The sequence below is a fragment of the Cryptomeria japonica genome, chromosome 7, assembly GCF_030272615.1.
Source record: "Cryptomeria japonica chromosome 7, Sugi_1.0, whole genome shotgun sequence".
Taxonomy (NCBI): domain Eukaryota; kingdom Viridiplantae; phylum Streptophyta; class Pinopsida; order Cupressales; family Cupressaceae; genus Cryptomeria; species Cryptomeria japonica.
This window is the reverse complement of record NC_081411.1, coordinates 311271866-311343954: the sequence shown is the minus strand read 5'-3', so window position 1 is coordinate 311343954 and position 72089 is coordinate 311271866. Positions and strand designations below refer to the sequence as shown.

Below are 72089 nucleotides of genomic sequence, written 5' to 3'. Positions count from 1 at the left end.
CTTGGCTAGCTTTTTCAATGAGGATATTGGTGGTTCTTCTAATCCTATAAATATTCTCATTTATCCTCTTGATAATTCTCACAATGAGAAGGATTCACTAATAGAGTATTTGTTGACCAATTAACGAAGATGGACAATAAATTTGACAATCTTCAACAATGGATGAGTCAAGAATACCCAAAAAGTGAAGCTCTCCCATTGATTGAAGGATTTACAAGAATGGTTCAAAGCAATAAATATGGTGTTGATATCTTGTGTGGTATTTCTCATATTGTTGATTCTAATATCATGCCTATGAAGAGTTGTGTTGAAAACCTAGGTTATACACAACCTCCTAGTCAAGTTAATCATTTCATTCCTTTAACAACTCTTATGACTAGTGTTCCTACATTCACATCAAACATCATGGCTACCTCTACACAAAGTGTTATACCTACAAGTATTAGTCATGGGGGAAATACCTCTTCTTTCGTTTCTCCTACCATGAGTGCTCCCCTTGTTACCCAATCACATTCACCACCTATAAATGTTAGTCAAGGGGGCAACTCTATCAATCACAATTCCCTCATTCCTCCTATGAGTCTTCAATTTGTTACCCAGTCTTCTCCATTACCTACTTATCATAGTGTCTCACCTCCTTATTCTTAATCTTTTCCTTCATTCAACAATATTACTCCACCCTCTCAATCAAACATGTTTAATTTTCCAATCCTTCTACTAAGGCTGCAATCAATAGTCTATCCCAAACAGTGTCTTCCTTACAACAACAAATAGCTTCTTATGAATCAATCAAAATATAATGTGCCCACATTTGATGTAGCAAGCCCATTATCCAATGGCATTGTTAAAGTCGTCCCTCCTAAACATATAGAAGTCCCTAAATTGGAACTTTATAATGGAAAAGGTGATCCCTTAACTCATGTTAAAACATTCCAAACTTTGTGTAGTGACTTTTCTCATGATCAAAGGTTGTTAGCAAAATTGTTTACTAGAACATTAAGGGATAGAGATTTGCAATGGTATTGTTCTTTGCCTCCTTATTCTATTACTTCTTTTCAACAAATGGCTAATTCTTTCGTATACCTAGATGGTGTTAGTGGTCAATTAAGAACAAGACAAATAAATATACCAATAAAATATTATATGAGAGGATCTTAACAAAGAAAAAAAATTCTAATGAGCAATCTTTCCAAACCATTGTATTGTTCTCTATCTCCAAGGATTCTTCTAGTCAATGGTTGCTCTCAGATCATTGAGCAACTGATCTTTAGAATGACAGCTCCAAGAACGAGTGATATGGGGTGAAAATGATCTATATGCAATGCATTTTAGATCTACATGGATTAACAAAGCTTGCTAAAATATGATATTATAATATGATTAAGATGATGATATGATAAAGAAACTAACAAGATATGCTAACATGATTAATGATTAAAATTGCTATGTTAATATATTCTTAAATGATTAAAATGTTTGATTATCAAAGAGAGGCTAAAAGCTTGATGAAATGAGACTATAATTTAGATGCATGAAGACTTGGATGTATGAATAATGAGAGAAATGAGGCCTATTTTTAGAATAAATGGGCAATTAGATGGTTAAGATTGAGTAATCTTAACAAGGGCTAGGATTGAATGATCTTCAACCCATGTTTATAATTTTCACCAATAAAATGGTGACAATTGTCAACATGAGATGGCTTGAGAAGAGAGAGAAGGGACATTAAATGCTTGAGAAGACATGATGGTCACCCTAGGAGGTATTAGATAATCCCTTTGTCCAAAGGATAAACTCTTGTGCAAGAGTTAATGGATAACCATGGTCAAAGCAATGAATGCTTGAAGAGACCCATGGGTTAGAGAAGGGTTAAGTTAGAGAGAAATTCTCTAACCAAGGGTCAAGTTTGAGTTAACCATTAATGGTTATTGAAGACTTTGGAGGTTAGCTTGTTCAAGACAAAGCCTTTAATGGTTTATGAAGACTTTGAGGATTTTTGAGAAGTGACCTTCTCTTAAGGTTGTGAAAATGCTTAAGGGGGGATTAGGCTAATTAGGATGGTTTAGAAGAATCTAGAAGATAATTAGTCATGCAAATGGATTTGTTAGGAGAATGCAAGTGGGAGGATATTTTTGGATTTAATTTGAAATAAAATGATTTATTTCGAAAAGTGGTTGCAACTTGCATTGGAAGGATTTTTAAATAAATTTAATTTATTTAAATAGGATAAATATTTTAATTAAATGTAAATTTAATTAAATAGGAAATGGGGATTTAATTAAATAAAAATGATTTATTTAATTAAAGGTCAGAATATGGTCGAAAAAATTAATTGATTAATTTATTTAATCAATAGAAGAATGTTGGGGGGGGGGGGATTAATTAAATATGATTTAATAAATGGAGGAATTGATTTAATGGATTAAATAAACATTAAATATTTATTTAATCAGATGGTTAGATTTATACATCTACAACTTTCATTCAACAATTTCACAATAACATTGGTCCTAAAGTTACCCTGTTTGATTTGATGCAATGTAAACAAGGAGTTAAAGAAAAAGTGACTAGTTTTATTGGTAGATATAAGCATTTATATTCTCAGATTTCTTAACCTGTTCCTGATCAAGACATTCAAAATATTTTTATTGCTAATTTACAAAAAGATATCAAGGATAAACTTCTCTTAACTGATTTTACTTCCTTTCCGCAATTGTGTGCAGTACTTCACAATTATCAATTGATTGTGAGTCAATTGGAACAATCATCTCCTTCCATGGCTCTGAGTGATAAGGGTGATAGTGCTCAACAACCGTTTGTGAAGTTCAAACCAAACAAAGGATTCATCAAATTCAATGACAACACCAACAACAACACTCAAGTAGCAGCCACTACAAGTGTGCCTCCTTTGTCTAAATTCTTTAAAAGAGAAAAAGATTTTACTCCTTTGAATGAATCTTTGCATAGGATTATGTCTCAGTTAATACAAAGGAATGTGTTAAAACTTCCCCAAATCAAACCTATCGACCCATCCAAGACAAATTCACCTTACTTTGATGCTAAATCTTTTTGTTAATATCATCGTCAACCTGGTCATGATACTGAGAAATGTTTTTAATTGAGAAGTAATATTAAAGAATTGATTGATAACAATATTATATCTGTGGTAGGTGTGAATGATAAAGGAAACAATTTCGTAGCTCCTCCTAATCAGAACCTTCAAATTTTTACTGATCCTTTACCATCCCATTCCAATAATGTGATTGAGATTGATCATCCTGCTTACTCTCCCAATGATGTGACCCTTGAATCTAATAATGTGGTGAACCTTGTAGATCAACAAGAACCTCCTAAGGATTTGTGCATAACATTTGATCCTAGTGAGACCATTAAAGCACCCAATGGCCCATTATACATAAGTATGAAAATCAAAGGTATACCCACAAGAGGAATGCTTATTGATCCTTCTTGCATGGTTAATGTGATAACTGAAGAATTTCTTTATACTTTGCAATTGCATCAAGTGATATATGATGATACTGATGTGATAGTTAAAGTTCTTTATGGCTTCTCTTGTCCTACAATTGGTTCTATAACACTTCCTATTGATGTTGGCACTAAATGCTTAGATGTTTAATTTTCTATCATTCCTACATCCGATCAATTTCATGTGAAGTTGGGACATCCTTGGCTCTCTTCCATGAAAGTGATCACTTCTACTATTCACAAGTGTTTGAAATTTCCTCATAACGGTGAAATCATAATTGTTAATCATAGCATATTTCAACCTACATAGAGGCGTGGAGATGTTTGTCTTGATTATTTTTAGTCCGAACAATTCAAGCCTCTTCAACCTAGAAGTGATGCTCGCTTTAGATCATATCAAAACTGGAAAAAAAAAATAATTTTGTCATTGAGTAAACCTAGAAATCCAACACTTAGCATTCCTCTTGATGATCATATACCCCTTCTTGAAGATGAGATTATTCTTCCTCCTAAGGAAAGAAATAATCTTCTTCCTAAAGAGGCACCTATTCCTTCTCCTAAAGAGAAGAGTATCCTTTCTCCTAAGAAAAGAGATATTCCCCTTCCTAAAGAAGAATCTATTTCGTCTCCTATAGATGAGTCCATTCTTCCTCCCAAAGGTAGAAAAACTCTTCCTCCTAAACATCAAATTATTCCTCCTAAGGCTAGACCTATCCCTCCTCCTCATGATGGACCCGGTATCCTTTCTACACCTCTCACTCCTCCTTTATATGGTGTGGTTCCTCATCCTTCATCTTATAGAGAGAAGTGATCGGCTTCTCCTATTGTCCAACCTAAAAGACCTCAACCCATTCATCCTTCCCTAAAACAAGAAACAAAGCCTGTACCTAATGAGCTTAACCCTTCTCAAACTTCAACCAAAAAATAGGTGAAAATGTTGTTAATGATGAAAATGTTGATCCTAATATTTCTGATGATGAATATGAATATGTTGATGTTGACAATGACTTATCAACAAAATTTTCAAAAGCATTAATCCTAGCTCCTAGTAATGAACAAAGTGACTCATCATTAGAGCATGGTCCTTGTTTGGAACTTGCGATAGCTCCATCTATTGTGCTTGATGTGGCTCCTCTTGAGTGTTGTCCACCTTCCCGAAATAATAATCAGCAAGATCGGGGGGAGGATGATGTGCTCAATTAGCTTCATTAGCACCATAGACTCTCTGCCTCTCTCTTCTCTTGCTTATTTGTGACATTCCTCTATTTGTTCTCCTTATTCTTCTATATGTTGTCCCTAGTGTTGTCTACTTGAGGACGATGCAAAGCATTGAGATCTATTTTGGTCTCTCCCATGTTGACTCAAAAGACACATGTATTCCCTTCTTCCATGGTGGTTTCCTTTCTTTGGGGGATGAGGATGATTCTATGCACATATACATATACATGATTTACATGAGTTATCATAAAAATCATACTGACTCCAAAGTTAGGTGAAACCACCTCATGTTTTATTCTTTGTGTTCATTATCCTTTGATTTATCCTCTCTTGGGGACTAAATTATTGCAATAACGTGCTTGTCTTATTTGGGTGTTTCCTACCTTAAAGCAATTTCTCCCGATAAGGCGTACGCAATCACTTTAACGTGGGGGCATACACTCCGCTCATGATTCTCTTTTTTGATACTTTAAGTTACTTAGCGAACTTTGTCTTTGCTTTGTAATTTCTGGTATTCTTTTCATGACTCATAGTAAGGGAACCTTACTAGTTGTAGTCATGGTTCTCTTTCTCTCTCACAATCTTCCCTTTTACCTTATCATTGAAGTCCTAAGATCCTAAAGTCCACTGGGGGCTTGGTGAATCTTGCCTCCTTGACGTGATGAAAGTATTTCAATCTGAATTCCTTGTACTTTACTGGTAGTATTTGCATAAGCTCATACTCCCGCTAAAGTGGGGGCTAAATGTAACATCCTAAAATTGCACCCCTCGCAATTTTTGATTGCATTTGGGTCTTCACATTAGTGTTTGCGCCCCTCGGTCTGATCGGAGACCCAAATATACTCATGCACATCAAAAACACCTTGCAATTCAATAATGTACTCAAAAGCCACCTTGATCCTGCCCCAAAATAGAGCAGGACCAAGGCGTGGCGCCCCGAGACCCCTTAATGGAGACCTATCTTGATCCCCTTCCCTTGACCTAACTCAAATTTGAAGTGGAAAAATCCCCCCTATGTTAGCTCAAGTGGGAAAATTAGTCAATTAATCCTACTGGCAAGTATATAAGAGGGATTTCCCCTCTCATTTGATAGAACATGAAAATTGAATCCATCTATCAAGCATTCAAGCATTCAAGAGAAATTGAGCATTTTCAATCTTCCTTCAAGCTTTGGAGCAACAATAGAGTCAAGATTTCAAGCATTGAAGAGGAGATCATCATTCTACTTCATGAAATCATAATTCTATGTGGAGGTAAGCAAAACTTCACAAGGAGGTATAAGCATTTCATTTTCAAGCAATTCAACATCCCCTCAAAGAGGAGGATTTCTACTTTAGTCATTTCATTTACATTATTTCAACCACTTGGTTAATTCCAAAACCGAGGTTTGACTTGAAGGGAAACCCCTATTCCCAACACATTTCCCTTTGTTTCTGTGTGCAGGAAACAGGTGTGCAATTGTACTTCTGGAATTAAGCTTTGTTTGCAGATGGAAAAACCCTTTTCGACACACGGAAAGTTCGGAGGACCGATTGGAAGGCGCCCCTATTCGGACGCACAGTCCTTGCAACTTTTTCCCGGTTTCGCAGAGCAACTCCAAATCATCTCAATCTTCTCAGATCCAGGTGCACGACTGAATCCTGAATCTGTAGCTCGTTGTTTTTGCATACTTTGTCTTCATTTTCAGCACTTTGCCTTAATTCAATTAGTCAACTTACAAAATAGGGTCAATTGCATTCCAATTTCAACCAATCTACTTAGTATTTAGCCTTTGCATCCTTTGGGATTGGATCTAGTAGATTCATCCCTCTCTTTTGAATGTAAAACTTAGTAAATCCCCACCCTTCCATGTGGAGAGTTGGCTAAGTTCTCAATTTTCCACTTTACAAGTTGTTAAAGATTTTGAGCCCTCTCCCAATTTTTAAGATTTAAAATTTGAATCTCCAAGTGAATATAAACTAAATATAGTAACTTAGGTTGGTGAGCCTTTAAAGAAATTTATTGAAGCCTTTGTCATTGTCAATGGCCTGAAATCCTTTTGAACCCCTAGATTCTACTCAAGATGATCTTTTGCAAAAGGATGGTCACCCACCTTTGGTTTTTTAAAGACTCACACTTGGAGGATACTTGACCCCATGGGTTGCAAGTTGCTATAGTTCCCTAAAATTGTTTCTCCTTGTTGAAGCCAAACAATCCAATAAAGGATTCTCCAAGCTCTTCAAAATCAAATGACCAAGTCTAGATTGCACCTAAAGGGAACCCAATCCTCACTGGCAAGGAAGATCAAACTCACGAAGAAGCAAGTTAATGTAGTTATTAACTCTATGCTTGAACACCCATCATGTATTGAGGTCCATAATAGACAAACATCAAATGACATTACAAAAGGATAACAAGGTACATTTGAATTGGTGACATACATTAAGAAATGAAGTTGGCAGTATGGAGTATTAGGTGGTTGAAGAAACCAAAATGCCAATTCGAAGACTTAATTGATAAGGAAAATAGTTTGATCAAACTCTCAATCAATGAGGGTATATGCAAATGAGGAAGCTTTGGTCAAAACTTACTAATTTTAGAGCAATTCACAACACCAAATCATTAATGGTTTGTAGCTAGAGATTTTAAGTCCCCACTTACTTTTTTTGATAAGTGTACTCACAAATGGGGGTACATGCAAATGAGGAAGCTTTGATCAAAACTTACTACTCTTATAACAATTCACAACACCAAATTGTTAATGGTTTGTAGCTAGAGATTTTAACTCCCCACTTACTTTTTTTGATAAGTGCATGCGCTCACAAAATAGTGCGGATGAATTTATTGATTCTCTTCTCATGCCTTGATGGACAAAGAACTCCATGGTGCTCGCTACACATGGTATCTAAATCATGGACAACACCATGTTCAAATGCATACAAAACTAAGAAATGTTAAGATAATTGTTAAAATCTAGAAAAAACTTGTTTTGGCAAATGTCTTCTCTACTAAGTTGGAAGTGACTAAAGAGCTAGAGAACATTCAAAATGAAATAAATATTTTATATATGTACTATTGAGAAAACTTTGAAAAGGAGAAAATTGATTTAAAAATTAAACTCCCTCATCTCCATGAAAGAAACTTATCGAAGACAAAAATCCAATTCTTTATAGAACAAAGAGAGTGATCAAAATACAAAATTCTGCCATGTCAATTCCCTCGAGCACAGAGCTAGTCTAACAAAAGAAATAGTAAATAATATGAAAATAGGATTCAAGATGAAGATTTTGGTAGGATATTTTGTTGGTTGATGAAATCCTTAGTTTCTTAATCAATTATAATATTTTTGAAACACTTGTTGGATAAGAGTGTAAACATATTGAAATTATTCACTCCCAAAGATGATTAATCATTTATTCAAGCCCCTACTTTCATAGTCCCCCTCTTAAGCAAATATTAACCTTATTTAATATTTTCTTCTACCCCTCAAACTTCTCATGTTTTCTTCTACCCAACCACTTGAAACAAGATATTATCAATGAACCTTGCAACATATGCTCCCTTTGTTGTAATGAGATGAAAAATGTCATACATATTTTTGTTTTCTACAACTTCTCTACAATTATTTATATTATCAATGAACCTTGCAACATATGCCCCCTTTGTTGTAATAAGATGAAAAATGTCATACATATTTTTTTTCTACAACTCTACAATCATTTAATCTCTTTTATTTAAAAGGTATTGGCTTCTTCCATCCTCTTCACCTTATATAAAGCACAATGAGCACCTCCTTTTTTGTCAATGTTGCCTTGAAACTCATTTGGTTGTTAATCTCAACCCATGCTTTATTTAGTCTCTAACATGAAAGGAACAATACACTTTAGAAGTTTTACTCCTTTAACTCTAAGGATTGTTTTGTCTCCTCCTATCAAGGAAAAGTACTAGGTTGTTATTTCCTTCAAATCACCTTCTCCTTGCAAGTCAGTTTCTGTCCACTCTCACAATCCTAGATTGCCTTAAATTTGTGTCTTTGTCCCTCCCATCCCTCCCCCTATCTTCCCCATCTCTCACACTAGTTAGAGCCCACCCCAATTTAGTTTATGGTCAATTTAATTAGACCTCCAAGGACAATCTTGAACCTATAGAAAGTGGTGTGGCTATAAGAGAGCGATCAAGTAATACCCATAAAGCTTTTACCATTAACAGAGGTGTCTAATTTAGCCATTTGCCAAAGATTCAACTCCCTAATTTAGGTTATTTTCCCAACCTATGATCTTTGTATTAGCTCTTTGGAGGTGTGACACCAAATCATTAAATATTATCATCTCCAACTAAAGGGCCTTTATTATTAGCTAGTTTATAAACAACCTCATCAATGATTCTCTCACCCTCAAATCCAATCTTTGTCTATGGAGAGTTCCAAAATATATAGAAAGAGATTGCCCTAAGTTCTCTCCCTTTCATGGGAGTGGAATAAGATTGCCCTCCAAATCATATATTATACCACTCAAAAGAGGTAGGCTCAATGCAATCTACACCTATTATTTGGGCCTTTTGAGTTCTTTATCAAGTCTCCCTATCACATGGAAGGGTTCTTTGTGAAACCAAATAGAAATAAGGTACAAAACACTCTTCAAAGAAGGAAACCATTAAGAAAACCTCCTCTAAATGAATGATAACATTATATTTGATAACCCACAAGCACTAACTCCTTAAACAAATATAAAAGCCCTTTACAAAAGGGTCAAGCTAATATTCAAAAGGCCCCTTAACCCACACCAAAGGTTGTAAAACATCCTTCTTTCAGATTTTGTGAATGCATACCAGGGGATCCGTTATGCGTGCACAAGTGTCTCAGTATAGTCATGTGGTATGGTGCTATGGGTGCCAATAAAGGTGCACAAATGGGCCAATTATGGTCCAAAAAAGCTAAAAAATGAGCCTCTATTTATTCAAATGTAATTTTTTAAGGAATTTTTAATTATTTATTTTTTGGTTTTATTCAAATTAGTAATTCAGGGTTCGATGAACAATAAATGGCACTCTTCCCCTAGTATTATTATTTTATGTTTTACTATTTTAATAAATAACTAGATTATAGTGTTATTTTATTTTATGTTTCAAAATCACTTTACTTTCTCTTCTGATTCAACTGATTCAATAGAAGTTCAAACATAAAAACATACATATAAATATAAATTTATATACAAAATAAATACTTTTTAAATAAGAATTAAAAATTAAGATTAGTAAAAATATTCTCATTTTAAAAAAATAAACATCTTAAATTATATTTCAACTCTCTAAATTAAATTCTAAGATATGAGAGTACTATCATAAATTATAATTATAATTATAAAAATCCATTAATATCTATTATGTTTGCAACTAAATAAACATACTTACATTTGAGTGCATCATATATATAAACTAAAATGTTTGAATCAATATGCATGAAGTATTATCTTAAACATATTAAACTATGACTTATTGTTTCTTTGATGACTTGCCTAAACAATTTCTTTGTCATTTTTAGATATAACTATTAAAAAAAGTACCTTTTAAAAAGAATGAAAAATTAAAACTAATATATCCTTATATAAGAATTAAAAATTAAGACTAATAGAAATATTTTCATTTTAAAAAAATAAACATTATGTTAAATTATATTTTACCATAGCAACCCTCTTCTATTATATTTGTCATTTTACCATAGCAAGTATCTACTATTATATATCTTTGAATTTACCGTTAATATTAATATTGCTGGTCTATTTTTATTAACATTTAGATCTTTTTATATTTTGACTTTGCATTTTTATTCTATTTTATTTTAGATTAATAAATAAAAACTATTAGAAGTAGCTCAATTTATAATTATTTTTGTTCTATTAAAATTTGAATTAGTAAAATAATTATAATTTAAACTTTTATTTTAATTTATATAGTATTTATTCAATTCATTTTAGATATTCAACTCCATCAATCTTGTTCCATATCTCTCTCTATTATCTCCCTCTCTCCTTTCTCTCTCTTCCATCCACATCTATCTACCTCTCTCGATCTCTCTATATCTTCATTATATATATCAGACCCTCTCTATCTATATCTCTCCCTTTCTCCCTATCTCTTCCTCTCTATATCTATTGAGATATCTCCCTTCTCTCTTCTCTCCCCCTCCTCTATCCATCTCTCCCCCTTTATCTCACCATTTATATCTCTATCTCTCCCTCTCTTGCTTCCTTTAAATCTTTTACTTCCTCTATATCTCTCTATCTCCCTATCGCTCTCTATCTTTATCTCCCTATTTACCTCTCCCTATATCTCCATCTATTTTTATCTCTCCATTTTTTCTCTCCCTCACTCTCTATCTCTATACATTTCTCTCTTCTATTTCTATCTATCCCTCTCTCCATCTCAATCTTTATTTTTTCGTCCCATCTATTTTTCACTTCTCTATTGTACAAACAAAATCATTTTCTAAAAGACCTACTAATTAACCACATATATTTCACACATGTTGCAAAAAATAGAAGAATTTTTTTCCTAATTAACCTTCCAAACCTTTTTGACATACCTATTGCATACCAAAAGTGCAATTACTAGTTATAAAACTTCATTAATATCCATTATGCAAATCAAATTGAACTTTAATCAAAATATTTTCAACAAATTAAAATGCATATACCTAATGTGACTAAATCATTAATATCAAACACTTCAAAAGCTCTCTTAGTACCTAAAATGACCAGTTCATCTTTCTAAATCAATACCTTCTAAATCTATAAAAGACGTAATTACACTCAAACTACAAGTCTTCTCCTCTAATTTTAGGAGCTCCAAAATATTCTATCCAAATTTATCTTAGTTAAAACATAGCTATAGTGATGGATAACACATTTCAAAGTGTCATTTCATACAATCTACTTAAAAATATTATTGATAGAAAAACTAAAAGCTAAGAAATATCATCTATCACTAGATGTAAAATTTATTATGTAAAATTTATTAATGAGCTTTTCATTATCATTTTTCTTGCTCCCTTAAAATTAAAATTAATGATGAGGAATTTGGATATAGAACAATGAATGGTTATTTGAAAATTACTAATTGAGAATTTGAGAATTTGAATACAATAGTTACTGCATTTCAAGTTGCATAAGAGTGTAAAAATAAGGTGTTAAATTTAAATACAAATTAAGTTCTCATCACAGTCGAAACAGGAGGGCAAAAAACAGGGCTGTCAAGTAAAGGTTAAATATGGAAAAGCAAGGCAATAAATTAAAAATGCACTGGTAAAATTGCTATTACAATCTGTAAGACAGAAACTTAACTCTGAGACTTGTATTCTGCGGCTGAAAGTAAACCTGAACCAAGAGTTAAAATCAAAATAGAATGCATCAATTATTTTGATGTAGATGCATCTAGTTATCATATATTAATATATGCAAATCTACTACTAACTATGGTATTGTCTTATAACAGTATCTTGTTAATGACTTGTACAGAGCAAATAACAGAAAAACAGAAAAACAGAAAAACACTGATTACAGATAATGTTTTAACCCCAAAATGATTATCAAAAACATTCTATTATTCCACTGTCTATTCTTCTAATATAAAGCAAAGCAAAACCCAGTAAATAAATAAATAAAAATAAAAAACCCTAGATTTTCGTAGGGAACTTTTATGTCTCATCCCCATATGATCAGCTTGGAATACAAAAATGATCCAGCTGATAGACTGAAAAGGATGAATTCAATCTCGGGAACCGTATTCATCTCTAGGGCATGAAAAATAAGCCATAGAGCCAAACTTGTCAGTCCCCTGTATTCGCTAGAATACCATTAATGAAAGCACTGCAAGGATTGAATTATCCATACTGGAATGATCAAGCAGATACAGCGAAATCTAAATCTAGCTGATAGAATAACAACAGATTAAAAATGAAGTAAATTTAGGAAACCCCCTGTCTCTAGGGCAACAAAATTCATCGGCCATGGAGTCAAACTGAGGCCCCTTCGTCATCATAGTTTCTGCTACTTTTAACATGAACATTGATGTCGAGTTTCCCTTGGTTTCCCTCTTTACAGGAACGATCAATAACTCTAGTTTTATCCTCTCTGAGATTTGTTTTTAGGGTTTGAATGGATCGATTGACGCAAACCCTAGTTTTTGTAGCGTTTTACAACGAGATTTGATTAGGCTTTTTCCGCTTCTAGGACTTTCGTTAGGGTTACTTCCAACGATTGTGTTTAGAATTTAAAGATATGGTCCATGGATTATTTTTATTTTTTAAATAAATTTTTTATTTTTATTTTCAATTGAATCAATTTTATTTTTTTTGCTTATATAGAGGGTTATTCTCTATACAAAGAGATTTGATTAGGCTTGTTCCCCTTCTAGTACTTCCAACAATTGTGTTTAGAATTTAAAGATATGGTCCATGGTAAAGTAGATTGATTATTAATTTTATTATTTAAAAAAAAAAAATGATTTTTTATTTGTATTTTCAATTGAATCAATTTTGTGCTTATATAGAGGGTTATTCTCTATACAAATAGATTTGATTAGGCTTTTTCCGCTTCTAGGTCTTTCATTAGGGTTACTTTCAACGCATTGTGTTTAGAATTTAAAGATATGGTCCATGGCAAAGTGGATTGATTATTATTTTTATTTTTTATTTTTTTTAAAACAATTGATTTTTTATTTCTTTTTTCAGTTGAATCAATGTTGTGCTTATATAGAGGGTTATTCTCTATACAAAATAGTACTCAATCAAAAACACAAATTTGTATAACATAAATTATTTTTGCTGATTTTTTGCAGTTTTATGGTATTGAGCGTTTTGTGTTTTTTATAGTGTTGTTTTGTATGGAGAATAGAGGACTCCTATATAGAGCGGGGTTAATTTATTTAATAGAATATATACATTAGCATTTGCATCAAAAAATTATAAGGGTTACTTCCATAAAAAATATTATGTTAAAATTATAATGTAATAGAATATAATTTAATGAATGTATGAAAAATATTTTCTTGTTTATTTTTTTATATATTAATATTTAATATGTTGGCATTTATTATGTTTTAAAAGATTTATTTTTTTAATTAGGGTATTAAACAACTCATAGTTGTAGAATTACAAAGGAAATATGAAGCTATACTTTAAGTATTTGTTTAAAACATTTCCTAAAATTAATTTTGAAATCTTAGAGATTAAAGTAAGTGGTCAAATAGTGAAATGATTTCTTATATCGAGCTATTTTATTTACATTAAAATCTAAATTTCATGGTTAAGCACCCATTTTATTTGTTATTTCATGATTAAGCATCCATTTTATTTGTTTGCACTGATAAAATGTTTTCTTGTAGTCATTGGAGCATTATCTACTCTTATCTTTTATAGATATTATGTTGATCAGGTGTATGCACTCACTATTCATGTATGGATTATATTGCTTATTAGGTTGTGATGTTATCTTGATTATGCTAACCCTATTTCATAATTATGATGATGGTTGAGTTGATGATTGTGACTATCTTCTAGTGTCTTCGTGATAGGGACGACGTCATACCATTCATTGCGAGCATGATATGGCGTTGTGATTCTCTATCACTTGCCTGATCATTTATGATGTCTATGCATATGTTGTATTGTGTTTTAGTGGTGGATGCAAGATTACAAGTACCAGCCATCGACTCCACCCGGTCTCACAAGTCTAAGTGTGTCTTATCCCAATGGCAAGTTGTCGGAGATGGCATGTGTTTCCCTCTCATACTTTAGGCTTAAGTTGATACCCTTGTCAATTAGTTTCTTGGCTTCATTAGTTTGTGTCATGTGGTATGTTGTTCAACCTTATGTCGAGTTGCCTTGTGAATTTGCGATTATTTATTAATTAATAATTAATCAGTTTATATAATTTATTTAGTATTAAATTAAATTAATGGATGGCATTAATATTTGATATTAATGTGTGAATCATTAAATTATTGGAGATTTATTATTTTATTTTATTTTTATCGATAACCAGGATTATATATTGCTTGAAATAGGGAAGATTTACATCCAAAATGCAGACAAACTCCCTGCCATTACATGGGGTCTCGCCCCTACAAAACCAACAGAACGCAAAAAAAATGACACCAGACCTACATAACCAGCCATTTCAAAAAACCAGTCGTACATACATAAACGCCATCGAAAAATCGACTCGCCCAAGAGACCCGTCTATCAAAACCATCCCAAAGCCTCTTCCCTAGAAAAGTTTGGAATGTCCCTGTTGGGCCCTGCATCCTGCAACTCGCCTCCTCCACCTGGCAGTGTTCCCGACCTGCCACCACGCAGCGACTCGCGCTCTTGTACCTTCACTTGCTTCCGTGGAATCTGATGGCGGGTCATAGGCCTCCCATCCTCGCCCAGCGGAGCTTCAGACCGAATCGGGGTCTTCTTCCCGCATATCTTCCATTGCTCAGTTGGCCCCAAACCTCGCACATATTGCACAACATCCCTCCAACCCTTCTGTGCATTCTCAAGTTGGTTTTCAACAAGTCGAGAAGTCGACCAGATAACAAATGGCTACAGCTCCCCTGCTTCTACTCCAATCCTCTGCCATGGATCTTCCATCGTCTTCAACCCTTTCCCAACAACAACTTGAGCCACCACATCATTTAAACCTCCCGCCCACTTTGGATGCAGCACCAAACCTGCCACCCACAACACCTCCTCCGGTGACTTTCCCACCGACAAAGCCAAGGCGACAAATAGTGACGAGATGTCGAGGTTGGTTTGAGGCCGACAGTCAGACTCCAGAAATTCCTCCCCGACCATCAACCGCACTGCCATCCAAAACTCCTCCCCATCCACCTTGAAGACATTCATCAGCCTGTTGCTTGAGATCAACCCGTGAAATGCTGGCATTTGACCGTCCGTTGTCAAGGAAAATTTTGCCTCCATTTTGTCTCGCCTTTTCACTAAAACCTACACACACAACCAAAGCCAAAAACCAACGACCACGAATGTCAGGGAAACAAAGACCAAGGCCTTTAAAAAAGCCACTACCATCACATGGCATGAATGCACCACACGAATCGCCTCAAACAACGCATCCTCAACAAGATAACTCACCGATGGCCTCCATCATCACTCCAAAACCGCCAAGGCCACTTGCAACTAAATCGTAGATCACAATCTATGAGGACCATAATTTCCCACAAGTCCAGTGTCAATCAACCACATCAAGAACAACTTGGGTTCACTTCCCTTAATAAAAGCAATTCAACCAAAATCATGAAAACAAAGAGTTCAAAAGTCCTCAAATATTCTAAAATTATTTTCCAAAGTGTTAGATTTAACACTTTCAGATTAATATAAACTCAGAAAACCAAAATTTAGTTTCTAACTAAATTGATTAGATGAAAGATTTATAGTTTTCCAGATCTAGGCATAACAAAGAAATGAACAAAATAAGAACAAGACACGGTTACCCTGGGAAAACCTCCTAGGAGGAAAAACCCAGCCAGAAATGATCCTTAGATCTGATTATGAATTATGTTCATATGAGGGTTACAACACTTATCTCAAGTACTTGAAGGTGCTTGTACTTAGGACTGATAATGTCTTCCACAAAACTGCACTTTCACAGGCATCAAGTAATCACATCTGCACCTTCAACCCTTCCAACAGCAATCAGGTCCAAACCCTAGGTTGGTAATGTATGAAGTTTGCTCTTTGATGGACAGCAACCTTATCCCTTAGTTCACTCTCTTCATTAATGAATTTCGCACCACAACTGCCATGTGTAGTTCGCTAATATGACAGGGATAAATCCCTTTAATTGCAGATGTAGTTTTCCTCTTGAATTTGCATTGGTAGGCACATATATTTCGCATGGATGAAAACTGAATGAGTGAATGATAGAGTGAAGTTGGAGTTTGTTTATATGGGGAATAATAATCTTAATCATGTCGGGTTGCATTATGATTTAATGACTTTAATTTATTTATTTAACCGAAAGCATTAGGATAGGGTTGGCCCAATACATGGTGGCGTGTTGGCTTGAGTGTAGCGTGGGATCTTCATTTGATGTCGTGAGGTATAGGGCCCAGCCCTACATGTTGGGGAAGGGGTTGCCCCCCTTGGGAGGATTCCAATGTTGCCCATGGCAATTGGAATGTGCCATCCCTAATTATAATCAACACAAAGAACCATTCGCCTCCATATTTGAAAGCTTATCAACCTCCACATTAGCTTCTCTGAGAACATGAGTCACCTTAGAGTCTTCAAAGCCACCCAAAAGAAGTTTCATTCTTCGAACATGTTTGTCTAAATGCCACGCCTCCATACGACCTCTAGCTATCCCATTCACCACAATCTGAGAGTCACCTTCCAAATGGAGTTTTTTCACTCCCAATTTCTTAGCCATAAGAATAGCTTCCAAAGCCGCTTGGCACTATGCCTCATTGTTCGATCCATCCACCAATCTTTTAGCTCTTAGGGCTAGAATGTTGCCACAAGCATCCCGGGCAACTACTCCTGCACCAGAGACCCTTGGATTTCCCCTTGAGGCGCCATCAAAATTGACCTTGATCCAACCCTTATCTGGCGGGACCCACTCCTGTCTTACTTCACCCATCCTCTAAGGATTTGCCCTCAAAAGCCCATTAGGAGGTCATTAGAGGTTTATTGATGTTTATTTCATGAATTTGTATTTACTTGATGATTTAATATTACTATTATTATATGGTCTAATGTTTAATCGAATATTTATTATATGAGCTTTTTTATTTATTGAATTATTATTTATTTATTAATTATTGGTTGAGTATTTATGCCTATTTCTACATTTATTTGTTTATTATTTACTGTTTAATTACTGGTTGAAGCATTTATGCTTGTCCGTACATTTACTTATTCATTATCCATTTTGCTTATTTGCTTATTATTTATTTATTTATCTTCTTTATTATTTATTTGTTTATTTGTTTATTTATTTATTTATTTATCTTATTTATCATTTATTTATTGTTTATCTAATTATTTATTGTTTTGATTATTTATTTATTTGTTTGTTATTATGTACCTACCCCTTATTATGATTGACCCTCTTGGGAGTTTTGATTATGAAGATATTATTATTTAATTGTTTGTTTGTTTATTTATATTATTTGTGGTTTATATTTAATTGGAACATTTATTTATAATACCTTTGATTTATTTGATTCAGCTTTAATTTATTATATTATTATTATTATTACATTCTCTTGTTACAAATTGAGTAATTAAATATTATGTTTATACCCACCCTATTATTTTATTGGTTGAGATTTGAGGGTAAATAAATAATATTATTTTATATTCTTACCTTGATTTTTGAAGGGGGTGTTGGTATAGAATATATTTTATTAGAATATTTTGATTGGCGGATATTCTTCTGTAGTTTTGAATGAAATCTTATTTATTGGCTTGGTGAACCATTTTGTGAGGATGTTTCTGGATATCTTTCTGCGACTTTTGGGTTTTCGAATTGCTTCAAGTAAAAATTGCTTGGTTGGATTGGATTTTGGAAAACTTGTTGATGTCATGGAAATGGGGACAAGGCAACAACAAAGTTCAATGTTAATAAGTTAGTTTCAACCATAAAACCAAAACAAAGAACTAAAAACCATTCCAAACATATCAAAAGAGATTTCAAAAAAGCATGAAAGAAGTTTAACAAAAGAAAAGAAAGGAGAAGAGCCTCCCTAAAATGCTTCCATGATGCCTTTTGATGCTTCTCCCTTGTTTCTCCCCTCTCCAAGTCCCAAATGAGTGTAGCTCTCAACTTTTAGCACTAGCCATGGATGCCATATGGAGATTCAAGATGGTTGGATGTGATAAACAAATGCTATGTAAGTGTAGATAGTGATGCTATGAAAAAACTCTATGCTAATACCAGTATAACAACAATACTCTAATGCTTCCTCCTTTGCTTGAGGAGAAGGGTTATATTTATAGAAGAAATGGGGAAATGAAGGGTTAAGATTGAGCAATCTTAACAAGGGTTAGGATTGAAAAATATTCAATCCATGTGAGACTTTCAACCCAATCCCATGTTGACAAGTGTCACCATGAGGAGGCTTGAGAGGAGAGATAAGGGGCATTAAATGCTTGAGGGGACATGATGGTTACCCTAGGGGGTTGGGTTAGGGTTAGGTTAATGGATATTCTTTTTATCCAAGGGATAAATGAATGTGCAAGGGTTAAATGGTTACCTTAGTCAAATAAATAAATGCTTTGAAGAGACCCATGAGTCAAAAGGATGGTTAAGTTAGAGGAAAGTCTCTAACCAAAGGTAAAAGGTGAGTTAACCATAAATGGTTATGTAAGAGCCTTTAATGGTTTGGAAGATTTTAGAGGTTAACCATTTGAAGGCATAAAGTCTTTAATAGTTATTGAAGACTTTAGAGGTTTTTGAGAAGTGACTTCCTTGTATTTAAGAATGTGACAATGATTAGGCTAATTAGAAGGAGTTAGAAGAATCTAGAATGGATTTAGGCATGCAAGTGGATTTTGAAGGAGAATGCAAGTGGGAGGAATTTTGAGATTTTCAATTGAAATAAAATCATTTATTTCAATTAAATGGTGTAATTTGTATTTGGATAGATATTTAAATAAATATTAATTTATTTAAATGTGAATGTGAATTTTGGATTTTATTAAATAAATCTTAATTTATTTACATGAGAAAAAGGAAGATAAAGCATTAAATGCTTGAAGACTTTGAGGGAAACCATTGAAGGCTTGAGAAGACTCTAGAAGGAAGCCATTAAGTTTGAAGACTTTAAGGGAAACCATTAAAAGCTTGAGAAGACTCTAGAAGGAAGCCATTAAGTTTGAAGACTTTAAGGGAAACCATTAAAGGCTTGAGAAGACTCTAGAAGGAAGCCATTAAATTTCAAGACTTTAAGGGAAACCATTAAAGGTTTCAAGTGGGCGAGGATAAATAGGATTTTAAATAAATAATTTATTTATTTAAAATAGTTGTGCAACTTGCATTTGTAGGAAAATGCAAGTGGGTGGAGGATGAAGGTGATTTAAATAAATGTTGATTTATTTAAGTGTGAGAGATGAGATTTTGGGGGATTTAAATAAATATTAATTTATTTAAATGTGAGAGAAGATTTTAATTAAACAAATATGATTTATTTATTTAATTAATGGTCTGAATTTGGTTAAGTGAATTAAATCAAATAAATTGAATAATTTATTTAATTAATAGGAGAAGAGGGTTAAAATGAATTAATTAAATATTAATTTAATTAATTATTGATTGATGGTTAAATAATCAAATAAATACTAAATATTCATTTAATTAAGTGGACAGATTTATGTGACTAAATTTGCCCCTCTTTGAGACGGTGCGATTTTATTGTGTCGTTTCAAAGAAAGAAAAACAGGTGTGAAGAAATATGTCCCATAAAATGTTAATTTAATGGGTGGTATGCCCCCACGAGAGATGTGTCAAAAAATTGAGCGATCTCTCGAAAAAGAATAAAAAGTGGAGGGGAGGTAAAATAGAAGAAATTAGAACTAATGATGGAAGAAGGGGAGAAAATAGAGTGAATACAAAGAAACAACAAGCCGGCGAGTACCCTGAGGTCATGCAAGAGATACAAAGCAATCGATTTAGATTGATGCTATACAATTGATCAAAATTGGTTGGACAATCTGGTGCAATCGGTTTAATTGCCCCGGTCGAGTCAAAGCATGACAGTTGATGTCAGTTGTTCGCTTGGACAGGATAAAGTCTGAATAAGTGAATCAAAGTGACTCGATGGTGACTTAGACAATTGATCTAATTGTCCGATGAAGTCAAGGTATTTGAAGAAAAATACTCGTTGAGACTTAGACAATTGATGTAATTGTCTATTATGATTGTGTTTGATTGGTTGATCAATTGATAGTGTGTGCATGTGATGGATGGTTGTGGTGAATCATAGAAGCCTCGTTGAGACTAGGTCATTATGATAGATGCGTATTGTAGTCTAGGTTTGTCATAATCGATTACATGTTGACACCCAAAGATACTTGATCAGAGTATCTGTTGATAGTCTAGCTGTGTGTGAGTCGATGTGCCTGTGTAGATAGAGTAATTGGCTTGATTGGGTTGATGGGAGATGATGTAGGGTATGTGATGATGATTACCAACATGGGGAGGGTGAGGGGAGGTTCGATGTTAGATAGAAGAAATGGAGGACCTATGACTCATTCCTATGGAAGAAGAGGAAAATAGAGTATCAATTGTCATTACTATGTATGCATGATATGCATCTATTATGAATGTATGGATGGATGAAATGCAACAGAATGCAATATATACAGATGAGATGGAATGACAATCCATAGTGCTTTATTTTTCATCATTGAGCTTTTGAATTGTGGGAAGTAAGTGCAAACATCGATGGTATAATTAAACCATGATGACCTGAGCACTTCTTTCTTAGATTTTGATATAGCAAGTTAATACAAGCAACTTGATATAATGGATCAAGTTGACCTGAGTAGTGCTTCAGAACAGACAAGGATTATCTCCTTTCATGCATGACTTGGAACGTCCTCCTTGATCTTTTGTCGATCATATCCTGAGACAAGTTCATACCATAGTAAGAGATAAACCATTATCAAGCTTGGATGAGGCAGTAGGAACCAAAGATGGAGCATTGTACCTGAAAGCAAACATCATATATAAAGAATAAAGAATATGGACCCTCGATAATGGTTCATGCTCATATGGTCGAGGTATACACTGTAGTCAGCAAGCCATAGTGATCCATGACTGTATTTTGCATATGATCATGTAGCTTAGTGAACTTCCCACGTAGACACCATTAGTACGTGCCCCAAAACGTCATTGGAATAATTCACAGAAGACATACAAACAATGCTTAGGAACCATCCCGACCACTCTAATCACTTGTGGATATCTCGGAGTAGCGTAGGAACCTGATATAAATAAATAACCCACAAATTGAACCAAGTACTTGATAGCTTTAAACAGAAATTTCTTGTCAAAGAAAACGTGATCTTGTCTTTGTTTTGGTAAGGAAGGATGCATCCTTGTGAAGACAGTTTTTGCGTTGATGTTGATTGTTGGGTTGATGTGATAAGTGGTGATCGTTTTGAGTATGTCACAGTGTTTGTTTGGTATCTTCTTTGAAAAATGTATGTACAAGGTGTTGCCATATTTTTGATTGATTTTGATATTTTTGAAATGTTTTTGGATTTTGTGAGATAGTTTTCCAATGTTTTTGGATTTTGATGATTGTTTTCCAATGTTTTTGGTATTTTGTGAGATAGTTTTCCAATGTTTTTGGATTTTGTGAGATAGTTTTGAATGAAGAACTCAATGAATCACAAAAATAATGTATAATCTACTTCCATCAAACAGATTAAGGGCATTTCTCCCAGTTTAGACATGACTATGAAAAAGCGGGATGCGAGACGCGTGAGTACTATCCTTGATTGTAAATCAATAACAAGCCATGGTTTGGACGGATGGATGAGTGGATGAATGTGAATGTGATTGCAACAAGTTTGAAAGACAATGGAACCATAGCTGCTACGAGTGGTGCCTGTTTGCTAGGTTTTTACCATCGCACTTACCCAAGGTGCCACCGTAGTGGTTGTTCACCGTTTGGATGCATGATTCTTCTTTACTATTTTGATGTTTTTTGTATTTTTTTCAAGACATTTATCTGAATGTTTTGGGTGTTTTTCCCAATATGCATGGGAGCCTGATACTTTGTACAGCTTATGTATAAAACTGTTTGAGGTGCATGTTGTTGATTGGATCCGCTAGCGGTTCTCCTTCTGAAGTAGCCAACTGATATGCCCCGGACCCAAATACATCAATGATAACATATGGACCCAGCCAGTTTGATTCAAACTTCCCCTAATGTTCTCAGTTTGGTTGGTTACGAGGATTCTCTCGAAGAACAAGATCACCTACCTTGAATGTGCGAGGTCTAACTTGATGATTATAGCTTCTGCTCATACGCTGCTGATAGGCCTTGAGGTGATTGTATGTAGTTTGTCGTTTCTCATTAAGTAGCTCTAAGTCTTGGAGACGTGATACTTTGCATGCTTCATCATCGATGAAATTGTGCAAGGAAACCTGTAGAGATGGTATCTCAACCTCGATAGGTAAGATAGCTTTTGCGTCATAGACTAGTGAGTAGGGAGTTGCACCTATAGGGGTTCGAATGCTAGTTCGATACGCCCATAGTGCTAGATTCAATTGAACGTGCCAATCACGACCAACATCATTGACTGTCTTCTTGAGGATACTTAATATGTTCGTGTTTGATGCTTCGGCCTGACCATTGCCTTGTGGGTAATAGGGAGTGGAAAAGCGATGTTGGATGTGAAATTTCTCACAGAGTTCATGGACATCCTAATTTTTGAAAGGAAGACCGTTATCTGTGATGATGGACATGGGTACACCATACCAGCAAATGATGTAATTAAGGATGAATGAGGCGATATGCTTGCCGGTAACTTGAGTAAGTGGAACAACTTCAATCCACTTTGTGAAGTATTTGGTGGCAGTAATGATGAACTTGTGGCCGTTGGATGAAGATGGATGGATTTTACCCACAAGGTCAAGTTCCCATTGAAAAAAAGGCCATGTTGTTATGATTGGTTGCAATTTTTGTGTCGGTGCATGTATCAGGTCTCCATGAACTTGGCATTTTTTGCATTTTCTAACAAAGTAATAGGAGTCTTTTTCCATAGACGACCAATAGTATCCAGCGCATATGATCTTCTTTGCTAGGGAAGGACTGCTTACGTAAGTTCCACAAATTCCTTCATGTACCTCTTCCAAGGCCTTTGTTATCTCATCCTATTCCAGAGATCGAAGGAGAGTACCATCAAGACTGCGTCGGTATAGGGTTTCAGCAATAATGGTATATCAAGCGGTTTGGCAAATGAAGGTTTTACATTGGTTATTCGATTGGTTAGGAGGAAGTGTGTGATTGCGGAGGTAGGTGTAGAACTCACCATACCATGGGGATTTGAAACCGATAAGGCGACATATCATCTCGGATTCCAGGATATCATAAGCGGGAATCCAAAGTTGTTCGACCAAGAACTCGTAGCATGTTGAATTCTGTGGAAGATCTAGGAGAGATGTAATGGTAGCCATAGCGTCAGCAGCTCGATTATGATCTCTGAGTATCTGCTCAAAGGTGATAGTAGTGAATGATGCCTTGAATTTGTCCATTTGTTTGTACGACATGAGTTTGTCATCCTTGGTCTGATATTCATCTGTTGCTTGTCAAATGACCAGTTGGGAGTCACCATATACTTGTAGTTCTTGTAACTTGCATTGTATGGCTAGCCTGAGTCCTGTGATCAAGGCCTCATATTCGGCTATGTTGTTTGTGCATGGAAGTGTAAGCCTGTAAGACTTTGGGATATTGTCACCTTGAGGTGTGATAAACATAATGCTCGCCCTCGAGCCATGCCTAGTGTATGAACCATCAAAGTATAGTTTCCATGGTTGCACTGCTATGATCATGAATATCTCTTCATCTAGAAAATTGGAAATGAGAAGATGATCACCCATGAGGGGAGTATTGGCCAACTGATCTGCAATAACTTTCCCTTTGATAGCCTTACAATCCACGTACTCGATGTCAAATTCACTGAGAATCATCACCCATTTGGCCAAGCGGCCAGTCAATGCGGCTTTGCTGAGTAAGTATTTTAGTGGATCAATCTTAGAAATGAGTTGTACTTTATGTGTTAACAGATAGTGTCTTAGTTTAGTGGCCGCCAAGATTACTGCTAGGCAAGCTCGCTCAATAGGTGTGTAATTGAGTTCATAGCCGACCAGTGTGCGAGAGATGTAGTATATAGCACACTCTTTCCCTTCAACATTGTGTTGAGCCAGTAGCACTCCCAATGCTGTATTAGTTGCTGAAATATAGAGTAATGGAGGTTTACTCAGATCTGGTGGGATCAACAATGGTGTATTCATGAGATAATCTTTAAGCATTTGGAATGCTTGCTGGCATCTGGTATCCCATTGAAAGGGGATTTTTTGTGTAGCAGGTGTGTAAAGGGGTGACACTTATCTGCCAGTTGTGTAATGAATCTTTGGATGGATTGTAGCCGCCCTTGTAATGTCCTTAGCTAACTGATGTTCTTTGGTAGTGGCATGTCCATGATTGCTTTGACCTTTGCAGGATCAACCTCAATACCTTTACTTGAGACAATGTATCCTAGAAGTTTCCCTGAGGTTACTCCAAAGACACATTTCTTTGGGTTGAGTCGAACATGATATTATTCCAGTCTATCAAAGATTTTCTCTAATATTTCTAGATGACCTTCTCTTGTTAGTGATTTTGCCAATAAGTCATCAACATAATCTTCCATTATGGTATGCATCATGTCATGAAAGATGGTGGTCATTGCTCTTTGATAGGTCGCTCTTGCATTCTTTAGACCAAAAGGCATGACATTCCAGCAGTATGTGCCCCATGGACATGTGAAGGTTGTCTTATGTTGATCCTTGAGTGCAATCTTTATCTGGTTGTACCCTGAAAAGTCATCCATGAGAGAAAGCATGGCATGTCCTGTTGTTAGGTCCACTATTATGTCGATGTTTGGTAGGGAGAAGTCATCTTTAGAACATGCTTTGTTCATATCTCTCAAGTCAGTACAGATATAGATGCCCCCATTTGGTTGCCAACAGGCACAATATTGGATATCCAATTTGCATAATCAATTGGTTTAATAAAACCAACATCTAGGAGTTTCTTAAGTTCTGCTTTAACTAGTATTACAATCTGAGGATGCATCTTGCGAAGCTTCTACTTGACAGGTTTGGCTCCTTCTGCGACGGTGAGGTGATGCATGACTAAATCAGGATCAAGCCCAGGCATGTTTGCATATGACCATGCAAAGTTAATCTGGCGCTTCTGGAAGAATTCTACAAACTTAGGTTGTTCCTCTGGAGTTAAAAGAGATGCCAGATGTATGTGGTGAGGAGTTTCAAGAGTCCCCACGTTGTATTCTTTGGTTTCCTCGATGAGAATTGTTGATCATTCCTATTGTGTACTAGAAGGGAGAATGTCAAACCTTTCATCCTTCGGTGCCTCGAAGAGGTTTTCACCATTGGATATGCTCTTTCTTTGTACTTTTGTGGGATCAAACAGTGCCACAGTGTGATTTTCAATGGAAGATCCATGTTTTATTGTTATATTTTTGTAGCTAAAAGGTTTGGCATCCACCCCAAAGTATGTTGTGCTATTAAGTTCAATGGCGAATCTAGCTTTGTGATCCCCACTTGGTATGTTATCTCGTAGTTCCAAAAAGTCAATGATCGCCTCATCATTTTGGAAATGGTCAAGACATGGGGGATTAGGTTAGTTTCATTTGATGAGTTCAAGATGGATAATGAGCATTACCTCATCGATTAGGTTAAGTTCGTTAGATGTGTTAGTGAGGGTTAAGACGTTGTGGTGAAGGTCGTTGATGGTACTCTCCCTATCAGAATCAGGTGTAGGATGTGACGTAGGGTTTGTGGAAGATGTTTCCAGCTCAGGAACCCAAGAGGTCTTTATCTGTGCTTCTCCGTAAACAAGGATGTCTTTGCGGGGTGGAGGTAGTGATGTGTCTTCCTCATCTGAAGTATTAAGCTGGATGGAATCAAATTCCCATTCATGTGAGTCAGTCTTTGAGTTGCTTTCCAGTATCCTATTACTATACCATACTGGGATGTCCTTTGAGTTAAACACTGCAGGTGTGATCGGTTTTGTAGATGAAATGATTGGTGATGCAGGAAGGATTATGGGGATCAATGAATCTGATATGGGGAGTATTGGTAGTGTTGACTATGCTGCTTCTGCTGGAACTATTGGTGTCGTAGATACTGTTGTGGGTTCTGATACAATTGTTGCTACTAATGGTGTTATTGATGTTGCTGATGGGGTCGTTGGTTTGATTGGTGGGATGAAGGGTGATGTAGATGGTTTTGCTGGGATTTTTAGCCTTAATGGAGCAGTTGGTGTGGTGCGTGGTGCTGCTGATATAACCAAAGGTGACCTCTTGTAATAGGTTGATATAGGTTTGTTGGGTTTCCCTTTGAATCTAAGTTTAGGAAAGATCTCCTTTTGAAAACCTAGTCCTGTGTTATCTTTGGGCTTTAATTTTGGTTGCATCGGTTCATGTTGTCCTTGCTTGCAAGGTCCCAAAGCACTCTGACCATCATAACCCATTCTTTGCATAATGAGAAGGCCTTTGCCATACTGATCTGTGGGAAGCTTAGCTTGCAAAATATCGGTGGTGATGGGATCTTTATAGATCCATTCTGCTGAGTCCTAATCTCTGGTCTCTTCTTCTTGACTCTTTCCAAGGATGAATGGCATCAAAGTACATGCTGGCTTGTCCAGTGGCATTTGAAGTAACTGTTGAGGTTTGCCATGCGTTCTAGGAGAAGTGAGCATTTGTCCAACACAAAAGAGTTGGCTGAGATTGTATTCCCCAGGACCTTCCTCTGCTATTTTCATCTTGAGCTTCTCGTGCTTGGGTATAGTGGTGTTTGAAATGGAAAGAGAGGCTGGACTTATGTATGATGTGGATGAGATGGTTTCTCTATTGTTGGGAACGATAATCTCTAATTGATGACTTATATTATGACAATATGCAAAGGGGTTTGCATCGCCCAGGATTGTGATTTCTACACCATTATGCAGGAACTTGATACACTGATGGTAGGTGGATGGAACGACTTGCATGGCGTGTATCTAAGGTCTTCCTAACAACAAATTGTATGGCAAAGGAAGGTTTAGAACTTGAAAGATGATGTGTTTCACCACAGGGCCCACTTGGATTGGTAGCACAATATCTCCTTTGAATGAATGCTCTGCATCATCATAGGCTTTGATTGTTATCTTCTTGCGGGGATCTACTGATTCAATTGTATATCCCAAAGCTATGACTAATTGTAGCGTACATATATTTAGGCCTACTCCATTATTGATCAAGACTCGCTTGATCCTATGTTGGTTGATAAACCCTTCAATGTGGAGTGAGGCGTTGTGAGGTTGCTGGAAGGATGAGTTGTCACTTTCAGAGAAAGTAAGACAAGGTGATGATCTTAAGTTTCCAACCATAGCTTGGAACTGATCTGTATTTAGGTTTGCAGGGACTGATGCCTCTTGGAGAGCTTGATCCAAGATTGTTTTATGGGATGGAGATAGGCGCAATAGCTCTAAGATAGATATCAGTGCGGGCATTTTGTCTAACTGTTCCACAAGGTTATACTACTTTGGGATAGATGGGGTGCCTTGTGGAGCTGCTTTTATGGTAATCTTGTCGCGACATGTAACAACATTGCAAGTGGAGCTGGGATTTTTTATGGTAATAGTTGCAATTTGTTCACTGGCATCATATAGGTGATTCACAGTGTAATTGTATGTGGCTTGCGTATAATTGGTGGTATCAATGTTTCATCCTGAAGTGGAAGGACCCCTTTGATCTTGGGATGGAAGTGGATTTTTTAACATAAGATGATCATTGTTTATTGTTTTTGGGTCATGTCTTTCGATTTTGATTTCACCTCGGTCAATAAGATCCTGAATAAGATCTTTCAATCTGTGACAATTGCTTGTCTTATGCCCTTTCTCTTGATGGAAATCGCAATGTTCAATATCCTGTGAGGCCTCACCTCGACTCAGTCTGACATTTTAGTGGTTTTTATATTGAGACTATTACGAATACTTTATTTTGATGCATTTTGGAATTTAGAACTTATATGATTTTAGGATTTGAATAACATTGCTATATATTGATGATTTATTTATATGCTTTATGAGATAGAACACTACATGATTTTTGAATAAGATGAATTTGTGGTGATAAATGTTGTTATTGAATTTGTAGGACTTTACTATGATAATAGAATTATGATGTATGTTTAAGTTTATGAGAATTAGGATGAGTTGCTTATGCGAAATTGCTTGGATAAAAGATGTATTTAATTTGTTCAGATGTAAATTGTATGCAAGTGATGATGTGTATTATTATTCCTATGAATTATATTATATGTGGATATTTGAAAGTTACTAATGTGTAAATTGAGATGCGCAGGAAGTTATCCATGTGACCATGGAAATATTACGGAGAACCAAACCTAGACCTATGTATGTTCGTAAGCCAGGGTTTGTCTATTTGGAGAGACAACACCTCGTTTGTGTTGTATTTTATTTTGTAACAGTATATGATGCATGTGTGTTAAGTGTTGTTTAATTGATTTGTGTAAAATCCACAAGAGACGATTTCATGTATTAAATTGTAAAAGTGTTTTCTTTGTGTCACTTGACATGTGTGGATTTAAGTTTGAATTTTTATTTTTGTCTCTTGGTGGGAAAGTGTTCAACTATAGCCTTTTCAATTAATGTAACGTGATGTCATAAATACCTTGGGTAAAGAATCTTTGGGATGGTCAACATAGGTTTGACCCGAAAATAAACTTCAGAGGGGTTTAAAAAGGGTTAAATGAACACCTAGGGGTAGTTTAATAGGGTTTCCTAAAGCCCATAAGGTATACCTAAGGGTTAGGGGTAATTTAAGGCAAGTTTCTACTCCCAAGTGACCTTTTAGACACCCTAAAGATTGACTTTTTTGAGTTGTACGAAAATTGAAATTAGAAGATTGAACCTAGTTGTAAACTTTCCTTTTCGAATGAGAGTTCCCTTTCCCATTCTATCTTACCTTCCTCTTTAGTTTTTAGAAACTTGTGAGAACTCTCACAATGGGCTTCTTAAGCAAGAATTAGGAAATTTGTGGGTAATCACCCACTCTCCATTTTTGGAGACGAGAAATTTTGAAAAGAATAGATTATTTTTCGAATAGAGAATTTTGGCTAAGGGTAGAAGGAGAAGAACCGTGGAATTGGGCAACTCATCCTCAACAAAACTAACCTACCTTTGGGCAGATTAAGGTTGGTTGTATTCTTCTTAAAATGGCTTCTTTTTGCATGCGTTTGAAAGTATGTTGGTGTAAAAGATTTGCTTCCTTGTATGTCCTTTTGGGAATTTCATTTGGTATTTTGTATTATGTTTTGTATGTGTTTTTGGGAGTCATCAAGACCTCTTACTCTTGGGAGAGAGGAGGATCTTGAGGGTGGTAGAAGTGACAGCCCTCGAGTGAGAGACTCTTGTTATGAGAGCGATCACAAGGGATTTTTGTGTGACCCTTGTTGCATGGCCTGTTTGTGCAATGGGGGTCATAAGGGGGGAAATAAGGATAGAATGCCTTGGGGGGCATAAGGAATAAGGGGTTGCAATTCTTGATGTATTTGTTGTGCCATGAGGTGGCTACATGTTTTCCATACTTGCAGTTCTTCTCAGGGTATTGGTCCACTACCACCCTTAAAAAGGTCATCACCAAAGTGTGGTGCAGTGTAGCCGGGATGGGAGTGTGTTTGAAATTGGGTGCATTATGTCCCCTTTGTGTTTGCATGTTTGTTTCTCGTCTAGGGCTTGGTTCTTCGAGCTCGGGGGTGGCTACCAGTTAGCCTAGGCTGGGAGGTGAGCTCTCCATGGTCATATCCTTGATCTTATTTGTAGGTTGTTGGAAGCAAGGGATTAGGACAAGTGGAAGTTTGATGAAATTATTTGTTGCAGAATCCTTTTGGAAATATGTAATATTATGAGTTAAAATGTCCTCATTTGAGTGACCTATTTGTATAATGTCTATAGTGTCTTTTAAAGAAATTCCTAGAAATGTAATAGTTTAGTTGCTATATTGCAAAAGCAGAAAAGAATAAATCTGGATTCAGATTTCTAAAGTGTTGTTTTCTGAATTTTAATGATTATTGTGCATATATATTTTTTTTTAAATGGAAAAGCAACTGAATTCATTTTACCCCTATTTACTTGTGAAATAAATCCAGGGAATAAAGAAAGAATTGGATGATTGTATGCATGTTGCTTGAAATGTGAATATTGCAGTTTATTCTTCCAAATTGCATGATCTAAGTTTATGGATTCTAGATAATGATAGTTGCAGAAAATAAAAATTCATAATTAATTGCAGAAATAAAATCTAAAGTATTTCTTTTCTATTTCTATAGTTTTAATTTAATATATTCTAGATTTATTAAGTTGCTATTAAATTTATTGTTTTCTGGAATTTACTTAGTTGCAGAAATAGAAATCTAGAAAAATAGATAGTTGATTTAAATAGTTTCCTAGCCCTATAATTGTTGTTAAAAGTTCAATAAATTTTGTTAATCACTTTTGTGTAGAAAGCAAATATGTAGTTAAATGAGCTAACTATTGAAAAATAATAATAATAAAAAAATAAACAATATGTATATAGTGTGATACAAATTTATTTAAGTCTGCCATTAAATAATTGCAGGAGATAAACCTATAGTTATATATTTTCTTTTCCTACCTCAGATTTTAGCAAAATCATATTCATGCCTATAATAGTAAACAGTGATAAAAATTTGAGTACTTAAATTAATCTAAGGGTTTAAAAAAAAATGTATATATAGCTAAAATCTATAATTGCAAAGTAAATTGACCAAAACATTGAGCATTTATTTCATCCATTATGTAAAAATATATATATGTTTATTTATATATACAAACGTACGTATATATATATATACAAAAAAAAAACTACAAAAAATTTAAATTTAACAAAAAGTACTTTTAAAAAAATATATATATTTTTTTTTTTGAAAACGGGGGTTTGGGACGGGGCCGATTGAGCGCACTGTGCGAAGCACAGTGGCCGGCTTGGGAGCCGAACCACTGTGGTCCGCATAGTGGGCGGCCCGGCCTAGGCTGCCACTGTGGCCACCACAATGGGCGGAGCCACTGTGGGCGGCCACAGTGGTTCCTACCACTGTGGAACCCACAGTGAGCGGCGGTTAAGGGGACGCCGCCGCCTCTTCCCCCCTCTGTGTATCGTGTGCTCAATGAAAGGCAGAAACCCCGCCCTCTGCCATGGCCGCTGCCATTTTTTTTTCGGCCTTGCACAACCAAAAAAAAAAGAAAAAAACCTAGCTTGGTTAGGGCTACGGTAAAACATGGATAATTTTTGTTAGAATAAAATAAGGAGGCTTGTTTATTAGATTAAATAAGGGATTAGGGTTTGCATGGGTAAGCCCTTTAAACTTAATAAACTGTTATATTTAAATATATATGAATAATATTAATTATATTTATATAAATATTTATAGTGGTAAAATACCATTTAAAACAAAAAAAAAGATGTTGATAAATTTAATATTCAAGAAGAAATATCTAATCTTAAATTTAAATAGGCAGAGTTGATTTAAATATTAATGGGAGTTAATATTTAACTTTTAAATTTATATGGGTAGAGATGTGTTTTAAATATTAAAGAAGTTAAATATAAATTTTAAAAAAAATTTAATAGATTAAGATGTCCACGAAATAAATATTAATGAGGATAATATTTATTTAAATTTAAATAGATTGAGGCGCTTATGAACTGGATATCAATGAAAATTAACATTTATTTAAAAAAATTAATAGATAGAGGTGTTATTTTAAATTAAATAGACTGAGCGACAATAAAGTTAGTCCATTGTTTTTCACATTTAATTTTTAAATTATTTTTGTTTATTTAAGTTAGTAGGCAATGTAATTCTAAACATAGTCAAGACAAAACATGTAGAGTATCTCAATTAGTCAATTTAATGTTCTAAGTTATGGTTTTTTTTTTTTTTAAATTTATTCCGTTCTTGCCTTTAAATTTTGGGCATGACATATCCCTCCACCATGAAGGTTTGACTTAAGGTTCATAATTTGATGTTTTGGGTAAGGTCACCAGATTTTGAGAAACCAACTGACGTAACACTATTTCGATGGGTTCCCCTAAGGGAGTGTATGTTCGTTTTGGTTTAAAATTTTGTTGACGTTGTCTGGGTTCCTCTTGAGATGTATTGCGTCCTTGATTTGGAGGAGCAACTGTGTTATTCTTGGGTTGGGGGTTCTGTCCTGCAAATCGAACCATAGGTTGTGCACTTTTGATAGTTCTTGCATCCACAACCCCGTCATTGACGACATTTTTGTTTTTGTTCCAAAAGTTAGGCTTGTCACTATTGAAGTGTGGGCGAGGGCCATCCTTTGGTTCATTATATATTTTGATAAGCCATTTTTTGATGAGAGCCCACTCACATTTTAAGCCTTTTGTGATCATGTCATTGAAAGAGTTTGTATCTTTTACGTCTAGGCGAAATTTCATTTCATCATTTAAGTTGGAAATAAATATTTCCACTCGTTCTTGTTCAGGTAACTGAAGAGAACGTCTGCTAGACATTTGACGCCATCGTTTAAAGACTGAAAAATAGCTCACCTGGTTTTTGTTTAGTGTTACATAGATCAGCCATTGTGATATCACGTTCAATGTTGTGTGAGTAATGTGCCAGGAATTTCTGGATGAGTTCTTCAAATGTCCTAATGCCACCTTGTAATCGGGAAAAACATGATGTGGTTGTTCCTCCCAAGCTTTGGGGAAAAAGTCGCATTAGGTATGTACCCTCGTATGCCACTTGGAGGCAAGCTGAATGAAATTCTCTAACATGATCACGAGGATCTCCTTTTCCTCGATACTTTTCAAACTTGGGTGTTTCAAACCTCGTGGAAAAGGTGGCATATGAAGATTCCTATCAAAAGGATAGGGACAAATGTCATTAAGTTAAAACTGATTAGTTTTCACACCACTATGAAGTTGTTGGGCGAGATTCTCAACTTGTTGCTGCAACATTTCTATTTCATTTGGAGGAGGAGGAGGTGGGGGATTACCTTGATGAAGGTTGTATTTCATATGTTCTCGACCTCTTTCATCCTCATTATGACTTTGGCATTCTGATGTGTGTCTTAGTTGTGCAACATCAAAGTCAAAGGGTACTTTAGCCCCCTCTTGAGCAAGTCTTAAAAAGTGAGCATCAACATTGCTCCTGAGTATTTCATCAAAAAGTCTATTAAAGAGAGGGTTGTGTTGTACCCTTTCTATTGTTGTAGGAGTAGGAGTACTTGGGTTGTCATCATTTACGTTTCCTCCAAGGGCTTCTTGGAGTTCATTGATATTTTCCTCCTCTTCCTCTTCAATTTCTTGTTGTCTAGACCTGGACTTGGTATGAGCCATTTTGTTTACAAGTTTTTGTTGAAGCTTGATGAAAATGATGATAATTTGGTGATGAAATGAAAGATTGATGTTTGGTGAAGTGTTTTGCATATGAATCTCCAGCACTAAAGGTAGATGGTACCAAAGTTCCTTCTTGAATTGCTTGTTGTGTTTGATTGACAAAGTTTGATGCGATAAGGTTTAGAGAGATCTAAGATGTGTTACAAACTCAACTACCTAGTAATGAGAGGATTCACTCATAGACTAGTTTTAACCTGCGTAAAAATGCCTCTTAGGATGAGTTTATCCTAGATGTAGAGACACTCTAAAAAGTGATGTGTTTGTGTTTGATTCAAGCAATATCGAAATAGAACTTAGGACAAAACCCTTTTGATGTTTTGAGAGTTGGAATGGATTTGATGAGATATAAATATGATAATGGATGAGATGTTTAACTTCAATAGAAACTTTGTGTTACAAAAGGAACAAATTCTTCCTCTTCTTGTTCAGGGGTTAGTGGTTCTTCCCGAGCTACGTTATATGTGATACAAATATCTGGAAAGAAGGCAAGATTGATCTTGCCTCCCTTATTTTGATGATAACTCAAAGCTCTATGTTGAGTAAAAGCTCTGCAGTTGAATGATTCTTGATCAAACTCGTTTGATTTCCCTTGAAGGTATAGACGCATGTGATGCAAGAAGGTTCTATCAGAGACAAAGATTTGTCTATTAAGATAGAAGAATTTCTTCCTTTTGATAAAAGCCTTTGAGCTCAATGGTCTTTTCTGCAAGTTGATGTGTTGATGAAGATTCTTCTTTCTCAAGATGTGAATAATGGTCATATAGTTTGATATTTTTTATTGTTGCTCTTTGTTTTGGATCTTTTGTGTTTTTGAAAATGTTTGTGTTGGATGAATATTTGTTTTGATTTGGGTTTATGATGTTTCTTTGACAAGAAAACAAAGCAAGCACACAAACACAAGAATGTTGCCTCAAAAGGCACAAGTAAGTATGGGTTTAGATCAACCCAATCTTTTGAACTTTTTATGACCCTTTCCTTCAAATGTATTTTAGGTGTTTCCAAAGCCTGAAGTCGGCTCAATTTGCACTGGTCTTGACTAAAAACGAAAATACTTCAAACACTCTTTATCCCTAAGGTCAAATGGCCAGTTGCGATAATTTCAGCCCACATCTTGATATTTCTTCGACTTTGGTACTACATACCTTATGAATCCCGTCGTGGTAGGTAAGGATGCGATATACTAAGTCTTGCACGAGCATAACAAATAGATAATCCCTATGATGGGGGAGTCACCACTTTTATCAGGCTACAAATAACCTTTCAAAAAACTATGTTTCTACTCAAGGAAATATGTATGGTGAGTATCTTGGGAGCAAAACCTTATATGCTCTTGCACTGAATTTATCACAAATATCTTCAATCAATAGAATGGGTGGGCTTCTACTTAAAGGTGTTTAGTAATTTTTTATGTTTTTGGACATAAGTTCATTTTGCAGTGACTCACTTAAGAGCCTTGTAACTTGCGGTGGGGCCCATTTGTCATTTCGACAAGTTACACTGTAGGAACAACTATACCCAAGGCTACAGTTTTCGCTCTCACCTGATTTCTATAGCAGCTCGAAGGATTTACCGTGCAGGTCATTCCCAAGAGTGATGTGTCTCTTGGCAGGCCTCTCTTAAAAGATTAAACTTTGAGTGTTACTAACACTTTTCTCTTGCACCTAGGACCACGAAAGCCAAGGGAGAGGATAGTGTGTGTTAGAAGTAAGATCACTCTACAGATTTTGCACAAGCGTGCCAAACACAAAAGACACTTGTTCTTTTTAACCCATCATCGCAATGTGATCTATTTGCTACTTGGAGATGTTGCTCCAACAACCATGATGTTCTTTTTAGCCAAGATAGCAAAATGAAGTGTTCATTTTATCCAAGATTGCAAAATGATTGTTCTCTTTTAAATTTGAAAAAAATAACAAGTTGATTGTTCTTTTTAGCCCATATTGCAAGATGTGAATTTTTATTTTAGCCAGGATTGCAAAAATGATAGTTCGTTTTAATCCAAGATAGCAATGTGATTGTTCTTTTTAGGCCATATTGCAAGATGTGAATGTTTGTTTTAGCCAAGATTGCAAAAATGATAGTTCATTTTAATCCAAGTTAGCAATGTGATTGTTCCTTTTAAACTAAAAAAAATAACAAGTTGATTGTTCTTTTTAGCCCATATTGCAAGATGTGAATGTTTGTTTTAGCCAAGATTGCAAAAATGATAGTTCGTTTTAATCCAAGATAGCAATGTGATTGTCCATTTTTAGACCAAGATAGCAAAATGAAGACAATGTGAATGACTATCCTAGGATTGATCAATTTTTCCAGTTAGAACATGTTAAGGAATTTTTTTTTTGCAAATTTGACACTTTCAACACTTGCAACAATATGTTAGAAAGACGCTTCTTATGTCCTGCACAAGATGTAAACCCAAAATTAAATTAATCATATTAACACAAATCACACTAACAAAGAAATTAGATCTAAATTAATAAACTAATTTAAATCTAATCGAAAACTAAATTACAAACTAATTTAAAATCTAAATTAGAACTAGATGAAAGACTAATTTAGAAAAATCTTAATTTAAAGACTACTTAAAAAATAACAATAAAAAAAAATCTAATTTTAAATAAAAACTATATTAAGAAACTTAAAAAAATATATATTCTAAAGGACTAATTAAAAAAATAAAATTTAAACAACTAATTTAAAAGTCTATTCTAAAAAAGAAACCATAAAAAAAAAAATTCTAAACAACTAACTAAAAAGGCTTATTCAAAAAAAAAAAAAAAGAAAGCTAATTTAAAAACAAAATTTTATTCTTTCACGTCGGGTTCACCAAATGATGTCATGGAAATGGGGACAAGGCAACAACAAAGTTCAATGTTAATAAGTTAGTTTCAACCATAAAACCAAAACAAAGAACTAAAAACCATTCCAAACATATCAAAAGAGATTTAAAAAAAGCATGAAAGAAGTTTAACAAAACAACAGAAAGGAGAAGAGCCTCCCTAAGATGCTTCCATGATGTCTTTTGATGTTTCTCCCTTGTTTCTCCCCTCTCTAAGTCCCAAATGATTGTAGCTCTCAGCTTTTAGCACTAACCATGGATGCCATATGGAGATTCAAGATGGTTGGATGTGATAAACAAATGCTATGCAAATGTAGATAGTGATTCTATGAAAAAGCTCTATGCTAATATTAGTATAACAACAATACTCTAATGGCAAATACTCTGTTTCCTCAGCTGTGGCTATCCATAATGAATCTGTGGAAGAAATTCCTATTTGGGCTAAAGTCTGGAACAAGAAGTTAGTTCCTAAGGTTAATATCTTTTTTTGGATTTTCATCCAAAACAAGGTTTTAACCTTGGACAACCTTCAAAAGAGAGGTTTTGTTTTTCCTAACAGGTGTTCTCTTTGTTGTAGGGAAAAAGAGACTGCTTGCCATATTCTTAATCAGTGTACTTTTAGTCAGGAAATCTGGAAAATCATCTTAAGCAGGTGGGACTTGAGTTGGGTTTTTCCGAACTCCCTAGGGGAATCCTAGCAGCAATGGTACTGCCCCAATTCTAATCCTAAGACCATGGAGACTTGGAGACTTACTCTTTCAAATGTTATCTGGAATATTTGGAAAGAGCGCAACAATAGGATTTTTAGGGATAAAAGTGCTATTCCTGAAGTGGTGGCGGGTAAAATTTACAGGAGTATATTTGAATGTATCTATGGTACTGATTATGGACCAGCTACTAAAGAATACTTCAAAGACGGGTGGAACTTCTCTACTACTACTACTAGCAAGGAGAAGGGAAGAGAAGGTCTCGTTTGGTGTTTTCCTCCTCAGGGGTGGATTAAGGCTAACTTTGATGGGGGCTCTAAGAGGAATCCGGGTAAAGCTGGATATGGGGGCATTGTCAGGAATTTTGTTGGAAGTTGCTTAGTGGCGGTGGCTGGTCCTTTGGGGAGTCAAACAAGTCATTTTGCCGAAGCCTCAACTGCCCTGAACACCTTAATTATAGCCAAGAATCTTAATCATGATAAATTATGGCTCGAGGGAGACTCACTTAATATTATTAAGTGTTTGAAGGGGGAGTCGAAGCCATCATGGTCAATTGAAAATATTATCATGAAAGCTAGGAAAATTATTGCTAGTTTTAAAGATGTTATAATTCAACATGCCTTTAGAGAACAAAATATGGTGGTGGACTGTCTGGCGAACCTAGGTGTTAATTTTGATTCCCAAATGATTTGACACGGGGAAGATGTGAACATAAACATTAAAGAGCTCCTTAGAAAGGACAGATATATGGGGAGGGAAGGACCGCATAATCATGATAGAGAATATGAATAATTTATGCCTTGATGGAAAGGTAATTATTACTTGGCAAAGCGGCAAATCCCCAACCATTTCTTATAATACGACGCACGCTTTGTGGGTCACCCAGTTCAAAATCTCAAGTAACTACAGGAAAGATGTGCTGGCGAGTGTTAAGAAAGTTGTGGCTGCTTCTGCTAAGGATCTCCCAAACCTCAGGGATAACTTCAAAGATCTGCATAGGATTAGCAACACCTTGGCTAATGCCTTGAAAAAAATCAATTAGTTTCTCTTCTTGGGTCTGGCTGGTTTTATTGGCTTTGCGGAGCTTTAGTCGGTTTTCTATGGTTTTCTGTTGACTTTTCATTGGCCTGTTCTTTTTTGTCTCTTGTTGCTTTTTCTATTAAGCTCTGTTTGTAAAGGGTTTCGGGGCCCCTTCAAAACCTGTTGTTACCTTAATAAAAAACAACAATACTGTAATACTTCCTCCTTTGCTTGAGGAAAAGGGTTCTATTTATAGAAGAAATGGGGAAATGAAGGGTTAAGATTGAGCAATCTTAACAAGGGTTAGGATTGAAAGATATTCAATCCATGTGAGACTTTCAACCCAATCCCATGTTGACAAGTGTCACCATGAGGAGGCTTGAGAGGAGAGATAAGGGGCATTAAATGCTTGAGGGGACATGATGGTTACCCTAGGGGGTTGGGTTAGGGTTAGGTTAATGGATATTCCTTTTATCCAAGGGATAAATGAATGTGCAAGGGTTAAATGGTTACCTTAGTCAAATAAATAAATGCTTTGAAGAGACCCATGATTCAAAAGGATGGTTAAGTTAGAGGAAAGTCTCTAACCAAAGGTAAAAGGTGAGTTAACCATAAATGGTTATGTAAGAGCCTTTAATGGTTTGGAAGATTTTAGAGGTTAACCATTTGAAGGCATAAAGTCTTTAATAGTTATTGAAGACTTTGGAGGTTTCTGAGAAGTGACTTCCTTTTATTTAAGAATGTGACAATGATTAGGCTAATTAGAAGGAGTTAGAAGAATCTAGAATGGATTTAGGCATGCAAGTGGATTTTGAAGGAGAATGCAAGTGGGAGGAATTTTGAGATTTTCAATTGAAATAAAATCATTTATTTCAATTAAATGGTGTAATTTGTATTTGGATAGATATTTAAATAAATATTAATTTATTTAAATGTGAATGTGAATTTTGGATTTTATTTAAATAAATCTTAATTTATTTACATGAGAAAAAGGAAGATAGAGCATTAAATGCTTGAAGACTTTGAGGGAAACCATTGAAGGCTTAAGAAGACTCTAGAAGGAAGCCATTAAGTTTGAAGACTTTAAGGGAAACCATTAAAAGCTTGAGAAGACTCCAGATGGAAGCCATTAACTTTGAAGACTTTAAGGGAAACTATTAAAGGCTTGAGAAGACTCTAGAAGGAAGCCATTAAATTTGAAAACTTTAAGGGAAACCATTAAAGGTTTCGAGTGGGTGAGGATAAATAGGATTTTAAATAAATAATTTATTTATTTAAAATAGTTGTGCAACTTGCATTTGTAGGAAAATGCAAGTGGGTGGAGGATGAAGGTGATTTAGATAAATGTTAATTTATTTAATGTGAGAGATGGGATTTTGGGGGATTTAAATAAATATTAGTTTATTTAAATGTGAGAGAATATTTTAATTAAACAAATATGATTTATTTATTTAATTAATGGTCTGAATTTGGTTAAGTGAATTAAATCAAATAAATTGAATAATTTATTTAATTAATAGGAGAATAGTGTTAAGATGAATTAATTAAATACTAATTTAATTAATTATTGATTGATGGTTAAATAATCAAATAAATACTAAATATTCATTTAATTAAGTGGACAAATTTATGTGACTACACTTGCTAGTTTGAATTTTTGCTCTTCTACAATTGCATTACCATCACTCTACTTCCAAGTTGGAAATCTTTTTCCATTCTTGCATTTTGATCTTTGAAAATAATTGTTTTCTTCATGACTACTAAAAGATCGCTTGGGGAAAATATGGATTTGAGTTCAGTTATTTATTTTGTTTATTGAAGGGAAAATTTCAATGGGAATGCTTAAAGTTGTAATTTGTGATTCTAAATTTGGTTTTGGCTGGAAATGGGTGTTTGGGAGATGTAGTTTTCTAGTTTTATCGTCCCTGTGATTATTCTATGATATGGTATTTGAGTTATGGTGGTTGTATTTCTCTTGTAAACCCTATTTCAGGTTCTTTTAGTGTTTAGAGATCCTTTGTTATGATCTGCACTTCTATGGATATCATTGCGATGCATTTTTGTGCATATGTTCGTCGTTTGTGATCAATTTCTTGGTTCTATGACCTCATTAGGCTTGTGTAAACCCTATTTTGCATTTGTGGAGGTCCCTTGTGTGTTCTGAGTTAGTTTTAGACTATGATTATACCTATGGCCGAATCTGGGCATGGTTGATTGCTCCATGTTCCCGTTTTCCCAAAAATTGCAACCTAGTACAAAAGCGCTAAAACAAGCAACAATAGCGCTAGACTAGTAACAATAGCACCAAAACAGTATGAGTACATTTTTGGGTTGAGTTTTGACTTTTCTTGTTGATTTTGGACTCCAGAGGCTAGGGTTTGTTGTATTGATGATTTTTGGGCACTGTTCCATGCTTTTGAATCCTATTTTGGCTCCATCAAGTATTTTTGCACTTGTCTATTGAGGTTTGAAATGTTGCTCCAGCAAGATGTATGCATCCCTTGTTGTTGAGGATGAGTATATGCAACTCCAGTGAGAGGTTGTGTTGTGCCTCGTCATTGAGGACTATGTGATACCATTGGATTCATATTATTTCCCTATTTATGTATTCATATCACTTTTGAGGCTCTTGAAATATTGTTGCATTATGATGCATTGAGCTTATGACATGATCTTGTTATATGGTGTTGTATGTATGTGTATAAGTTGTCCTTATGAATCAGTTTTGTATTAGATTTGTGATGGTATATTGGATGCTTTCCATGTTGAGTTTCATGTTGTTGTAAGATGTATCTTGTTATGTTTTTACCCTATGGTCTTGGTCTATATTTGGGAGAGTGGGCTCTTGCATGTGTTGGACCTAGGTTATGAGCACTAGATCTCTAGGAATGGGGTCTAGACCTATGGAAACGCATGTAGAGTTTATGGTTTAATTTGCAAGTGATAACATTATTAATAATTGATTAATGGGTTGGGTATTTAGGAATTCACTTAATCAAGATAAATAATATGATGTTGTATGTCCCAATTGGACAGACCTAAGGAGGTGGTTTTGGGATCCTAGATTGGGAAGACCGTTGGAGCGGTATATCCGATCTCCCTTGAGTGACTCCAAGGTGGAGACAGATACCACATGAGGTTAGCATGTGATGACACTCTACCCCACATGTGTCCATTATCCATATGTCTTGATTTATCTATTGTGCCTATGGAGGTTTATTGCTTTGATTTGACCATGAGATGTATTTTGATGTTGTACTATTATGTTAGAGTCTTGTGGGTCATGTTGTATCCTATGGTTGTTAGGTGTTAGCTTAGGTCTTGAGTGTGAGTTGGAACCTTATGTCATCTCCTAGCATAGGGGTGGTTCCTATTGGTTCCACATGGTCGAGTGGTTTGATGCCTTCTTCCATTGGGATATTCCTCTTCTTGGATGTTAGTGTGCATGGATTGGATTCTTGAATTCTTTCTCATGTGAATATTCTTTGGAGCTTATTTCTATGCACTTGGAAAAAGAAACATTGTATCATGATGTTTTATATTTATAAAAGATATTATGTACCCTTATGTTATGTATCATCATATGGATGTTGATGTAATTGAGAAAGGGATGATGTAATAGTTAGGTGAAGTTTTTATGGTACATTCATTGAAGTATTGGATATTCATTATGTAATGTTAGATTATGAGTTCTATGTGGATAAGAAAGAGTTAGTGTGTATGCATTTGTATTGTATTGAAATTGTAAGATGGGATTGTATGTATAATCTTATAAAAATTAAGTTGGAAGAATAGTAGTTGTTGTTATAGATCTTTTTTAAGAAATGAGAGTTATCTAGATGAAATGGATTATGTTACTTAGGTAAATGAGCTATTTATCTTGGAGATATGTAATGAATCTTGAAAGAATAATCTAGTCCTATAGAAGAGAATGGTTATACAAACTATGATGCTTTTATGATGAATGAAAGAATGCATATTAGGAGTATTTGATTTCGTAGTTTCTAAAAGAATCTAAAGAGTATGCTAAGTGCCTAAGTTATACAAATGTTTTAAGGATTTATTATAGTTGTATCGAAAGTAAATGGATAGATGGATAGATGGATAGATGGATAGTAGAATATGATGTTCTAAGATAGATATATAATGTGTTAGGATTTTGTCAAGTAATGACATTGAGATACCCTAGGGAATGGATTTGCATTGTATGAGTTTATATAGAGTTTGTTTTAATGATTAAATGGTTGTTTCGCTTGCGTAATATGATTTTATGGATATGTTCATGTCGATTTATGCATTCATGTAAAATGTTGATGGTGCATTGATGAATATTGGTAGTAATGTTGCATTAATGGAATGTTAGAAATAACATAGAAGTGACACCTTAAAGAAAAAAAAATTATCTCCTTTTTTTAGTAGATTTTGGTTTATTTCTCTAGTGTATTTTGGTTGGTGTTACAACATAATTATAAATTTATGACTAAATTATCTTTTTCTTTCATCCTTAAGGTAAATATTTAAATTTATGGTAAACATAGTAGCCTTCATTTCTCTTGTCTATAATAGAATACTTATCTCTAAAATAGCAATACCTCTCTCCAACTTTTAACTTTGTAGCCCATATTTTGTATAGTGTGTTGAAGATAGACATACCTTCAATATTTAAAAAAGGAAAAACATAATATATAATCTTTTAGAATTTTTTTGTACAACTTGAGTTGGCCTAGTGGTGGAGAACTTGTGCTCTTGAAACAGAGGTCACAAGTTCAAATCCCACAAGGGAGATGGGTATGTACACCTTATCGGCTTCGGCCCATTATCGATCAAAAAAAAAAAAATCTTTTAGATTTTAGAGATACCATATAGTCCAAATTCCATTTGCAACTGTGAGCCAATAGTAACAATTGTTTTCCTTTTGTACCAACTAATTAGTAGGGAAAGAACACTTAACAAATATGAAAAAACCCCAACCTCCCCTAAGTGAAATCTTTATAAGCATTCTCATGTTTGTTAGTGTAGGTTTTTATTTTCCTTATGTTAGGGGGTATTTTTTTCCTACACATATTATTTAAGTTTTATTAGGTTGATTAAAAGTGATTAATATGAAGGCACATGGTGAAATTACATTAGCTAAATACATGTCATTCTCTCCCACACGAGTAGTTCAAGTTACACACCCTCTTTTGACCACTATTGTTTCCTTACCTTAGTAGGTTAAGGGGTAGTTAGGTTTCTCACTCTCATTTGGATTTATGTGCCACATATTATCACTCTTTTTCTATCTTCAGTTAAGGAGGTTATGCCACATGTTTTAGCATTTACTAAGTAGGTAAAATCTCCCACCTTTTATGGGAAGTAGGAGTCAATGCATCTCTTGGATGTATATGCCTTATTTTTCTATATATAAAGCACTCTCATCTTGACTTCACTAGTTTGATGATAGTTCAATGAGAGGTTCGATAGTATTCTCAAAATTCTATTGCATTGTCTCTATTTTTTTCTCATTTCAAGTTTTGTCTTCATTCTGCTATTTTGATATTCAATCATTTGTTGAGTGGATTTTCATGTGATCTACGACTAACATTAAATTTTAGCATGGTTCTTGCTTCTTGCATAATCTAGCATGGTAACAAAGTTGTGTTATCTAGTATAGATCATTGTATTTTCTAATTTTTTTGAGAGAGATTTGAGACTAATGGATAGCTAATCTATTTCTCAAATACTCGTTATGCTCTTCTCCTGCATTCTTGAATGACGTAGAAAATCAAGACAGTTTAAAGAAAAAATAAGCATACGCTTAATCTAGTTTGCATAGATGTTGTTCATATGAGATCTAGGTGATTGAAACATTTTGGTAACATTAGAGGTATTTTCAACTTTTTCAGAGCAATCAAAAGGTTTGAGAATGTTAAATTTAGCTTTTATTTCACCAAAATCAGAGATTGGATGACGCTATAAAAAATCGATTAAAAAATTGAAAATTTTACTACGGTTGCTTTCATTTTTTCCTTCAAAATTTTAGCTTTTGCTCACTCAAAAGAAAAATTATTTTTGGGTTTTGTTTCCGAGGTCAAAAAACTATCAAGGCATTTGTTAAATTTGTATGTACACTCAATAAATGTTGCACAAATTAAGTCAAAAGTGTGTATGAATTGTTTCCGATAGGTGATATCAACATTTTTTATAAAAGTGCATAGCTTTTGCCTTGGGTGTTAGATTTTTACAAACAAATACTTGATGAAAATTTAGAAATGAGAACCTTCCATCCATGAAGGCACTGTTATAAAATTTTGTCTTTTTTAATCAAATATTGTAGGTTGTTATTGTCGCACTTTGTTTCTTCAACAATAAAAAATGAATAGGCATTGGAACAATATTGAAGAGTAATACACAACTACAAGGTTAGATTTTATAGATTTTTTATTAAATTTAAATTATGTAAAAATTTGTAATTTTAGCCATTTGTAGGCCTAGAAAGCATTGTAACCTAGTAAAAGCCTTGTAAGCACACTAACTATAAAGTGTCAACATTGTAATACATTGGAGGTGATTTTTGAGACTAGTAAAAAGGGTGGTTTCTCATGTATCTTACTTATTCATGCAGATGAGGTGATTTGTTTGTGGCATCAACATTTTGGCCACTTTAACTATTGTTACTTATAATAGCTTAGTCAATACGACATGGTTTCAAGTTTGCCTTCTATTCATTTTTTTGATGGAGTTTTCCAAGGATGCATTATTGGTACGTGTATTAAGGATAAATAAGTTAAAGGCAAAGCATGGAGAGCTATACACCTATTAAATATGGTACAAATGACTTGGCGGGACCTTTTTTCGTAACCATATTTTAGTGGTCTAGATACATCTTGATATTTATTGATCACTTTTCCAAATATACTCGGATTTACTTTCTCAAAAAATATTTAGATGACTCTGAGATTTTTCTAGATTTCAAATCTTTTGCAAAGAAACAATCTAGGATGTTTAAATCATTTTTCTATGAATAGAGGATGTGGATGAATATGTTAACAATCCATTTAAACAATTATGTGCTTTAGAAGGTATCAACATTAGCACACCATTCCATACAACCCTCAACAAGACAAGGTTGCAAAACGCAAAAATAGGTCCTTGAAGGAGTGTTGGTGTAAATAATTATTCATCTTGGATATTATTACACTTTTCTTAAGTTTACTTAGGTACGTGCATTTAATAGTAGTTTGGGTATGAGACACTTGGGTGTTTGTGCCACATTGGGATAGTGTGTGTAGGAGAATTTCCACCTCTTATGGTGTTGATCTTATCTTGTTGTTGCATTCCACCTCATGTGAAATATTATATTATTTCTCCTACCTACCCACACCTATTTCCTACCTATCCTTGTTTCTTTTTGAGCCACATGTCATGTTTGTGTGCTCACATATCCATAAGCCTTGCCTATATAAGCAGGTTCATCTACATTGTTTGTACGGGCAATCAATCTATGTCTTGTGTGATTTATTCATTATTGCATCCCTTCAGGAGTGGTTTCGAGTCATATTTTATGCCTTAGTGATTTTTCCTGGGTCAATCATGAGTTTTCACTTTCGTTTTCTAAGTTTTAGTCCATGTTTTAAATGCGTAAGAAGATCTGTCACATGCGCAAGAGGATTGGTTGAATGCGCAATAATATTGATTAAATGCGCAGGAAGGCTGGTTAAATGTGCAAGAAGATTGGTCAAATGCGTCATTTTGCATTTTTAGTGGGTTTTTGATGATTTTGTCAGTTGCGGTCATTTTTTATGAATTTGGCTTTGTACTAGAGGCTTGTGAGGATGTCCTTGAGATTCTTGGATATGTGTATTGCTCATATTTGATTGCTTCATTGTTATTTTTGTTGCGTTGAGAGAGATAATGCCTTGTCATTGTGGATTGTACATATATGTTGATTTTGCTCCAGCACGACGAGTGTTCCTTGTTGTGAAGGGTATATGTTTTGGCTCTAGTGAGAGGACCAATGCCTTGTTGTGGAGGAGATTGTGATTTGGCTATGCAAGTGGCTTTTTTGCCTTGTCTATATATGTGATTGATAGTATGGGGTTCTTGATCCAATGTTTGGCTTTATGGTTCTTGCATATGTTTATGTAAATGTCATTGGTAAATTGTATTGGTTGAGCCTCCTCGTTGTTATTATGAGATGTATGTGTTATCACCCTAAGGTCTAGGTGCATGTTAGGGGGGAGTGGGCTCCATGAGTCTGCCGAGGTCATGAGGAATGGACTGCTAGGATTCCTTGTGTCACGGAGCCGGGGTCTAGACTGTTGGGATAGCTCATTGGAGGTTTATGGTAATAATCAAGTGATAACATAATAAACTAATCATAAGTGGGTTGGGTGGTAATAACTCGTCTTAATAAGATAAGAAATATATATGTGGTACCCCATCTCATGACTTGGAAAGCCAGAGTAGATCTAGAAACCGGATAAATCAAACTCCCTTGATTTCCTCAAAGGTAGAGACGGTTTTGCATGTGTATCACGAATGTCGGGACTAAGTTCTATGATATCCTTAGATGGTGATAGCATGTGATGACATTCTCTTTCCCTACATGTAAGTCCTAACACCTCGAGTCTTGATTTGTGAAGTAGCCTCTGGAGGTCTTATGATTCTTTAAGCCTTGCTTTAGCCACATGTTGTGTGGAGTGTTATCCTTGGTTGTTAGGTGTCAACCTAGATCTAGAGTGTGTGTGGGATCTTGTGTCATCTCCTAGCATGGGGGGTGGTTCCTTTGATTCCACATGGTCAGGTGGTTTGATGCCTTCTTCCATTGGGACGTTCTTCATTGGATGCTCTTGTGCATGATGTGGACTCTCCTCTCTTCAACTATGGATGGATACTTGTAGCAAATTGATGTATATAATTCATATGGCATATGTTTCTTGTAAAATCCATGATGTAATTTTATATGTAGGTGAAAGCTATGCTTCTTGATGTAAAATGGTTGATGTATATGTAATGGTAGATGATGTATTAGGACATGATCACAATACTTGTAAGCGAATGTAATGTTGTATCTTGGCTAACGCTCATTAATGAAATTGGTTTGATGGTTATGCATTTAGTGTTATGTGTTAATGCATAATAGCTTATGCAAGATAAAACATCTCTAACCATTGCAATTGACCTCCTTAATTATGTTATTATTTATTCTTCTTTGCTATGCTTTCCGATTTGAATATGATAATCGGGTTTTAATAGATCATTGTCAAATTATAAATATTGTCACTGTTATTAGCAATTGTTAACACTATGCATATATGATAAGCATTGATCTATATGCTATCGGGCTAATAGACCCGATAGCATATTAATGGCGATTCATTTTATGAATCAACATTAATATGTTATGAGGGTATTAACCCGATAACATATAATATTATGTTATAAAACCCACAATGTAATGGTATCGGGTAAACATGCTTGTTAATGGGCTGTTGAGGGCTAATCTTAAGAGTAAGGGCATACCAATCCCAGAGTGGATTCCGCCTAAGAAGGGGTGGATTAAGATTAATTTTGATGGCGCATCGAGGGGCAACCCAGGGGAATGAAATTGGTTTGATGGTTATGCATTTAGTGTTATGTGTTAATGCATAATAGCTTATGCAAGATAAAACATCTCTAACCATTGCAATTGACCTCCTTAATTATGTTATTATTTATTCTTCTTTGCTATGCTCTCCGATTTGAATATGATAATCGGGTTTTAATAGATCATTGTCAAATTATAAATATTGTCACTGTTATTAGCAATTGTTAACACTGTGCATATATGATAAGCATTGATCTATATGCTATCGGGCTAATAGACCCGATAGCATATTAATGGCGATTCATTTTATGAATCAACATTAATATGTTATGAGGGTATTAACCCGATAACATATAATATTATGTTATAAAACCCACAATGTAATGGTATCGGGTAAACATGCTTGTTAATGGGCTGTTGAGGGCTAATCTTAAGAGTAAGGGCATACCAATCCCAGAGTGGATTCCGCCTAAGAAGGGGTGGATTAAGATTAATTTTGATGGCGCATCGAGGGGCAACCCAGGGGCTTCAGGTGTTGGGGTGATTGCTCGTGATGATCGGGGCAACACTCTGGCCATTGGTGCTAAGAGATTGGTGGATGGAACGAACAACGTTGATGAATGTCATGCAACGTTAGAAGCTATCCTAATGGCTGGGAAATTGGGGATCAAGAAACTTCATTTGGAAGGTGACTCTCAGGTTGCGGTGAATGGGATAGCTCAAGGGCGAATGGAAGCGTGGCTGTTAGACAAGCAGGTGCATAGAATGCAACTTCTGTTGAACGATTTTGAAGATTTTAAGGTGACTCATGTCCTTCGGGAAGCAAACTTGGAAGCTGACAAACTTTCCAATGTGGGAGCGAATGGCTCCTTGGAAAATATGTTTAGTTTGTTTGAGGACTTTAGAAATTGTAGTCCTCTTGATTATGATTTTGAGTAGAAGGCTTATTTTAGAAAAGTGAACCCAAGCTCGATTTGAAATGACCATTCGTAGCCATGGTTCTGTGGGAATTTATGTTCCTCGTGGTGTGTGTTCTACAAATTTACTGCAAGTGGCCTTGCGGTGATGGTTGATGATGAAGGCGAGAGGTGTGAGTGACTGGTGATGATGTTTAGATTTCAACGAAGTGTGTGAAGTACTCATGACATGTGATGGAGGCGGCTTTAAAGGCCTTTGTGCTTTGATTCTTGGCATTTGGTGGTGACTGCTCGGTGGTAGGCGGAGTGTTCATGGTTTTATTTTTTGCAGCAACGCGTAAGGATGGAAGCGAATTTTTCGTTGGGATCAGATGGACAATTGCCTGCGTTTCATGGGCTGGTCTTGAGGATTAGGATAACGAACGTCTTCAGAGTGGATGGAAACGATTTCTGGAGGGCAGTTAGGTTGTTGTTTGGAGAGGAATTCCTGACTCAAGATTGGCGGCCGAGAACAAATCTTAACATTTCGTCACTTTTTACTGCTTTGGCCTTGCAGGTGGGGAAGTCGGTAGAGGAAGTGCAACAGATTACTTCCCTGGTGTTAAGACTTAAATGGGCAGGAGGTTTGCAGGAAGTGGTGGCCCGAGCTGTCATTGGCGAGGGGCTGAAGATAGCAGCAGGCTCGAGCAGGAGGATTGGAGTGGCCGTTGGGGAGCTGCAGCCTTTTGTCATCTGGTCGGCTTCTCGGGCGGTTGCTTTGCAGGAGGAGGACGCAAGGAATGGCTGGGTTGAGATTGTGAACTTTGTTCGCCAATTGGGGCCGATTGAACGTGATAAGATTCGCGGGAAGGTGACTCCCATTCGGTCCGCGGCCCCTCTGGACGAGGATGGGAGGCCTTTGGTTCGACATCAGCTTCCAATGAAATTGGCGAAGGTGGTGGAGTGTGGGTCGCTATGTGGAAGCAGGCCAGGAACGGTGCTAGGTGGAGGGAGCGTGACACAAGAGGCTGGACCCAGTAGGGGTATCCCCAATTTCTCAAGAGAAGAGGCATTGCGGTGGTTTCATAGCTAGGTTTGGATTGGTCGGGGTCTAATGTGTGGTTTTTTGTATATGTATGCGACCCTTTTTGTGGCTGTGGGTCATGGTGGGATGGTGCTTTTTGGGTTCCTTTTTGTAGTAGAGGAGTGACCCCTTTGTGTCCTCTACTCAACACTTACAAGCCATGCAACAAACAAATCTAACTCATGGGTGATTGACAGTGGTTCATCTAGACACATTACCGGTTTTAGAGAAGTGCTAGACTCCATGATGGAGGATAATGATGAGGAAGTGACCATCGGAGATGATTCCTCACATCCAGTCAGAGGAATTGGATGTAATACTTTTCTATTCTAAGCAATATAATACATAATGTTATCGATCAAAAAAAAAAAATGGTATCGGGTAAACATAAAATTAAACCCCGCTTTGTTATCAAACACTGATTCATTATTGGGCTGCATAATTAATGATAATTGCTAAATGCCAAATAATAACCGATATCGGGCATGAAGAGGCACCAAAAAATTGGTGCCTTGATTGGTCATGCCCAAGACATCTATTGATCTATTGCCTAAACATATAAAGGCTGATAAGAATCATTTGGAGAATACATAGAAAACAATAAATGATCTCTCTCCTTCAGCTTGCATCATAAATAAGAATTATTAGACATTGAATTTAGAAATAATAATCACATAACATTATTAGTAATATAACTTGTTCTTCAATTGAAATTGAATAAACTTTACATGGTATCAGAGCTAGGTTTATCGAACATGAGGCTATTCGATTTTAGAATAATTTAAGAACAAGGTTATATACCACATCACATTTCTAAAATGAACAGTGCTATCAGATTCGAAGACAAAATCAGAGGTGGCGATGATTTTTCAGCTTGGAAGTTTAGAATCAAGATGATTTTGATGGAAAACAAAGTTGATTCATTTGTTCAAATTGAAAATAAACAACCTGAAAATGAATCTAACAAAGCAACGTGGATTGAGGGAAATGAAAAGGCTATTAAAATAATAGTTGATGGGGTGAGAAACAACATAATGCCCATCATAAGGAAACATGAGACGACCTATAAAATGTTCAAAGCACTTGAAAGCACATTTGAGATATCAAATGCTAGTCGAACTCTGACATTATATCACTATGAGCAAAGGGGAGACAATCAACGCCTACTTTATACGAATATCAACCCTAAGAGATGAACTTGCAACCCTTGATTATGAGATCCAAAGTAAAGAGTTAGCACTCGTTGCTCTAGATGGGTTGCCTAGTGGATGGAGTACATTCGTCCAAGGCATCAATGCAAGGTCCAAATATCCTAAGTTTGAAAGGTTAAGAGATGATTGTCTCCAAGAAGAATCAAGGTTGAACAAGATGGGAATAAAACAAAAGAACATAGACAAAGACCTACAAGTCCTATATACTAACACAAATAATAAAAGCAAGAAGAAGCAATTTAGGAAAAGAAAAGGTCATCAAGGCAAGAACACTTCAAAGAAAGATCTATCACATATTCAATGTTATAGGTGTGACAAATTCGGGCACTATGTTGCGAAATGTCCGGAGAGAGCCAAACAAGTCACATTTGCCAAAGCAGGAAAATCCAAAAGAGAAGATGACTCCGAGAACTATGTCCTCTACTCAACACTTACAAGCCATGCAACAAACAAATCTAACTCATGGGTGATTGACAGTGGTTCATCCAGACACATTACCGGTTTTAGAGAAGTGCTAGACTCCATGATGGAGGAGAATGATGAGGAAGTGACCATTGGAGATGATTCCTCACATCCAGTCAGAGGAATTGGAACCTGCACCATCAAACTAAAGACATGCATGTCATTGCAACTTGAAGGAGTACTATATGTCCTCGACATCAAAAGAAATCTAGTCTCCATATCAGCGCTAGAGGATAATGGATACAGAGTGACCTTCATGGAAAACAAGGTGTTGGCTTGGTCGAGAAATTCTTCCATCAAGAAAGCTAAAGTCATTGGTCAAAGACAAGGCTATTTGTATGAGCTATGCACAAAGCCCAACCTAACCTTAATTCATGAAGCCACAAATACAAATGAAGTGTGGCATAGAAGACTAGGCCACCTGAATTATAAAGCTTTATCATCTATGGGAAACCTTGTCACAGGTCTACCTAAGTTGAAGCAATATCATTCAGAGGCATGCAAGGGATGTGCCCTAGGTAAAAATACCAAGGGTGCCTTCCAAAATAGTACTAGGAAGACAAACAAAGTATTAGAATTAGTTAATTCTGATGTATGTGGACCTATGTCCATACCCTCTCTAGGGGGATTTTTATATTATGTAATATTTGTTGATGACTACTCTAGGAAAACTTGGATCTACTTTTTGAAACGTAAAGAATCAGAAGAGATCTTCAATAGGTTTAAAGAGTTTAAATCACTAATAGAGAACTACTCAGTAAACAAACTTAAAACTCTAAGAACTGATAATGGGGCGAATACACTTCAGAATTATTTAAAGATTTTTATAAAAATTCAGGGATTAAGAGGGAGTTAATAATACCTTAGTTGAGAGGAAAAATGGGACTATTGTAGAAGTTGCCAAAGCCACGATTCTTGATCAGAATCTAAATATCAATCTTTGGGCAGAAGCAACTAGCACTGTTGTATATACAAAACAAATGTCCTCACTCCCACCTTGAAGATAAAACTCCTGAGGAAGTCTTTACCAAAATAAAGCCAGATATCAGCCACCTTAGGATATTTGGGTGTCCTATCTATATACATGTACCTAAAGAGAAAAGACTAAAACTATAACCTTTTGGAAAAAGGGGAATACTTGTAGGATATAATGAAACATCCAAGGCCTATAGAATCTTTATACAAGGTCAAAGAAATATTGAACTTAGTAGGGATGTAATCTTTGAAGAAGACTTAGCCTTCAAAAGAGCCCAAAGTACAATAGAACCTAAAATCTATATCCCTACTCCTAACATAGAAAAAGATCCCACTCCTGAGCTTCAGAGGGAGAATCCTAAGGAAACTATAGGTGAAACTCAAAACCCACCTAGAGAAAACCTCAAGAAAAGATCACTATGGGCCACCAAGATTGTAACAGAAGCTCAGAAGTTTGTTGCTCCTTCAGGGAAAGCAAAAGGCCTAATAAATTCACTAGCTATGTTGCCCTTATGAATGATCTCTCTAAAGCCGAACCAAACAATGTATCAGATGCACTTGAACATCAAGTATGGAAGGATGCCATGTCTGAAGAGTATCAATCCATTATGAAGAATGATGTTTGGGAGATTGTTCCTAGGCCAACTAAGAAATCTATTGTTTCATCTAAATGGCTTTTCAAGATCAAACATGTTGCAAATGGCAGTATTGAAAAACACAAGGCTAGATTTGTAGCTAGAGGGTTCTCACAAAGGGAAGGAATAGATTACGGAGAAACATTTACACCTGTTGCCAGGTATACATCAGTAAGAGTTGTACTAGCCATTGCAGCAACAAAGGGGTGGAAGGTACACTAGATGGATGTTAAGGCAACATTTCTAAATGGTGAGATCTCAGAAGAAGTCTACCTAGAGCAACCTGAAGGGTTTGAAATTCATGATGCAGAGCCTTATGTGTGTAGACTCAAGAAAGCTCTCTATGGGCTTAAACAGGCTCCAAGGGTCTGTTATGAAAGAAATGACACCTATCTCTCAGAACTAGGCTTCTCTAAGAATGATGCAGATCCTAATCTCTACTACAAAAGAAATAAAGGTGATATGCTAATACTGATTTTATATGTTGATGACTTATTAATCACAAGAGATAATCACCTTATAGATCAATGCAAGAAAGATCTATCCAAAGAATTTGATATGAAGGACTTGGGACTCCTTCATTACTTCCTAGGATTGGAAGTATGGCATAATTCTGATAACATTATACTAAACCAAGAAAACTATACCTTGGACATTTTGAAGAGATTTAGAATGCTAAACTGTAGGCCCATGACCTCTCCCATGGAAACCAATTTACATAAACTTAAAGAAGCAGCAACAGAGTCACAACCCATTAGCCCTACTCAATACAGACAGATGATTGGGTCCCTGATGTACCTGGTAAATACAAGGCTAGATATCTGTTATGCAGTTAATGCTCTAAGTCAGTTTATGTGTGAACTTAAGGAGATACACCTGGTTGCAGTAAAACACATTATGAGATACTTACAAGGTACCCTAAACCTTGGTCTCGAACATGAGAAAGTTGATATAGACCTACATGGATTTACAGATTCAGATTGGGCTGGAAGTGTGATTGACAGGAAAAGCACTTCAGGGTGTTGTTTTAGTTTAGGTTCAACCATGATATCTTGGATCAACAGAAAGCAGTCTTTTGTAGCTCAAAGTTCCACCGAGGTCTAATACATTGCAGCTTCTATGGCTGCCCGAGAGGTAGTATGGCTTAGGAAGTTGCTTGTGGGGTTGTTTGGGGAGCCTATGAAACCCACTGCTATACATTGTGACAATTAGAGCTGCATAAAACTTTCAGCAAATCCAGTGTTCCATGACAGGTCCAAGCATATTGAGATTCCATATCACTATGTGTGAGACATGGTTGACAGGAATGTGATTCAATTGGAATATGTTTGTACAGGAGATCAAACTATAGATATTCTAACCAAACCTCTTTTCAAAGTGAAGGTTGATCACTTCAAAAAAAATTTAGGTATGATAGGAAGGTAATTTGCTTTGTAATCTGTACTTACATATCAATAAGATGTTTAATGTGTAAACTTCCTTATCATGTTAGGACATTTTGGGTTATACCCCCTGTGTTCATATCTAAGAGGTGATGATCTCTCAGATAATGAACACTTGTATACAGACATCATAAGGTGACAATCTTATGATGCTCAAACCAGTTATCATGTTGAATCTTTGGTATGTCATGGATGTGCCATGACTATGTTGTGGTAAAACATTTGTATAAGATGTTAGTGCACATACCACAACTTGGATAAAATGAGAGTTTAACCATCCTCATATGTTTATCCTTAAGTATTGCTTGTTTAGGCAATAGTGATATCATGTGTTTAGGTGATATCTTGTCATCATAAAATGATGAATCTTTTGTATCACATGTTTAGGTGATACTCCATGTCACATGCTTGGGTAATGTGTTTTTTTTTTTCTGTATCACATGTCTTGATGATACTTCATGTCATGTGTTAGGTGATATGAACTCTTGGAGACTAACATTATTATGGTTATACAAGAGAAATGTGATGTAGGTAGCTTTATCCATCTTCCAAAGCTAAGAGGGAGTGTTAAGGCATAATAGCTTCTGCAAGATAAGACATCTCTAACCATTGCAATTGACCTCCTTAATTCTGTTATTGTTTATTCTTCTTTGCTATGCTTTCTGATTTGAATATGATAATCGGGTTTTAACAGATGATTGTCAAATTATAAATATTGTCACTGTTATTAGCAATTGTTAACACTGTGCATATATGATAAGCATTGATCTATATGCTATCGGGCTAATAAACCTGATAGCATATTAATGGTGTTTCATTTTATGAATCAACATTAATATGTTATCAGGGTATTAACCTGATAACATACAATGTTATGTTATAAAATCCACAATGTAATGGTATCGGGTAAACATAAAATTAAACCCTGCTTTGTTATCAAACACCGATTCATTATCGGGCTGCATAATTAATGATAATTGCTAAATGCCAAATAATAACCGATATCGGGCATGAAGAGGCACCAATCAATAGGTGCCTTGATCGGTCATGCCTAAAAGGCATGACCAGTCAAGACATCTATTGATCGATTGCCTAAACATATAAAGGCCAATAAGAATCATTTGGAGAAGACATAGAAAACAATAAATGATCTCTCTCCTTCAGACTGCATCATAAATCATAATTATTAGACATTGAATTTAGAAATAATAATCACATAGCATTATTAGTAATATAACTTGTTCTTCAATTGAAATTGAATAAACTTTACATTATGTGAATGTTTATGATAATTAAGGAAAATGATTAGTAATGTGGTAATTAGCATTGGAAATAATAGAATAATGATGCTAGGATGTTGAATAAGTAAATGGGATTAGGAACATTTGGTTTGATGCTCTTAAAATGAACTTAAGAGGGGGTAATTGATATTTGCATTATTAATGAATGGAATCATGATAGTTAGAATAGTGAAGGATTCCTCTGTATGCATGGAAAGAGAAATGCTAGTTGAGTTACAATGCATTGGTTATGATAGCGATTTATGGTGTTATGCATATGCAGAGATGTGCTTGATGATGTTGTAAGTAATAGCATTGAGATACCCCTAGGGGGATTAATTGTACAATTGTATTTATTTCCACTTGCGTATAACGTTTTAATGATTATGTTCATGATGGATATGTGTATATCTTGTAATTGGATGTTAAATGCATGTGAGTAGTTAGTTGAATATGTTGCATTAAGTGATGTAATTTGTTTTTTTTATCTCTATTTGCATATTAGATGGTTAGTTTCTCTAGGGTATTTTGGCGGGCATTACAGCCATGTCAGGTCTCTCATTGCTAAACAATTGGTGGATATTTTGGTGTTAATTAGTTATAATTGGAAGAGAATATGAAATTCCCTTTAGTAGTAAATGGTATTTTAATGTTAGACTATGAAGGATTCCATGATTAAGTTTTGATGAGACCTTTAAAAATACATTTTAAGGACACCTGTCACTAGACAATGTGGCATGTTGTGTGATGAGTCACATCTCCAAAACTTATTTGTAGATAGATAAGAGTCTCTACAACCCACCTAAAAAATCAATCATACAAAATGTCTTAATACCCATGAAAATGATTTGGTAATTTGCACAACCCTACTTTCTTCTTCACTTAATTCATCTTTGCTTCGTTTGCTTTTTTATATTTTCCTTCTCCAAATGCAAATTATATTCAAATAAATGATTGGATTGTTCAATGAATACAATTAAATATTATATACAAATGCATAGCAATAGATCACACACATATATGTTTGGTTGACTTTAGGTAGGAAAGGATTGGATGAGAGTTAAACAAATTTTGAATTTGAATTTTAAACCATTAGAGATTGAATCCACAAACATAGACTTGACCTAACATATTATGAGAGCATCCCAATTCAAATCTCATTATTTAAAATTAAAATTCCAAATTAAAATTTAAAGCTAGGATCAATAATTACTTCTTTAAGCTATAACAATAAAAAGTGGGGTAGAATCAACTTGTGTTTTTAATGTTTAGGAATAAGTGTATGTCAAGGCATAAAAAATAAAGAACATGTAAATATTCAAATCCAAGATATGGACTAAGGATGTGAAAATAAGCATAAATGGAAAAATAATAACATAGAAAAAAGAAGGCCGAGCTCAATTGACAAGAGCTTCTTGTGGCATGGTAACGAAAGGTGTGTTGTGCCAACATCACCATTCACATTAAAAATTTACTCAACGCACTAGTTTATGGGAGGCTACCTGATTCCTTTGATCTAAAAAATAAAATAGAAAAAGAACATCTTACACAAAACAAAAATATTTATCAAAATAAACACAAAATTAAATTAAATAATATTTTTGAATACTTAAATATTAATTTTAAAATTAAATAAATAAAAACTTTCGATAATGATACCTAACTTTTCACATCCTTTAAGACACATTCGGGTTTTTGAATCCTAGATTTTTCGTTTCCCTCCCTTTTAATCTATATTTCGAAACTTATACAACACTGCTTCGGTACTTCAATTTTGACTTTACTGAATTCAAAGCTCTTTCAGCAAAAAAGTTATTTTTACGTTTCTCTCTCTTTTAATGTAGCCGACACGTAGTAATCGGTATTTCGAAAATTATCCAACTCTGCTTCGGTACTTGAACTTTGCCTTGACTGAATTCAAGGATTTCTTAGCGAAGAATTTATTCCCACAATTTGTTGTTTGAATAAATCTCAATTCAAATTCCTTATTTGGAAAAATTTGGTTGGTGGGTTTTTAGATTCAATTCCTTCTGTCTGTGAAGCGGTGCACAAGGACAATGGAGGCTTGCAGCAACGAAATCAAAGAGCGTGCTATGCGACTTAAAAGAACAGCGTCTTTTTCTGGTTCAGAAACTGCGAATTCAGGGGATAGGGCAATAAATAGCCCTCGCACAATGCGCAGAAAAATAATTGATGCACCCACTGAAAAAAATTATGAGAATGTGAATGGAAACTCAGCTGAGTTGTGTTTGGTGGAAGATGAGCAAAATTGCAGACAAAAGAACATTAATGGGATATCTTGCGATACGTCTTCACCTGCTCTTGGAGAAGAAGAGAATTTGACCCTTGGTTCTCTGCATACATCTATTTTGGTGAGTTTTTAGTTAAAAACAATTTTGTGATATTTTTGCCCTGTTAAATCGTTGGTAAGGTTAGAGCCTGGTCCCATTGAATGTTTGCACCTCAGTGGCTTTGAGAATTTTGTGGAGCCTTTTACAAGCAAATGATCCCACTCAAAGCAAGTTTTCTTCCTCATACCCACAATTTTTGCACCGACTGAATGTTTACACATCAGTGGCTTTGAGAATTTTGTGGTATGAGGTTAGGGTTTGGTACCATTGAATGTTTGCAACCCAGTGGATTTGAGAATTTTGTGGAGCCTTTTACAAGCAAGTTTTTCTCTTCATACCCACAATTTTTAGGGTTCCAGTTTATAATCACTTTTTTTCCCCACCGTAGGCTTTTTTTTTCGCATTTAGGGTTTGGTTGTAGGATTAACAGCGGTAGACTCTGGCATTCGATTCAAATTAAGCCTCAAAGTTGTGATTGTTTCGACAGGTTCAAGTTATTTGTAATGTCTCGCACGACGATCTTCAGTCACTCTCCACCGTGTCACAGAAATTTGAGGAAGCGGTAAGGCTTCTTGTAATCACGAACTTAACATTTTGATTATTTGGGTTTTTGTACAGGGTTAATTGACTGTATTTATGGTTTACTGGAATACAGGTTAATGTGGGCAGGCAGATTCATTTAATATTTTGATTATTTGGGTTTTTGTACAGGGCTAATTGACTGTAATGGTTTACTGGAATGCAGGTTAATGTGGCCAGGCAAATTCATTTTGATTACAAGACTCCAGTTCGTATCAAAGCCCCTAAGAGAACGGCTAATTCCTTTTTCCTTAAAGCGCCCAAGAAATCTGCAAGTTTTAAGATGTCAAGGTTATCAGCTCAAGATATCAAGGAACTTCAAGACTCCACACGACGGGCAAGAATGATGATCGATGATCTGTAAACCACGGTCATTTCTTCGTATCAAGAACCACACAGCCAATCAGTCTCGTTGTCATGGGATATGCACTCTGCTTGTAAGCAGACTGTAAAGTTCAGTTATGGGTTTGGCTTCTCTGTTTTGTGTTGCTGAGAAATTATGTACTTCTATTGTATGCAAGAGTCCAGTTCTTTGAACAATATGGAATTTTGATGGTTTTGGGGTTATGTATATATTGGTAATTCTGCCATTTCACTCTTGTGAATATATTTAGGATACAAAGTATTTCTTCGTACACAGTTTTTTCTGAAAGCAAGCTTATATCTACTAAATTTAAATTAAGCTCTATGCTAAATGAGAGGCATTTCCAGTGAGGAAATTCTTCTGTTTTTGATCATATGCTTGGATTCAGAACCATAGTTTCTCCGTGTCATGTTAAAATCCACATGGCAGGTTCTTCTTTGTGTAATGTTAAAATGCTAAAGAGTTCCTGGATTTCACCAGAAATTAGGGATGTTCTGTAAGACATCAATTGTGCATAATGGGGGATCTGTATTACATATAGATTGCCATTATGATGAGAAAACATAAAATTCTAACAAAATCATTAGCAAGCATGCCCTAAAATTTGAACAAACCTATTGAAAGAGTATGCTAACGTGAAAACTAGCAAGAAACGCACATAGCATGTTTATTTCATTTTTCTACAAGCATGTAGAGCCACGTAGAGTACGCCGTAAAACTCATGATACACAATAAAAGATCTAAATCCAAGCATTAGTTCCAACTACAATATCCTACTCTCATGCGCATGTCACAACAATGCAATGGAGGGAAAGAAAATATTTATTAATGCTTTGAGTAAGGGGGAGAAAGTAGTTGGATGCAATATTTTAGTAGATCAATCCTTTAGTTTGGGCAAGGATTTCAGCATTAATGGGTTATACCCATTTTAAATAACTATTTCACATTTATCGTTTTATTAAATGTATTTGAAGTGGTTTAAATGATATATATTTTTTTAGAAAGCATACGTTTGAGAAAACTAGGAAAGCAATTTCAACATTCAGAAAATTATAGTTAGTTATATGTAATAATTAAAGGGGGCAATAGAGAAGATAAATGGTGACATTTGAATGATTGGTCAAACCACTTGTTCCAATCTAAAAGAATTTTAGCAGGGTCTCTTTAGATGATCTTGAAGCAATTTTAGCAGGGTCTCTTGGTAAGAAATTTCGTTCTTCTACATGCTCACTACCCATGATCAAATCCCCTTTGGCTTATCCACAAAGCAAGCACAAACACAAACACCATGTAACAACACGATGCACCTAAACATTAAAAATAGTGGCTATGGACATGGATTTGAACAATCAGAGGCCAAATAGAACATTTGGTTTCTTAACTCTTAAATAAAAATCATGGTGTCTCAACTAGCTGATTTTAAATCATGGCATCCAAAATAGGGAATGACTTGTCCATTGCTCAAGCTCTTTCTAAAGCTCTTTCTAAAACAAGGAGACTCTCTTTGAAGTTTCATCAAGGTCAGCCAATTCCCCTCAACAAATATATATATATAGATATTTCTTCCTAATTTTTTAAATTCATCATTTTCTTTTTTCCATTGACCACACCAAATCTGTCTTTTTATTTTGTTTCTCCTTAATTTACATTGGATTGTTTTGAGTAAGTGTCACGTTTTCCAATGTGTAAGGTGCAAATTCAAGAAATGTTTGATCAATGATTTGAGTGTTTCAAGCATTTCTATCTTTTCTTTTTTAAAGAGCTCATAGAGATTGGTTTCAATCATCAATTAACTCATACTAATATTTCATATAAAGCTATATATGTACAATATTTATTTGTTTACATATAAAATTTTCATTAAAAGATTAATTAAAATTAAAATTATTTCAATGGTAGTTAAAGATCAAAGATATTGTTCTAAGAGGGCTATTGATTGTACCTCTCCACAACAAACTTAAAATGATAGACTAACAATAGTATACATGATAAATGTATATACTAATTATTATAATTTTTATTAATTACAATCATATTTAGTTTTTACTATGTATTAAGAAAATCTATTAAAAACATTATGAGCACAACAAATTAAATAATAAATAGTTAGATATGGTTCATATTTGTTTTTAATGTATATTTTTTATAAAAATAATAATTAATAAATTTAATTTTTTTTAATTAAAATTTAATAATTTATAAATAGAAGAAAGACAAAATATTAACTTACAAACAATTATTTGTGAAAGAGTTCTCCAAGTTAAAAAAATTGAATCCAAAAGCTTCAATGTATAAATATAAAAGAAAGACAATCTAATAGATCTTTGAAAATTTGATAATCTATATATAAAATCGTTTAAATAAAGATTTTAATTTGTTTTGAATTCAAATATAATGCTAAAAAAATAGTTTTTAAAAAAGGTTTTTTAAAAAAAATTTCTATTCATATATATAAAATCATTCATTGACTTTTTTTTAACAATTTTTAATTTTAAACTAAATTTAAGACTTCTTAATTTAAATATTGAACTAACTCCCTCCACAAAACTGTAGCCAAATTAAATTTAGAAATAATTAAAAAAACTTTTAACAAGGATCCCAACTTCTGACATTCTTGGAGACAAATTCGGGTTTTTGAATCATTCATTCGACTTCAATTTTTTTAACAATTTTTAATTTTAAACTAAATTTAAGACTTCTGAATTTAAAAATTGAACTAACTCCCTCCACAAAACTGTAGCTAAATTAAATTTAGAAATAATTAAAAAAATCTTTTAACAAGGATCCCAACCTCTGACATTCTTCGAGACAAATTCGGGTTTTTGAATAGAGATTTTGTTTTCCCTCTTTTTTTAATGCAGCCGTCAATTCAGTAGTCCATCATTCAAAAATTATATATTGCAGTTCTTGAGTAGTTGAATCTTGACTTTGATTAATTTAAAGCTTTGCATTACAAAATTCAAGTATTTTGGAAGGATTTATTCTCACAATTCATTGTTTGGCGGGGTTTATAATTTCAATTTTTTTCTGTCAAGAGGTGCACAAGGACTGATTTCATAAAATTCTAACAAAAATGGAGGATTGCAACAACAAAGTCGAAGAACCTGTGACGAAGCTTAAAAGAACAACTTCTTTTTCTGGTTCAGAAATTGAAAATAGCTCTAGCACAATGCGCAAGAAAATAGTTGTTGTGCCCACTGAAGTTTCTGAGAATGTGAATGGAGATTCAGCTGAGTTGTTTTTGGTAAATGACGGGCAGAATTGTAGGCACGAGAATATTGACGGAAAAGAAGAGAATTTAGGCTTTGATTCTCTACATACATCTATTTTGGTAAGCTTTTCTTACTTAGGGAAAAAATAACAATTTTTTTTGTCTGTCGACCCATGGAAAGTTTGCACCACAGTAGGCGTCTGCAAGTTTTTGCCACCCACATATTAAAGGATTCTGGTCTATAATTAATGGTCTACATTTTGTTCAAGCTTTCCCACCATAGGCTTTCTTTTTTAGCATTTAGGATTGGTTGAAGGGTTAATTGTGGCAAGCTGAGGCATTCTATTCAAATTAACCATCAAAATTGTAATATTTTAATTCAGGTTGAAATTATGTGCAAGGTCTCTCATGATCAACTTGACTCGCTATCTACTGTATCACACAAATTTGAGGAAGCGGTAAGACTTGTTGGAATCACCATTTTATATTTTGATTCTTTGGGTTTTTGTGCAGGACTAATTAATTGTATTTTTGGCTTATTGAAAAAAAGGTTAATGTGGCCAAGGAGATTTTTTTTGATTATAAGACTCCTCCAGTTTGTGTAAAATCTCCTGAAAGTTCTTTGCTTAATGCGCCAAAGAAACCTGGAAGTTCTAGGATGTCAAAGTTATCAGCTCAAGACATCAAGGAACTTAAAAGCTCCACATGCCAGACAAGAATGATGATACAGAATTCCACATTCCAGTCAAGAATGGCGATAGGAGATTTGTAAGCCATGATCATTTCTTCATATTGAGCAATTGGCGAATTGAGATGTCCTTTTTTGGTATGACCCATATGTGGGTGTAAGCAGGCTGCAAAGTGCAGTAATTGGGTTTTCTCTGTTTTGTAATTGTTCATAAGTGATACATCGATTGCATGCAACAGTTCACTCTGTTTTGTAATTGTTCATAAGTTATATACATCAATTGTATGCAACAGTTCACACTGTTTTGTAATTGTTCAGAAGTTATATACATCAATTGTATGCAAGAGTTCAGCTTTCTTTAAGCTCTCTAGGATTTTTGGGTTATATAAATTATCGCAATTCAAGACAGTTCACCTCAATGAATCAATGCCAAGTTTCTCTTCACCAACTACATTATAATGTTCGCTTGATTTACGTTTAGTTAACAGGCCTTACAGGAATCTATCTTTCTAATTTATATTCAATTTTCTTTAGATTAGTGCATTTTAAAATAGATGACATTATTTAAAGTAAAACATTTTGAAACTAAGCAAACTAACCCTGCACGTCAATGCATGTTTCCATTGAATTTACAGGGACATTTTGAGTTTAGGTGCATGTTGATATATATAATCTTTCCAATTTAGATTCACTAACTTTATTTCATAATGAGGCCAATAACATTTTCCTCAATGCAGAAACATGTCAAACTAAAATTGGCATATGGTCTTGAGTTATTTAATAATGGGTTTGTATATTATTTTGCAGCAGCTGTAAGGTTTTTTAACATTATCTTGCATCAGTAGTAAGTTTTAACCTTCTTAAGGTGTAAACTTGGAGCAGGTAACAGATCATATTAGCAAGTTTGAATTCTTTGATGGCATTAACTAAGGAGATCAAGTTCTCAAACGTGTAAGGTGTAAATTTATTCCAGGGAATCTAGATTGCATTACAAAGAGCTTTGAGTGTGTCCACACCGTCCCATACAAATTTACAAAATTCTCACAATAAACCAAAAGAATTATGTATTCTGAATGAATGCAAGGGGAAATGGCCATCCAGCCCTTAAAATACACCAAGACATCATTATCTTTTATACATTATAAATATATTATAATAGATGTTTGGTGCATTCTATAGGCTGGATAGCCATTCCTAATGCAAGGTTCCCAAAAACACAAAGGTAAAAATTACTTGAAAAACTGTGGGCACATTTAGCAATATATGAAAGTTTCAAATTTAGCAATAAAAATAATATCCTATCAACACTAAAGACCATATAAACATTTTTTGCTTTGGTAACTTAATTCAAATGACAAGTCCAGTAAAAAACAGATGCCTCCAAAATGATATTGGCAAATATCTTTTACAAAGATTTTTCTAAAAGTGAGTATGCTAGTTTTTAGTTAAAATGTATTGAAAAAAACATCGTTATTATGATTTTTAATATAAATGAAGGTATTTTGTTTCTATCCTTTATTATTATAAATTTCTTAACTCACAATAACATACTTAACATATATATGTGGTAATTACAATAATTTTTTAATTTAATTTTGATCAGTAATGCACCACCTAGAAGGGAGGCAGAATATTAATATATATTAATTATAAAAAGGAAATACATAGTTGCAGGGCCTCTGAGCAAGATTGCTCTAGGATAGATGGCTGCCTCATAATCTTACATGCAATACCCCTAACCGTGTACTAGACCAGTAGAAAAGTGAATACCCAAACCATTGGCCCACTACACCTTGAATTACAAGGATACGAAAAAGAAGTGGGAACCAAAAAAACCTTGTTCTTCCAGATATAACTTTCTTCGCCTATCCACCATCCGTTCAACAGAGTCCACCAACCGAGGCCACCACCACCAATAGCTACCAGCAGTTTGCCACCCTGCATTGTTCAATTGACTTGGGTGATCATGGTACACCAGTAGTTGGGTTACCAACATGCCAAAAGGGGCCCAAATTGAGGCTATCGCTAAAACCCCATCAAAATCAGTCAAAAACTGCCATCCATAGATCCACACCCAAGCCATCATCACCATGTCTTTGCAGAGCCCGAATAAGGGCCAAACATTGAAGAGGACCACGAGCCTCACTGACTTTAGCCAAAACCTCAAAAAACCAAAAACGGTTCCAAACCCATCAACCTATTTTTCATAGAAAGCATCCGAGCATATTATTTCTGCAAATTCATCAAGCCAGCTAAGATTCTCCGCCACATCGATCATCTTCCATATTCGTAAGAAATAATGGCCCATTGTAGCCCACCGAAGGTGCCTAGCCAAAGCATCTACATCAAGGTTCAGAATGAATGGTTGTGTTGTAACCATTTCACACATCGCCCCATCACAAATGGGGACCCCCTCTTTTTGCTTTAGTTTTAGGTTTTTGATAGGTTTGGCAGTAGTCGGATCCTTTAGATGAGATGAAGTTGAATGGATTTGTTCCTCAACACTTGGGCTAAGAACGACATATGATGATCATTCCATTTGATTCATCTAAAATAGAGAGAATGGAAGGGAGCATGGGGATCATCATGAGATTGAGATCATTGATGCAATATGGAGGCTTAGACTGTGTAAGAAGGCTTTAATAATGACTAGGGACCCTTTGAGTTGGCAAGGTGAATACTTCTACTCAAAATTTGGCTAATTTAAGCCACAGTCAGTGACCCCCCAAGACCTCGCCTGGCCTTAGCTATCAGTCAGTGGACCCCTAGAAAGTTTGAACTTTCTTAGCCGATAGTTAGTGACCCCTCAAAAGAACAAACTTTTCCAGTCAGTGCCTCCTCCAAAGTCCGATCTCTCCCTTGCTCAGTCAGTGACCCCTTCGAAGTCCAATCTAAGATGAATATGCTTTTGTTAAGCAAAATGAACATTTTGAAGATGAATGTCTGATATTTGATGAAGTGGAAATGATTGAGTGAGGCTAGCTACTTTTGAGCATAGTCAGTGCCCTACCAAAAGCTCGATCTTCCTTAGTCCACGACCTCACTTGAAGCTCAATCAATGCCAGGTGAAAACCCTTGCCCAAGGATGGAAGAAAATGTTGAAGTTAATGATCAAGAAAATGATGAAAAGAAGATCAATCCAAGGCATTAATCATGAAATGAAGATTAAGGAAGCTCAACAAGTTTGGAGATTCAATTGATGACCCCCTAGAAGTCCGAACTTTCTTAGTTAGTGACCCCCAAAAAGTCCGAACTTTTCTAGTTAGTGGGGTACCAAAAGTCCAAACTTTCTTTGCTCCTAGTCAATGCTTTACCCAAAGTCCGATCTACCTTAGCAAGTTAGTCAACGACCCCTTGGAAACCCAATCCATCTCAATTAGTGCACATGTAAAAGTCCAAACTTTTTGAGCTTGTCCAAATTGGCGATGAGGTATGTTTTGAGCGCTTATGCTTACCATGAAGGAGATGAACGTTTTTATTCAAATTTAAAAGAGGATACAAGTCGGCCTTGTCTTGAAAAACTCAATTGCAAAACATTTAATAAAAGTTCAAGTCGGCCTAATGCAATGAAAGGACACCTCTTTACACCTCTGTAAAGGATTGAATTGATCATTCCTTTTGATCAATCCACGATTTCTTACTCCATCAAGTGACAGCGATTTTGATCAAGCTTCAACACTTAGTGATTTTGACAAGGCAAATTGATTCAAGGTCAGCGAACTCCATCAACACAAGGCGAATTCCATCCAAAATCAGCGAACCTCTTATCAGCCAAGTGAATCGCCATTCAAGAACAGCGAATTCATCATTGCAAATCAGCGAGTTCAATAATAAGACCAGCGACTCTACATCAATAATCAGACAAACATCAGCATTTGATATCAAAGCGCATCAATACAAGGGCTTTTTTTTGTTGCCAAATTGAAGACCAAATCGAAGTTACCAGTCAGTTTAGAGCTTGTTTGCAGGTCTGAATCAGGTTTTACTTGACCATTTTCATTGAAATCAGACCTTAATGTGATGCTGGTTCAGCTTCAGGTTAATTATTTTTAAGAGGTTTCATTCATAAGATGCTTCTTTTATCACATCTTGATCATCTAGCATGCTTAAATGCAATTCATTTCGATTAGATGATTATTTTCAGATTTAGACAAGTTTAGGGTTTGTGTCCACACCTAGGGTTTTAGTAATTCAGCGAGATTTTGATGATCTTATATGCTTTTTAGAAGGAATTACTAACCTAGATGTATTTTAGATATTGTAGACATTGAAATCATATCAAAACCCTAACTTAGACGCTTCTTTCAGGTAAAACATGGCAGCCCTGAAGGTAGGAATGGTATCAAGGCAAACCCTTATCAAAGAGGACTCGAGGAGTGATGCCCGAAACCAATATCACATCATTTTGGAGCAGTGCAAATTGACATGAAGAAGTTCCAAGGTCCCCTATACACAAGCAAGTCATCCAAATTCTCAAAGAGGATGATTGAGAGCGGGATAGTGAATGCAACAAGTTTCCTTCTGGCCATCCAATGTAATGAGTTGATAGTTGAATGTGCCAGACATTACGATGCTAGCAGTAGAACAGTAGTAGCACCTAATGGTAGAGTACTTGCTTACCTATCCGAGATAGCTATTGGTGAAGCCTTCTGGCCATCCAATGTAATGAGTTGATAGTTGAATGTGCTAGACATTACGATGCTAGCAGTAGAACAGTAGTAGCACCTAATGGTAGAGTACCTGCTTACCTATCCGAGATAGCTATCGGTGAAGCCTTCAACATCCAAGACCACGAAGGCATGATCTACAAGAGTAAAGAAGTGCAAGTAGTCTATGAGGATGTTCTCGACAGATGCTTGTGTATAATCAACAAGTATTGGGTATTGAAGACAACACCTGGCTTATTAAAAGCACCTAGCCGGCTACCCAAAATTGATTTCAAGGAAGAATTTGGCGATTTGATCACTCTACTCAACTGAGTTATAGGAAGTCCTCAAGCATATCAATTTGAGAACTGGATGTTCTATTTCATGGAGACAATATCAAATGGAAAAGAAAGGATCAACTGGGCGAGAATCATAAGCTATAACCTTGACATATAGTTGAAGAGACTCCAATGCACTAAGACATTCTACATGAGTTCATATCTCATATATTCATTAGCCAGAGCTCATGAATATGCAAGGTTAATGTATAGAGGTCTAGTCGAAATGGGAGTTGGAGAGATGAGAGCATGCAAATCATATACACAGATACACTATCCTAGCAAAGCACATTACAGGAGGGTGAATGATACTTTCACCATGCACTTGACAAGAACACTGCAAGGCGGCATACATCAAAGGCTATCCCTCCAAGCAAAAGAGTTAATGAAGAAATTCAATGCTTGGTATATTTAGTTTCCCAAGTTTACCTACATAAGAATTCAAGGATGCTCCTGTCCGCCCTACATGCTGCCACGATATCCTACCGACAAAATAATATTGCTTGAGTTGGTGAGACAACTGACCACATATGACAAAGTGCATAAGAATAGACACAAGACAAGGATTGCTTTTCCCATCTTAGTCCGACAATCATTGGAAGTGTGTCCGTCCCTACAGGCAGTAGAGAAATCAAAAGAAGAGTTGAGATCTCGCTTCCTTATTCCATACTTCTCTAGGGAGAAATTTGATCCTTATGGCAACATGAGAAGAGCTAACAAAAGGAAACACAAGCATAAGCTACAGTTGGAAGACTACTGGAAGAATGCCCAAGATGATCTTGACATAAGAAGAAAGATGTGCTCAAGGCTACCAATTGACATCGTCAGGATGTGCAGAATTTTTGACATCCGAGATCAAGCACAAGATAGTGGAAAACATCTTCAGCTAGTATACGAGCAAGAGTAAGACAAGGAGGTGAAGGTCAATTGGATTGACATAGAGATCACTGATTTCAAAGATTTAATAAAACCAGTCTTAGCATACACAAGACGATGGGTAGACATTTAAATTCACAAGTTGAAGAGCCGAAATGCACAACTAACTTTCAAGTTGATGGGAGTGACAAAATCATCCGATGAAGATACAAAAAGCATGGGTGTGAGTGGAAGTGCCACCCAGTCAGTTCATTTCAGGGACTCAAAGAGAAAGGAAAGTCACAAGGAAGGATCGTCACACAAGAAGCATAAATAGAATCCAGGCCGCCCTTCTAGTAGCACTTCTTCCATACATGATGTAGAGATGAATTAGGTAGCTGATAAAGAGAGTCGGCCTTTAGAAAAAACATAGATCGTGGAGTGAATGAATCTATGGAGTCTACCGCCCAAAATAGCAGATGTGAGAAGACAAACAAAGGAAAGCGACTTCAAGGTCAAGACAATTTAGTTCCACATAAGCAAGCTAATAGCAAAGTAGGTGGAGATGAATATGTGGACATAGAGAATGACGAAGAAGTAACCTCTCCACCCCAAGAAGATTAGTAGCTCAAGGAGGTGAAAGTAGGAAAAGAGAAATCTGCTATCCTAGCATGACTCAAAGAGGGATTAGCAAAGGAAGTCATAGTGATGGAGGACGAGCCACTGGATGGCTTAGACAGTTTCTTGAATAGAACTCAAGAAACAATAAAGAAGAAGAAGGCTACTAAAATGTCGAAGATAACAAAGGACAATGCAGGATCTTGAGTGTTACAAATTGCCACTCCAAGAGTAGACAAACTTGAAGATGAGATCACAGTAGAAGAACCTGGACATAATGTCCAACTTAACTCGATAGTGGTTTGTGGAGGTCAGGATTTCTCTACCTAGAACCATCCTTATGTCCTCCAAAGTCCAAAGGCTAGCCTCCTTGCAAACAAATTGGAGTCGTATGTCTTAGATGAGCCCCATAAAGGCCATCTATCTCTTATTACTCCTCAATCTTATGGGCATTTTATATTACCTGCAATTTAAACCAGACTTGAAGCAAAAGCAATGAAACATGATAACAACAAAGGGGCCATACCATTTATAGACAAAATGCCTCCAAAATGTGAACCGCTAGCCATGTTCATTAAAGCCCCGTAGTAAATGCACCATCCTTCCCATGTGCCACCGCTCACCACGTCATACCAAATTTGGGAGCATGTTTCAAACACCAAGAATACTAGTCCAAAAGGTGATATGTTATATTCAGAGTGACCTCATTTACTGACATAGCCTTAGGTAGATAAGGAAACACTTGAGTACGGTAGTGAGATTGTGGCCATAGTGTCCAATCCAAGAGATTGAAAAAACGAATTTGTAATCATTCCGTTCTGTCCTTCCATGGGATGCTAGCTTGTTAATCACCATGATGCCAATACCAAATTTTTGGTTCATGGCCACCATCATTAAGGAAGCCATAACTCGAAAGTCATTTATATCATTCGGGAAAACATAACTTCATCCGTGTCGGGTACAACAAGGAGTGGCCATTTGGAATCACCACATGGGCACCCATCTATGGGATTTAATTTCAGGCATAATTCACCCTGGAAAGCACCCACACCGCCGCAATTAGAAACACAGAATGATATCTGTATCTACCTGCTGATGCCATCCTAGTCACATCATTCTCCTAAACTGTCCATCTCCTCTTTTGGGAAAGGAGTGCTATTCCCAATGGCCGAGCCCATTATTCTTCCTTGACCTTGGGGTTGGTGTGGCACCAACCCCAAGAAATAATAGCTATGCATTACTACCCCAACTTAGTAGGCCCAATCAACAATGTTGGCTTCCCTACAGACATGGTTTATTGTGTATTCTTCTAAGTGTTTGAACAATTCCAAGATTCTTTCCAAAAGTGCCTTGAGAATCCAATCAACCCAAATTCCTCTCCATCAGCTGCTAAGTTGGCGAGTGAGTTAGGAGCAATGTTGGCTTCCCTGCAAACATGGTTTATTGTGTATTTTTCGAAGTGTTTGAGTAATTCCAAGATTCTTTCCAAAAGTGACCTGAGAATCCAATTTGGAGTTTCCCCTTTCCTAACTGCATTGACAACCAAAGTCGAGCCCCCTTCAATTTTTATCTTGTCAATGCACAAATCTTTGCAAAACAATAACCCATAGGTAAGGGCTTGAAATTATGCCAGGTTGTTGGTTCCACATTCTAATTACACAGCTAGCCCCCAAAGGACACTAGTTTTCAAGGACAGCTCCATCCAAATTGAGCTTGAACCAACCATGAGAGAGTGAGGCCCATTTTACCTATATTCTAGCTTCCAAAGAAGCCCTGTCTCCTCCCACGAATGGTGATATTTTCATGCCATTCCACGTGAGTCTCATCTTCTCGTCCCAAGATGTGAATCTACCATGCTTAGGTGTGTTGAATGTCACTCTGCTATTGGCCAATTCAACTATAGCAGCTTCAATTTTATTAGGAGAATCCACTGACATGCCTTTGCCATAAAAAATCCTCCTATTCCTCTCTTTCCAAATCTCCCAAATAAGTAGAGATGGAGAGACGATCCATAAACACCCTAACAGGCCCATTCCAATCTTTGTTGGCTAGCATTGGAAAAAACTCATGATGTCATTGGGTAATGCTGTCACCCAGCCAAGCTTCGCACATAGCCACCTCCATTACTTCTCTGAGAATGGACATCCCAAGAGCAGACGATCCACTGATTCCTCCTCTTTTTTGCATAGAATACACCTAGACAAACCTTCAAAGCCCATTCTTTTAAATTTTTCTACCGTTAGAATTCTCTTTTGTAGAGCAACCCACGTTAAGACCCCTGCTTTGGGCAAACAAAGATTACCCCAACATAGTTTTGTTGGAATTTCTGATTTGATTTGACCCCCATCATCTGCCACAACTATGTAACCATCTCTGGTATTAAATTTGCCAT

General features: G+C 35.5%; 2 protein-coding genes and 1 non-coding gene across 3 annotated transcripts; 2 read left to right on the top strand and 1 right to left on the bottom strand.

Moving 5' to 3' along the window:
* Window positions 1–12373: 12373 nt before the first annotated feature.
* On the bottom strand, window positions 12374–12478 carry LOC131047324 (small nucleolar RNA snoR99). Its single transcript, XR_009106104.2, has one exon. It is a non-coding gene; the product is annotated as a small nucleolar RNA snoR99 (small nucleolar RNA).
* Window positions 12479–57796: 45318 nt separating this feature from the next.
* Window positions 57797–59612, top strand: LOC131047321 (uncharacterized). Its single transcript, XM_057981191.2, has 3 exons — window positions 57797–58419; window positions 58886–58960; window positions 59144–59612. Exons 1-3 carry the CDS (start codon window positions 58105–58107, stop codon window positions 59339–59341), a joined length of 588 nt encoding a protein of 195 aa, XP_057837174.2. The 5' UTR covers window positions 57797–58104; the 3' UTR covers window positions 59342–59612.
* A 2600-nt stretch (window positions 59613–62212) lies between these two features.
* On the top strand, window positions 62213–63667 carry LOC131047309 (uncharacterized). The gene is made up of 3 exons (XM_057981176.2): window positions 62213–62672; window positions 62936–63010; window positions 63103–63667. The coding sequence occupies exons 1-3, from the start codon at window positions 62415–62417 to the stop codon at window positions 63322–63324; spliced, it is 555 nt and encodes a 184-aa protein (XP_057837159.2). The 5' UTR covers window positions 62213–62414; the 3' UTR covers window positions 63325–63667.
* Window positions 63668–72089: the final 8422 nt, after the last annotated feature.

Excerpts from the sequence above, each read along its gene's own strand:
- LOC131047321 (XM_057981191.2), top strand. The coding sequence starts at position 58,105 with ATGGAGGCTTGCAGCAACGAAATCAAAGAGCGTGCTATGCGACTTAAA. Across the intron at positions 58,420-58,885 it reads CTCTGCATACATCTATTTTG|GTTCAAGTTATTTGTAATGT; the intron begins GTGAGTTTTTAG and ends TTGTTTCGACAG. Across the intron at positions 58,961-59,143 it reads CACAGAAATTTGAGGAAGCG|GTTAATGTGGCCAGGCAAAT; the intron begins GTAAGGCTTCTT and ends ACTGGAATGCAG.
- LOC131047309 (XM_057981176.2), top strand. The coding sequence starts at position 62,415 with ATGGAGGATTGCAACAACAAAGTCGAAGAACCTGTGACGAAGCTTAAA. Across the intron at positions 62,673-62,935 it reads CTCTACATACATCTATTTTG|GTTGAAATTATGTGCAAGGT; the intron begins GTAAGCTTTTCT and ends ATTTTAATTCAG. Across the intron at positions 63,011-63,102 it reads CACACAAATTTGAGGAAGCG|GTTAATGTGGCCAAGGAGAT; the intron begins GTAAGACTTGTT and ends ATTGAAAAAAAG.